The following is a 72,089-nucleotide window of genomic DNA, read 5'->3' on the forward strand; positions in this document are numbered from 1 at the left end:
ATATATATATATATATATATATATATATAAATATATATATATTTATATATATATATATATATATATATATATATATATATATATATATATATTTATATATATTTATATATATTTTTTGAGTTTATTGAGTTTTTTTCTTTAAATATTATCATGTATTACTTGTACGTCTTTATGGGAAAATGTTTTTCGATTGGGTTTGTTTATGACTTTACACAAGGACGCCAATTAATGTAATGATTTGTTATAGCTTTTGACATATTTTGCCAAATGCTTTCATAAATTGTCCGCTTACATGAAATAAGCTCTTAAATAACTCAAATTTTGACAAGGGACGCTTTGAACACTTCTTTTAAAAATTTACAAACTTTTTTTTAAGTCAATAAAATTAGAAATAATTTCAAAGGCTGATCGTATTTTCGTAACTTTTACACATGATTTAAAAGGGCTTAATGTTCGTGAAAATAATTGTATGAGGTCAGTGAAATGAAATAACATAAATTAATACTATATATATATATATATATATATATATATATATATATATATATATATATATATATATATATATATATATATATATATATATATATATATATATATTTATATATATATATATATATATATATATATATATATATTATATATATATATATATATATATATATATATATATATATATATATATATATATATATTTATATATATATATATATATATATATTATTATATATATATGTATATGTATATATATATATATATATATATATATATATATATATATATATATATATATATATATATATATATGTATATATATATATATATATATATATATATATATATATATATATATATATATATATATATATATATATATATATATATATATATATATATATATATATATATATATATATATTTATATGTGTGTGTGTGTGTATGTGTGTATATATTTTTTTAACGAAATTTCGCTGTAGTAATTTAAAGGATTAAGGAAGTTCCGTGTAAGGTGTTTTGAATATCTTGAGCAAATGGATGACAAGAGAATGACTAAGAGAGCAAATTTGGTGAATGCGAATGGACGAAGAGAACGAAGAAGGCTAAAAAATATTAGGCACGACCAAATTAATTAGAATCTATATTTAGTCGTATCAAAAATCCATAAAATCAGAGGGCTTCTATGTATGGATGGAGCGTCTTCTTAGCTAGGAGTGTATGTCAAGGCATATGAGTGTGGCGTTCCATCCTCTCTGCAACCCCTGCAGGGAAACGGCATAACAGTAGAAGTGGCAGTAGTATTTGAATCATAAAATTGCGCTCAAAATATTATCCCTCATTTTGTTAAATGCCCTCATTCAACGAATAAGATTTACTGAAAATGTATTTATGTATAGAAAAAACCCAGTTTCAATCAGGTTCTAAAGCGATAATGAAGGGTGATAATTGAATCGAGCCTGTAATTCTACTTAGCTTAATTCTAATGCCAAAGTAAACCGAAGTTGAAATAATAATCCTACAGCCTTTTAGATCGAATCTAGGGCTAACTGCTGTACAAAGGTGGTATTACTTGTTATAATATTTACCGGCGTGCCAATACGGGATTACTGTTCACATGTTTGCCCGAGAAATTCGTAACTTAAGTGATTAAGCTGATGAACTTCGGATAAGTTCATTGAATGTAATATGTGTAGTTTAAACATTTCGTTCTCCAGTACCTGTAAGGAATTTTGTATGCTTATAATTGGGTTAAAATAAGTTTTTTGAATACACCAACCCCCCTTTATTGTTGAGATAGGTACCGGGTTATTGTAAAGAACATAATAAGGGATTATTGTTTTAAATTTTATTTTTACATTTTAACCAACAGAAAAACTTTAAATGATTCATTTAAAATACAATTTAAATACATTAACCCTCTCCGATTCTGCGGTACTTATTTCAATGTTATAGAGGGGTTTACTGTTTTATTTATTTGGAATTATACAGCTTATACATACAAAAATGTGAAAATAGTTAGATTGACAATAATAAAAGTCAATTAATTAATTCCAAATATAGCTCATTTGGTGCAACAATGGCGTAATAACACTTTTAGACATATTACAGGAAATGCCATTCAGGCGTTGTAGCAACAAAAATGGCGCAATTTTATTCAATTCTACAATGACACTCGCGAATTCTCGCAGCATTTCACCACAAAATCAATTCTGCTAATGTTTCTGCCGATGTAAATAGTTTTTTCCGCACATTTTGACATTTTTTTAAAAGTGTAATTACGTCATTGTTACACCAAACAAGCGATAAATGTTATGAATACTTTGTTGTAGTATATTGAGAGAGAAAAGTATTTTTAAATGCGGGAGGATGTGTTTGTATGTGTGTGAAAGAGATAGAGAGTGGAACTAAAAGGGTGAGGGTATGGTATAAAATGGAATTTGCAGGAAGGAAAATATAATAGATAGATTATAAAATACAATAAGCAGGATATGCATTTCGTGATTTTTTTCAGTATTCTTTCGGTACGATGGCTCGGCTAGTACCTACACGTAACAAACTGCAAGGGTAGATATTAATCTAAACGCACACCCAAGTTTATTTTTAACGTCAGTTTAACTTTCAGCAATCGGAAAATCAACAGAATTTTAACGACGTTATCTCTCAGTCGAGTCTGACCGAGTTTGAAAACTTTCAGAGCGTAAAAAAGATTCCACGTGAGTTTAAACCATAAACCAAAACAAAATAAAGGCAATTTATATGGAGTTAACTGTCGGTGAAATTTTACTAGATTTTAGATTTTAACGATAAGCCCTAGGTATGTGTGTGAATGCATAAAAGAGAAGGCGTGTCAGCATGCTCCACACCTTCGCTACGCCCCTAATAAATCTCAATTAAATTGTTTATTTATTTTTATTTCATCATACACATAATTATAATAATGTGCCTTCACTGAGTTTTCCCGTGCAAAGAGCACATTTTACAATATTTGAAAGAAAACTAGCATTTGATTTTACCATACCACAAAATTAACAATGCTTTTAATATATATATATATATATATATATATATATATATATATATATATATATATATATATATATATATATATATATATATATATATATATATATATATATATATATATATATATATATATATATATATATATATATATATATATATATATATAAATTGTTTATGACATGGAATTAAATACGATTATCCATTTATGAATAGCTCTTTTATATTAAGTTATATTTTCAATGACTTAATGGATTTACAACATTTTGAGTGTTTCCAAATACTTGTTCACAAAATCTGGATTATCTCCAATTACAGGAGTTATTTTCATATTATCTTTTGACATCTCATCAAAGATAAAGAAGAAAAGAAATAATTGTTAAGAAGTTTAATTAAGTTTCTTCTTTTTATTAAGAAGTTTCTGCTTAATAAAAAGCTTCTTTACATCTCACCAATAGATGTCTCTAGTGAAGTTCTAGTGATTCAAGAACAAGGTTTCTAAGTTGGTTCATATATATAGAACTTCCAAGAATTTGAGTAGTGTGGTTGTCAATAATGGGTAGAATTGGTGAATGTTACACGTGTGTAAAGTGATCACTTAAACCAGCCTATGACGGTCGTCAGCCCCGTAAATGCCCAGACTTCCATATTCTTCTTTTTTTTGATGACTTAATGGATAACGAAAGCAGGTTATTCAACTTAATTGCATAATAATCAATGTTCTTTTGACCAAAAAGGTATGTGTTAGGTTTTGTTTGACGTGCTTCTGTGTTTTGGATCTTATAGTTCTGGTACGTTAACCATAAAGTGTGTTTATTGTGATTTGTGTGCTGTGCTAGGAGATACTTTCTTGTGTTATGTGAATGAAATTATTATTTGCATATGTAAGTATAGTTTTGCGTATAGTCGTTTGACTATCATAAGATGTAATTTGCACAATATTTCCTCTTTGAGAATCCGTGACAAAACTTTAAGTATAGTAAAATCGGTCAAAATAAGTATTGAAAATATTGTCAAATCTATATTTTCAATATAGATTTTTGGGTAGTAAAAACACTTTTTAATGGTGCATTACTAGTACTGCCTCAACTAATAATTCCAAATTATTTATACATAATAAACTACAGCATTATATGTTTATTTAGATTGTCATAACTAAGCAAATAATGCTCCAGAGAAAGCAGCAAATTATTTTCCTCCCCAGGGGGGTTAAACTAAACAGGTAAAACTAGCGAGCAAAAAAATAATAAGGATTTTCATCTGTAGATGAAAACATCTGTAAGTTTTCGAAACTAGTCGTGTATAATAAAATAAAACTCATTAAGTGGTTTATTACAAGTGTTTATTTTTTTAAATCAACATGTCATTCCATAAAGTTAAATAAAAAATATATTTTCCTTTTAATTTCGTGATATAATATTATTATTTCTACAAATGTGCACAATTTATTTTACTTCATTTATACTCTGCATATAACTTTCACTTTTGTATTACATATAAGTAAATTAAGAAACTTTTCCCATAAAACTATTGAACGTTAAGGATAAAAACGTAATCTTATTTCCATATTTACGGTGTGACAAAAAAAACAAGCCGATTTCTTTTTTTACATCTCAACAAAGATGAAGTAGAATATGGAAATCTATATAGGCTGGTTAAGTGATCACTTTACACACGTGCAATATTCACCAATTCTACCCATTATTGATAACCACACCACTCAAATCCTTGGAAGTTCTATATATATGAAGCAATTTTGAAACGTTGTTCTTGAATCACTAGAACTTCACTAGAGACATCTATTAGTGAGATGAAAATAATATGAAAAATAACTCCTATAATTGGAGATAATCCAGATTTGTGAACAAGTATGTATTTGGACACACTTAAAATATTCCCCAGTAATATTTTTATTTAAATGTATAACATGATACTATCAACAACAACAAAAAAGAAGAAAAAAGTCCCTCTCCAAGCAAAAGACCCTTTTTTTGGGAGGCTCAGCGCAACTAAAATTATTAGTTTGTATTTAGTTGAAATGTATTGAAATTGAATTAAATTGTATAAAATGTAACTATATTAAATAAATAAAATAATAAAAATATATTTCTTTGTTATAAAATTATTGGCTAGTCCATTTTGTCGTATATTTTTGGGACAAAAAAGAATTGTAATTTCAAGAAATCATTATTAAAATTCTAAATGCTTATGAAAATAAAATTTAAAATAGCAAAATATGAATAATCTAAGGCGACATGTGCTTTTTTGTTGCACCTTATCTGAACGGCTGCTTTTTATATCCTATTATTTTTATTTTCGTGCTCACAACCCCCAAAACGCTGACACACTTTCCACCCCACATTGGAAAGGGTGTAATAAAGTACTATACGCTTTATGTGCCTGGATTTTATTTATTATTGCTTCATTGATTTACATTGACGTTCATGGTTTGATACATAAGCTTCCGAAATGATTGGCCTTTCTTGAAAACGGACATGCAAAGTACTGACCCAAATAATAATTGTGTTTTCACATTAAGTATTGCGATTATTTTGAGAATTTTACGAGCGTCGCCAATTTATTGTACATGACCAGTTGACCAGTGACCTTTATCAATAATATTAACAATCTATTAGTCTGGAACGAAAATTTTCCCATAAAAACCATTCGTGACCAATGTGAATTTATCAGTAAAACGTTTAACCAACATCCAGTCTGCACTTGCCCGTTGTTGACTGCAGTCTCTAAGAAGGTTTGGTAATACAGCCTCATTCCTAATACTTTTCATTCTTATTTACATATCTCGATAGAGCTTTTACGAATAAGCTTTTTTAAAAAGGTAATATGAAAGTCACACCATTTATAAGGCTTGCAAACTGCGATTGGTTTAATGCTGGTTTTAGTGATCGCTTTATACATTGTGTAACTTTTACCATACTGCCCTTTACTAAACTTCTTAACTGTTGATCATTATTTATTCTTAATAAGGCCCAGCATTCGTTGAATTGAAACTTAATTTTCTCTAAATCCAGGCAACATTTTACGTTATTTTTTTTCTTATAACACCGTTTTTGCATTGAAAAAATAAGTTTTTCTTTGAAATAATTATTTGGTTTTGAAAAGAAGAGTCATTGAAAGGTAAGGAGTTAATAAAATCTATATACTTATTTTCAAAAAACAAAAAAATATCCAATATACATTCTTTAAAGTTATCGGGCGTAAAGAGACATGTGACCTCTCCGATGGAATGATTGCGACTTTTTTTTTTAATTACCTAACGTCCAACTGACTCTGAAAGCTATCTACGGCTTATGCAACACTGCTTATCATGACCCTATTCTGGCTTCAACTTTTTAAGTTTCATAGCCTATGCCTACTCGTGAGTAGATTTACTCTTTATGTTTAAAGTTACTATAATTTTATGTAATTCATGAGTGCAAATTCTAGGCAAAAACACTCGTTATGATTGCGACTTAACAAATGCTGGGCCTTTATATGCGAAAGGGATTATAGACGATTGCATATATACAAGTTCCAAAAATTAATCCAATATGGATGTTCAACAATGGGCAGAATATTGGATGTTACACAAGTGTAACGTATACATGAATTTATCAGTGTTATTTATTACACCGTTAATCGCATTCGTGCCATAAATAAACAAATGAAAAATTAGCGGTTATACAACCTTAGCTGATACTGAGTAGGTTCTCAAGGCTGACGTGCTAATTAGAAAACTTTCTGACCATGGGGTAAAGTTTTTTGAACTTTAATTAAAATTTGATGCGAACTAGGAAAATTTGCGAAACATCATAACTCTACAATTTATGTTGACGAGTTGATGAAAATTCAAATTTATGTAAGTTGTTTTTTTTAAACGGGCCTACTACACTATTTTAATTCATCACATCTCAGTAATAATAATTATTAAATAACAAATGTATATACATATACACAAATACATAATTTTGCAAAGGTAGATGATTTCGTATATTTGGGAAGTATATTTTCTAGGGATGGAAAGATTGATGAAGTTAAAGAAAGGAGAATGAAAGGTGCACTTAAACATAATCTTCTCTCTCGTCAGCATGTATGGTTGATTTCGTTGATTTTTTGACATCGGCTCGTAACGCATGTCTGTGGTGAAAACTTTAGTGCATGTTGGTCTTCGGGTCGAGAAAAAATCGCGTATGTAAAACATTTTGTGTAGTTTTAATTGTGTAAATGGTGCTATGGTGGTGAAGGGTGGTATTGTTTGCATGCTGTAATAGTGATTATTCTGACTAAGAGACGGGTACGTCTCGAAACCGGTAGACATAAAAATCTCGGTGAGTGGTTAAATATAAATATTATTAACATTTTTGTAAAAAAATAAATAAGTAAAAATGACTAACCACAAAGTAAATGCTTTAAACATTAATAATATTGAGAATATTGTATTTTTTATTTAAACAAACGTTTGCTCCTTTGTAAAAACGTTTTTGGTACATAACGAATAATCAGCTACAGGAGTATCTATTTTCGAAGTCTAGATAAAGTTTGTTATGGGAGGCTCGCGGTTCGAGGTTCGTGTCAGTGGGTTAATGGCTCTGCCATGGGGCCGAGTGAGGGGTGGGGGTGGTGCCAGCCACCGAGGGGACGGGAGATGGGACCACGGTTCTGCACACGCCAACAGCCTCATACAAAGGGAAACTATAAGCGGGAAGTACTTTACGGCCATCCGAAATAAGTGGCTTTTTGGTGTCACGTCAGATACTATTGGGTGAAAGATAGATTTTTTACTTTCTTCTTCTTTTTCTTCTTTATGAGCCCTCTACCTCCACTGCTGGGTATAGGCCTCTTCCCCTTCTTTACATTTCCTCCGGTCTGTTTGCAGACAGTTTTTACACCCCACAGCGACTATGTCGTCGGACCATCTCTTTTGGGGTCTTCCGACACCTCTTTTGTTTTCCTAAAGGTCTCTATCGTAGAATCCTTGGGGTCCATCTTGTGGGGTCCTGTCTTGAAATATGTCCTCCCCACTGCCATTTGAGTTTCGCCACGCGATCCATGACATCCTCCACCTTGGTTCTTTTCCTGGTATCTTCATTTTGGACACAAGTATTTGGACACACTCAAAATGTTGTAAATAAATTTTCTTGTCAAATTATAAGCTTTAATGATAAAAATGAAAATGATATTTTCTGGCGTTTCTCGTGTGTGTGATTATAATCCAGGGTTCGGACCTCACATACTAATAAAAGAGTTTCTGCTCAGTAAAAAGGTTCTTTTCATCTCACCAATAGACGTCTCTGGTGAAGTTCTAGTAATTCAAGAACAATGTTTCAAAATTGGTTCAAATGTAGAACTTCCAAGAATTTGAAAAAAGTTTTTTTTCGAAATAATTTTTGAAAAGAAAGAGTTCTTGAAAGGTTAGGAGGTAAAAAAATCTATATACTTACTTACGTATATTCTAATATTATTAATACAGTATTATTTATTATACTTGTGTTGGACCTACTTAACTCGTTTGTAATTTTTTGTTTGCGAACATTTTTATTAATGGGAGTTTAGTGTAATTACGGTAATATTCCCGAATTTATCTAACGTTAGATTCCTCCATAAGCGACGGCATTATTATTTTCTGACGGGAATTTTGCGCTAAACTTGTGTTATGGTTCTTCTTGTTGCACGCGATGAAATTTTCAGGAAAAAGAATGTTTCTGAATTTGAATAATGGCGGACGGAAGCCTGAACATATGGGGAAAACAGTATTTACTTACGAGAGAACAAAATGAAAGGTAGGTACTTGCAATTAGGGTTGTGTTTTCGCTAAATAAATACAATTACCGATTTACAAGTCATCTAATATATAATTTTCGGTTATTTAGTAAATTATTTTTAGTTTTTAATCCATAAATTATACGTGTAAAATAAATGAATCGGTGTCTAGAGTACGAGTTTCTCAGTTCGAACCCACTCTACCACAATTTGGTACCTATTTCTACTAATGAGCCGCTTAGGCTCACGGAAATATGCTGAAATTGTATTGCTGAAAGTATTTTTGTAAATAATAATAATAATAAACACAAAGATTTCTCTTTGTCTAAAAAAAATCGATCGTAAGTAATTTACAAGATAATTGACAGTTTTAATAGAATGGGATTTTTTTATTTTTTTATGTAAACTTTTCGTCACATGGAAAAATGATTTAGAACATGATTTTTGAACACGGATATACAGGAAAGAATAGAAGAAAAATAACACAATTTTATAGTTTTTTTTATTATTAATTTAGCAGGCGCGCGGGACCCAAGATTTGGTCTGGTGCGGGGGCAGTTCCAGGAGCGGGGGCACGTCTACCCCCAGGACTGACAGTGGACGAACTCCGCTGGTACAGCCGAAGGAAACCTCACGGTGAGAGAACTCAATTCCTTATACTCGCAATACCTTAATACCTTCCAAATAAGACTATAGCTAGGCTGAGCCAGAATGAAGTAATCTAAATGGTAAACCTGTCTCCACCTCGCATATCCAAATCTAACCTGACCTAACATAAACCAATCCTGCCTAACTCAACTTAACCTTACGTAAACCTATAATATTTTTTTATCTGGCATTAACTTTGTGGAATAATATGATGATTTAAAGCTAAAAATAAATCACTTTTATAATACCACTTTTTAACACGACTAGTTTAAAGAACATCTAGAGTTTTCGCAACTAGTCATGTTTACATTATGGTAATAAACTCAAAAAGTGATCTCAAAAAAATGTTTTACTTTTATACTCAAATACTACTTTTTTTATAGTTCTGGAAACTATTCGTGTTGAGATTAATAAACTCAAAAAATGGTCTTAAACAAATGAAACGTTTTATTTTGATGTATTAACTAATCCCAACCCAACTTAACGTAAGCACTAATATTTCAAGAGTTTTGATTAGAACAAATCATATCTGAAAATCAGGTGTATGAACTATTTGTCTAGATTACTTATTTCCTATGTAATTTTATTCATTAAGATATCTTTTAAATGTGTTTTTCTCGCAGATCTTAACCGAGACAACCTGTGTCTAGAGACTGGATCCTTAAAGGACGTCACAACAGAGTACAGATATAGTTTCGGTCCACCAGCGCTTGTTGCCAGATCTCTCGTTAACTTGACTTCTCACGCGGAAGATGAAAACAAAGTAGGTGTTTGTATTATATTTTTCTCCATCAAGATTTATCATTATTTTCTTTGACCCCTTTCTCGTATGATATATGAAAGCAATGTTATCAGTTCTGAGTACCAGTTTTTTTTTGTTTTTTTTTTTTTTTATCATGGAGTTACATTTATTTGATAGCATGCTGATGACGTAAGCGAAGCAGGTCAGGGTGAGGGACATTACTGATATATGGGATGAAAAGGGTGGAAAGAGTTGGTTGGAAAATAAGAGAGGCGGCAAGGTCGAGAACATTAGGTTTAGCATTTCCAATTTCATAGCTTGTACATTTTAAACGCTGCTTATAAGTCCTTTATTTTCACGTTTTCTGTACCACCATACTTTGAAAGTTTTATGCTGAATATATCCAATTGTGATGTAATGACGTTTTTCTCGGCGATTTCCATTAGCCTAGTAGAACCATACACGTTGAATTTTCCATCTAATCTAAACGCAATACGGGAACAATTTGATTTGATTCCAGGAAAATATAAATATGCGAAGATGCTTAAGTCACTCTGAAGATCTCGTCGACAATAGTGTGAGTCGAGCTTCCCACAGGTACCGCTTACAGCCGCAAGGAGATCTGCGACCCGAAGGTACCAATAGCGCTGTTTCCCTAGAACATGTATATAGGCATGAATTTGTAAAGATAAAATAACATTTATTTCAGGTGAGATGCTATTTCAAACCGAAAAGCGAGATCAATTTATCGAATACGTTCTTTCAAAACGGCCCGACCTGCTTAGAGGAGAATCTCATTTAAAGCTGGAAGGCGATCTTAACACTCTTACAGAAAACCGAGATAAGTTTATAGAATACGTTTTCTCAAAAAGGCCCGACCTGCTTAGAAGGGAAACTCAGTTGAAGCTAGAGGGCGATCTAAACACGCTCACAGAAAACCGAGATAAGTTTATTATATTCGAAAACTGTACACGTCCTCCTCTAGCCAAGCGGAACTCTAACCTCTTTCTCGAAGGTGAATTTCTCCATCTTCCGGAATACAAAGATGTCTTCGTCGACTTCCCTCGACACCGGCCCGTCACCAAGAAACCTGACTCCGAACTGCACGTCGACACGGAAGGAAAGATGAATCTGTATTCGGAAACCCTTAGTCAATTTATAGAACACGCTTTAACGGGTACAAAGCCAGAAATACAAAGAATGCCGACGAACTTGAAATGTGAAGGAGTTTTAGATTTTACGCCAGAATACACGAAATCCTTCCAGCAGTTTCCTATCGATAGGCGACCATCTCTTCGCCAAACTCCCAATCTCAAACTCGAAGGGGAACTATATACTACCCCTGAATACAAAGACAAGTTTATCGCCTTACCACTAGTTAAACAAATACCAAAACAACATCCGGATAGTTTAATGCTAAATGACGATATTTTAAAATCGGAACCCAAAAACAACGCTTACGTACCTTCCCACGCAGACTCGCACAATTTGATCGTAAACCCTGAGGGCAGTCTTCCTGTGTCCACAGATACCGCGGCCAAAATTGAGGCCGCGACCAAACCTCCCACTCCGAGGAGAGCAGCGTCTCCTCAGGTGTTCACCGGGGATTTGAGACCATATTTAGACAAACATAGAACGATGGAGGGAACGTCCAAGCCTCCCAAATCTCCGAAACCTCCGGAAGATCGCCTCACCGGACGTCCTCCGAAAGGCAGAGCATCTCGACCTACCTCCGGAATGCGGAGAGATTTTCACCAGGTATATATCTATTTGATTATATCATGATTATCATTTCATAACAATTAACCCTAAATAAATTACTTTATAAGAAACGTGTATGTAAATACAAAGCTGTATTTAAAAAAATCTCAGCATGTGTACATATGAATGACATTAATATTACTTTTTACATATTTCCTTAGAATTTAACACAATTTTTTTTTGTTAATTTTTACAACTATTCAGATTATGATAACTCAGGGATCTCTAAGCATGTGATATAAATTAACTTGATGGTGTACATTAAAATTTAAATATGTTTGTAAAGAATTAAAAAATTTGGAGTATGATTACTGATTGTCATTTTATTTCATTTAGTAGAATTTAATACATTGCTTCCTTCCTAAAATTAATACTCAATTGTAAAAAAAGCACTTCAATATCAATTTCAGCACTTTTTTAAACATTTTTTTCCGCAAACTATGACTTAGTTTGAGGGTGTAAATAATATTTTTCAAATTTGTATTTTATTCCCCAGGAATTAAACTCAAAGAAAGACAGTAAACCGTATCACGATTACCGTCCAGAAAACTTTGAACCCAAAAGCTCCGTAATGCCAAGTACTGATAATTTTATCGGTGTGGACACTACCCAGCCAGAATATAGAAAGGCGTACACAGACTATCTCATTAGAGAAAGGTTACCAAGACACAGATCTCCTGATAACGCGGGCCTAAAGCCACCGGTTAATTTAAAATGGATAAAGGTTTCTCATTATTATTCAGTAGAATAATACTTTTCCTTGTAGGAAATGTACTTGTAGTAGGATCGTAGGAAAAATACTAGCCCTGTAGCATTATATAAAATTAATACTAACACACTAACATTTTTTCAGCGTGTAGATCATAATGAGCCCCCTTTTGAAGTACTCGGTAAAATAAATCCAGTGGAGGAAAAGCGAACTGACCCAACGAATGCGGAAAGTTCATTTCTATACAAACCATCAGCTCGGAGGTAAGAATATGATTATATCAACGAGTTTCCATATTATTTTACTCTCTTGATTTTTCCTCAGGTGCGTGCATAAAGTAAATAAAAAACAATCAGAAAAGGAAATTTGAAAGAACTAAAAGTCAAAACCAATGACATTATGATGATATTAGGAATGAAGGGAAGACTGAGAGAAGCATTAGCGATAAAATTAAGAAAGGCGTGTTAAGATAGTTTGGGCATGTGAATCGAATGTGTGGAGAAAGAATAGTGAAACAAATTTATGAGGCAAATGTGAATGATAATAGAAGCAGAGGAAGACCGAGGAAAACTTGGCATGATCAAGTATTTCAAATACTTGTTCGCGGTCAGGTCAGGAGTTGGAATAGTCGGCGGGTATGTATACGGTGATGCATGAATGTGGAAATGGCTAAGATTATTTGCAAAGACAGATTGGTGTGGCGTTTTATTATCTCTGTCTACCATTGCGGAGAAGCCACGTGATAATTAGTTACTTCTTTTTCAAAATTACTGACCTAAAACGGGTACGTAACTAAATAATCAGAACGTAATTTGTAGACCATAAATTTAATATTTTTATGTGTTTTTGCATATTGTCAAATATAATATTATGTGTATATTGAAAGGCAATAAAAAAAATCTCATCGATAAGATGGCGATTGTTTTGAAAAAACTCAGTACATAAACAATCTTTTTAAGATTTTCCATTAAATAATTATCACAAATATGTTAGTAAACAAGGGCCAAGAACTGACCTTTGTGGTGGGTACGCAAAGAATTCAGAATTTATTATTGACTTCAATAGAATGTCGCCTATTTGTGTAGTCTAGAATATACTTATCTATTGAAATATTCCGTGAACTATTTTAAATTATAATTTTATGCTTACGTATTGTTATAGGACATCCGTCAGCAGCGTACAATCACCCCGGAGAAGATCAGATTCCCCTTCATACCGCCTCCACGTGACCAATGTTGATGAACCTAAAAAGGGATTTGGTGAAAGAAACAGCAGAAGAACGAGTAAAGGGTGTAAGTTTTCTTATGGCAATATTATCCTGACGAAATCAAAATAAAATGGTGATTTTATTATTAAGAATATGTTACTTTGACTTATTGTGGAGCCATGGATATTGAACTTTGAGCCTAAAGCCGCTTGTACACTACACGGAATTTTACCGTCAGGCAGTCCGGTTTTGAAAAATGAAAGCGACTACGACAGTTTAGCATGATCGAATTTACGCGCAAAATTCACGCACCGATCAAGAGCACCGATCTGAAGCCAGATGGACAAAAGCACAAGCCAATCCAAGCCAATCATCGTTTTAAAATGCTAATGACGTACCGGACGGTAAAATTCCACGTAATTCCGTGTAGTGCACAAATGTCCTAAGGCTATAAGTTCGAATCCAACATTCTACTTGATTCTGCTCAAATCTTGGAACGTATTGTAGTTCCGTGGTTAGTGTACGAACTTTGAATCCAAGACCATAATATTATAATTTGACATCTCAATAAAGATGAATAAGAATATGGAAGTCTGGGCATTTACGAGGCTGACGACCGTCATAGGCTGGTTTAAGTGATCGCTTTACACACTTGTAACATTCACCAATTCCACCCATTATTGACAATCACAATACTCAAATTCAAGGAAGTTCTAAATATAAGAACCAATTTTAAAAAATTATTCTTGAATCACTAAAACTTCACTAGAGACATTTATTGGTGAGATGTAAAGAAGCTTTTTACTAAGCAGAAACTCTTTTATTAGTATGTGAGGTCTGAATCCTGGATTATAATCACACACATGAGAAACGCCAGAAAATATTTCTCTAAAAGGTATCTCTAGACATGATCTCATTTTCGTATCCTATAACTTATTGCCTGTAAAAAAACAAAAAAAGGTGATTTTCAGGAGGAATTTTCGTAACATGGACATCAACAGACTTGTTACTGATGCCAATTGTATCAATTGGGATGATCTATTCACCATGGCTGATATAGACTCTAAAGTTGACTTTCTCAATCAAGAAATAATTTCTCTCTACGATTGGCATGCGCCGATAAAGAAAATTAATACCAAGCACTCACCTACTCCGTGGTTTACGGCGGATATAGCTCATCTAATGCGCAAGAGAGATAAAGCTTTCAATAAAGCGAAGAACCACCCTGGAACCGCTACCTGGGAAAATTACAGGTCTCTAAGAAACAAATGCAATCAGAAGTGTCGTAACGCTAAACGTAGGTTCTTTTACGAGTCTTTGGTCCAGGCTAGCCCTAAGGACTCTTGGAAGTTTCTCAGGACTCAAGGGTTTGCAAAACCTAAAGATGCTGTAGATATTTCAATTGACTTAAATGCCCTAAATAGTCATTTTTCCAAACCTCCCATTCTACTTGATAGCGCAATCAAATCAAATACAATATCACACATCAAATCTCTCCCTCAGCCCAACTGCCAACCTCTTTCATTTAATATTGTCACTGAAGCGGAAATAAAAAAAAATTCTCCTTTCTTTATCCAGTGGATACGATGGAATTAATTTATCCATGATTAATCTCATTTTTTACTCCATTGGTCCAATCATCTCTCATATTATCAACTACTCACTTACTTCACATTCTTTTCCTGCAAAATGGAAAATTGCTAACAAAATATCATTTTCATCTTTATTATTTAAGCTTATAATTTAATCAGATAATTTATTTACAACATTTTGAGTGTGTCCGAATACTTGTTCACAAAATCTGGATTATCTCCAATTACAGGAGTTATTTCGAAGGCTATAAGCTCAAATCCACCATTTTACTTGATTCTGCTCAAATCTTGGGACATATTGTGGTCCCGTGGTTAGTGTACGAAATTTGAGTTGAAGAATATAAGTTCGAACCCACCCTTCTACTTGATCTGCCGAAAACAGTATGTGTTGAATCTCAATATCTGCGAAGGAAAAAGATTTTTAAAATATTACTTGGCATACAATGATTACTCAACATTGCATATCCACCAATGAGTGTGGATAAGTGTCAGAACACAATGAAGCTGGTTATGTTGCATACTAGATATGTATAGAGTAAATCAATAAAATATTTGTTACTAAAGCTGTTTTTTTTTTTTGTAGACGCAGAATATAAACCACCCAAATCTCCCACGAGACCACCTCTGCATAGGGAAATAGTAAAGGAAATACATTCCACTCAAGTGCCAAGACAGACAGCGCGAAGGCAATGGGCGAAGAATAATTTTGCAGATGTTGAAAGTGCTGGAATCAGAAATGATTATTATTCTGGTGACAAATCATTTGTTGTTCTGGACAGAAACAATTCACGAAGCCAAGCTCCCAACATTACTTCCCGATGGTTTAGACATTCCGAAGATTAAATGATTATTTTGTACATTTGTATTCATTATTTAAATATAGAATTTTATTAAAAAAAAATCTTTTTCTTTTTTACCTTATTCCCCTGCTTACAAATGTAACATAAGGCACTTCATCGCATCGATGCAATGTTATACTGATTCTTGATTAAGCTTCACATACTAGTCCAAGGTGATTTTAAATAAATATTAAAGTGAAAATTGACTCTTGTTCTTAACCCCTGCCCCCCTGGGAATCATACCCGAGACCTGCTATACGGTTACCAAATGCGTTAACCACTACACTACAAAGACGGACATCATTTATTATATCATCAATTAAATTAATTTAAATGTAATTTTTCTTAATATTTTTTCTGATTTATAGCTTTTTGTTCATTTTTACACATTTCTTTTTTTAATCACAACAAACTGTGATGCAATTAAGTCTTACACCAAAATAATCAAGGAATATAAAAATTAGAAATTGAAGATAGTTGCAGATGATGTAAATTTTTTTTACCACGCAAGTGAGATTTTTTTAAATAATTCAACCGACAGATACAGTCGAAACCTTTCACCCCTGTCTACTAGAAACAAAAATATCAATAACTACCGTTCTGGGTCTAATGGACCCATATGTAAACTATGGAACTTTCGTTACTTATATCTCTTGTGAACGCAATATATTGTTATCTCATCTCCAATCTCTACTTTTTATATTTTATTTTAAAAAAATATTTACAGTTTCAATAAATTAAACATTCGCTTCGGAACGGGTCCATTGGACCCGCTTGGTAGACGGAGGGTTAAGAAACACATGTAATGCCAGATTAAAAAAAAATAACTGAGTGTTTTTCAATTTTAAAGATTTAATGAATAAATCCATTTCAATATAGTAAAACAATAAAAAGAAATTATAAATTATGTTTAAAAAAATAAAACCAGACTATTTAGTCACTAGCAAAATTTAAATTTAAAGTAGTTTACATCTTAGGTGGCGGGGGATTTTGTCCAAATCTCAAAGACGACAGAATAGATTAAACCGAGTCCCAAACATATTCGAAATACTGAGTTTCAAAAAAAATATGCATTATATTTCATTATTAGAGGCCCCCCTTTCCCTTTTTATGTGAGTAGATACCTAATTTTTGTGTTGCTATAGTAGGTAAATAAATTTCTAAACACTTTTTTCCCCTCAGATTGTTACACATGGCGTATCTGAGTTTTTTTATAAGTATCGATGCCTAGGTGTTTAGAAATAATTAAAATGCGATTTCAATTTTAATTGCATTCTTTTTAATAAACAGTAGTGACAATAATGATTTATAAAAACTTTTTTCTCTAATGCATTGATCCCAATAACTAAATTTTATCAAATGAACTGAGCGGCGCGTTTTTGTAGTTGGTACGCTTGTCTCGACGCAAGCGTCGTTTCTGAGTCGCTTAGTATTTCTTGCGCCCGCGTATATTATCCGGTGTTAGTATTTGAGCAATATAGCGTACAACATATAAACAAACAAACCGCAATGAGGAAATCAAAATCAAAAACAGAGAACGACAATGATGTCGAAAATGACGCTGACGACTCGTCCGTGCAAGACCACTCGTTGGGCGATGAAGATAGCGCCAAACCGGAGGCAGAGACGGAAAATCAGGAGGAGGAGGTAAAGAAGGACTCAACGCCCAAGGATCCGCCCAAAAAGCGGGAATCAAGGGCTAAGAAAGCTGCCGCAGCTGCTGCAGCCGAAGAGGAGAGCGACGAGGAATACGAAGTAAGTAAAATGTTATTAATGTTCGATTTCGCCTTTTGCCGCGTATATTTTTTCTGTTTATTTCATCGATACCGTTCGCCATATCAATCCTTTTTCCAATTATCTCCCACTGTTTTACAATTTTACTTATAAATCAACAAACAGTTAATAGGTAAACATGCCATAATTCTTATTTTCTTTCCTGTCAATATGTTTGGTTATAAAGAATTCATTGGGTAGTTGTTTATGATCAATGACCTCAATTGAACAACTCAACCGAAATGGTCTCAAATCATTTTTCTTTTATTCTAAACACTATGGTCAACGTTACAAAAATTAATATTATTTTTGATAAATTGCAAAAACATACTGAACAATGTATAAAGCAGGTGAAATAATGTCATTTTAGCTATTATTATAGAACAATGTGCTCTGTGATAATGGAAAATCTTACTTCTTCGAAATATGAAAATACTTAAAAATTTCATTATAGCCTTAGGGCATTTGTCCACTACACAGAATTTTACCGTCCGGCACGTCGGTTAGCGTTTTACAACGATGATTGGCTTGTGCTTTTGTCCATCTTTCTTCGGATAGGTGCGTGAAAAGTTGTACGTAAATTCGATCACGCTAAACTGTCGTCGCTTTTATTTCTCAAAACCGGCTGCTGGACCATAATTACGGGTAGTGCACAAACGCCCTTAGAGCGTTTGTGCACTACACGGAATTTTACCGTCCGGCAGTCCGGTTTTTTTAAATATAAACAACTACGACAGTTTAGCGTGATCAAATTTACGCACCGTGATCACACACCGATCCAAAAGCACAATCCAATCATCCGTTTTATCATGCTAACCAGACTGCCGTACAGTAAAATTCCTGTAGTGCACAAGCGCCCTTATGCTGGCATAGTCTATATTACTGATCCATTTCAATACTGAAAAGATTCTTACTAATTTTGAACACTGAGGCCACTTGGTGTCTTGTATTCGCAATGTTTTGCTATCTACATTTTACATCAATTATGGTTTGTAGATACAGTATAAAGAACAACAGCATGTGGCAAATCCTTACAAGATAAGTTTGATGTTTCAAATGTATTTTTAAATTCATGTTTTATAACATAAACAAGCTATTTCCTTACTGTGTGCAAAATCTTTGGCAAAATGTTTTTCTTTGACCTCTATCCGAACCCAAATGGTCGAAGGGACTTCACATTTGATCATCAATGTGTTAATAATCGTCAGATTGCCCGGTCGATTTGTTGCATCTGGCACACTATTTAACACATTGTTGTCGGGCGGTTTTCCCATCAACTCCGACCCTAATTATACTCAGTCTGCCGCCCGACCCTCGGTATACTAATCACAAATAACCGCAAACCCAATTCCGATCTGTACAATGTTTTTTGGCGTCTCTCGCGCTCTACCAAAAGTAAGCAAACAGAACGCTTTTAACCCGATGGTTGCCAGAGACGAGATATCTCGGCAAATGGCGGAGTGCCCGTATGGCCAGAGACGAGATATCTCGTCAGTACTTTTGATGACGTATTACTCCGCAGTTTTAACTCATATTGACAATCTGTCAAAAACGGAACATACATTGCCATCAGTTGAAGTTGTCACAAAATATTTTATAAAGTTTTTAAATACTTTTAAGTGATTTATCGGTATCACTTTCAGCTGACAGTTGACAGATGTCATTAGGGCTACCACTCAAACCACTTGAAATATTGATTATTTTAATAGATTGTTTTGAACGCCAGGGGTTTTTATTTTGCTCAATTTTTTTGTGTTTTTCTTATTTTAAAATATTCCATTGATAAATAATAGTTGTGTGTTAATATTAAATTTAATAAAAACTTGCGTGTGCGACTTAGTGTGACAACCCTGAAAATTTGAAACTGGTTTAACTTCAAGAATAAAACTCTAACAATCGATGCGGGATATAATATTTGGTAAGTAAATTATAATTCAATAAAAACAAAAAAAAAAAAATCTTTAGATAACTTTTTTTTTTCAAAAAAATACTTGGCCTGTTGAGCACTGCGGCGTAATTTATTTGCGGCTATGAAAAGGTTAAGTGTCTCCCGCTCTCTACTTACAGTATGTAAAAGATGCTTTTAAGCGTTTCCCGCAAACGATTTGTTCACAGGATTTTTTTTTACTTAAACAGGACACGAATGTTATTCAGAAATTTTTCTAAAGTTTTTTGAAGCCGGTGAAAACATGACTAGCAGCCAGAGAAGCATCAGTCAATCGTAATAGTTAAAGTTTGTTTGTTAACTGAATATTAATAAACCTTCGTAAAACTCAACTAAGTTATCTTCTTCTTCAAACCCTTTTCCGCCCCCCAATGGTGCATAGGGCACTGCATAATATAATTCAATTCAAACCCTTATCCGCACCCCAATGGTGCATAGGGCACTGCATTATATAAACACAGTGTTATCTTGATCGTTAACACACGAAGGAAAGGTCAAAATCACTTATATTTATTTGACCCCCCTGGGAATCGAACCCGGGACCTCCAGAATGGTAGCCGACCGTGCTGACCATTACACAACGGAGGCGGACGGAGGCATCATATAAACGCAGTGTTATCTTGGTTAATACATGAAGAGGAGGTGATCAGCCCTCCGCTTCAACTAAGTTATACAGCGGCATAATGTGAAATTTCCTATCCTAAATAATTGTTTTTTTTATAAATATAATTTCAATAACAATGTTTGTACTTGCAGGTGGAACAGATTCTGGATTCTAAGAAGATCAAAGGGAAGACTCATTTCTTGATCCGGTGGAAGGGTTACCAGTCGGAGAGTGACACGTGGGAGCCCGAGGACACCGTGACCTGCCCTGAACTTGTGGCCAAGTACAAACAGGATGTAAGTTCCACCTAACCTAACCAACCATCTACCCTCGGGTTTTACAGCTCCCGATTACAGCAGTCTCCCATGTCATTTCCAACTATCTGGTACTTAGTAGGGCCTTTAAATTAGGAACAATATGCTACTTCTGCTTGGTGTAGGCCTTTTGGCCTATTTTTAAGAGGGATTAGCCTCCTGTGAAGTTGATTCCCAGCTGTCAATCCATCTCTTTGGTGGTCTGCCTGGGAGGCATCTACCTGGGGGTTAACCGTGCAGTGCAATGTGGGAGAGTCAGGATGGTTCCATTCTCCTTACATATGCATACCATTGTCTTCTTCATTGTTTTCCCCACCTAACGAGGTCTTGGATCTCGCATTTTTCTCTTATCCTAGTGTTCCTCTTGCCAGATATGCTCCTCAGAGTCTTTATTTCTGACACTCTTAGCGCGTTTTTTGTTACTGCGGTGTTGGCTTTGCATTCGATCCCATATCGCTCACTCCTTTCAAGAACGTCATAAATTAAAAAATTGACAATTTTCAGTTGTGCATGTTTTCAGAATGCCCAGAAAATGTACTATATCCCAGCAAAAGAGGCATATTTTTAACTTAATATTTACCCGCTACAGGGCAGAAAGTGTTTTTTTTTGCATTTTGAAGAAAAGGTATTGTTTAATTATTTTTTTAAACTAATTATTCTTCAAATGGAGAAAAAACCTTCAGGTTTTACCTAAAAAGATATGTTGCACAGTAACAAGTTCAATAAGTGGCTTGTTATTTATTTTTATTACACTGTATTATATTATTAAACTTTAAAAACGTTCTCCTGTAAAATCAAGTTTTTTGATTTATGACGTTCTTGAAAGGAGTGAGCGATATGTGGTTTTTGTCAGAAATCCACCTTTGCGTGATGCCTGGTCTTTTTACAAAAACATTATAATTTTTGTGCTGGTTTCTGGGCTAAGTTAAAGATTCTCTTCCACGCGGCCATCATTCTCATTTGAAGCGATCGTTCATCGGTTTGTACAATACATGTATTCATGTATGCAATTTTATTTTTCAGAATAAGCAAGCCAATGGAAAGGCCGGCGGCAAAAAACGAAAGTCCGACACCAAAGCCGGGTCCAAGAAGAAAGCTAAATCCCCTAAAAAATCAAACAAGCGTAAAAATGATGATGATGATGACGATGATGATCAGGACGGGGAGAAGGAATATGAGGTAAAGTGAAGCCAATTTTTAACATAAACGCATTATGCACTATTTTTAAAGGTTTCAATAATTTTTCTAATCCTTGTCATTCATAAGGATAAATGTTATAATAGGGTAATTTCATTACCTATTATAATCTCTTTTTTTTATAGTCCGCCTCCTTAGTATAATAGTCAGCACGCTCAGCTACCGTTCTGGAGGTCCTGGGTTCGATTCCCAGGGGGGGTTAAATAAATATAAGTGATTTTTTCACTGTAATATTTATTCAATATTACCCTACGCAGTGCCCTATGCACCATTGGGGTACGGATAAGGGTTTTATTATTATGTTATTATAATCCTTTACCCGTACCACATACGGGCAATAAAATGGGCCTTTGTGTATTTGCCCGTAGTGGACTCAGTCGCTCAATGTCGTATTATTGAGGTATATTTGCTATTCAAAAATATGAACAGTTAATTTATTATGGCAAATAAAATACTTGATAATGAAATCAAGTACTAGGTGGAAAACTTCTGGGCATCTGTGGTCAGTTTTAAAAGTAAAAATTCTCTTTATTTAAACATTCAATGAAAACTAGAAGATATTGTTATTTGATGCCTTGCAATAAAGTATTATTGTATGTCCGCCTCCGTAATGGTCAGCACCCTCAGTTACCGTACTGGAGGTCCCAGTGATTTTTTCACTAATATTTATTCAATATTATCCTGGACTGGTACCTGAAACGGTGGTCTGACACCTCTCCTTCATGTGGTAACGATCAAGATAACACTGTGATTATATGATGTAGAGCCCTATGCACCATTGTGGTGCACATAAGGGTTTGAAGAAGGAGAATTTTTTTAAAAAGTGCCATTTTCCTAATAAAATCTTCATTTAAAACTCATCAGTCAAAGGGTTAAAGAAAGGTCATCAACCTTGCACTTTAGTTTGTACATTTGATAATTTTGTAAGTGTGAAAAAAATGTCTTCAGCATTGCATCAAGTTGACCCAATCACTGCGCTTCAGTCAGTTTTCAATTTACCCCAATATTCACACAGTTATTTAATTTTTTTATTTTCCGTGTTCATTTTCTTTAGAACGGATATGCAAGTAATTTCAAAATAATTTTTATAGTAAATTAATCATTCAAACTTTAATATTATAAACGCATACTGGATTTGGTGAACCCTGATAACGTGATGAGTTTGCGCAGGTGGAGAAGATTGTGGAAGTCCACTTCAAGAAGAATGGGAAAAGAGAGTTTCTCATCCACTGGAAGGGGTGGAGTTCCAAGAACGACACCTGGGAACCGGAGGAGCACCTCAGCTGCCCGGAGCTGATCACCAAGTTCTTGGCTAAAGTCAGTCACACACTTTAACTTTGCATTGTGGTATTTTAATAAAATAAAAATAAAATATTATGGTTCATACAAAACTCCTAAAGATTTATCAATTGGTTTATTTTTATTTTGAAAGGAATAACCCGCAAAGCCTTTATTAGAGTCTGCAGGTAGGATAGTAAGGATAGGAATGTTAAATTTGAAAAACACATTAAATATACCCAGACCAATTGAAGATAAATCTTTCTTGAATTTATTTTGCACTTGGCGAGAATCAAACCCGCGACGCCAGTTCCGCAGTCAAGCGTCTACCCAACTATTCCACGACACCTGTCACAAATAGTTGATTATTTAATAGTTAATATGGTTAAGGATATAGATCGTAATTTTATGAGATTATAGTTAACAAATATGACAAAATAACAAAAGCAGTGAATGGAATCGAAAATTTAAATCAATGTATAATAACGTTTTTTGTCATTTTATTTTTAATTCTATCTTTTTTTAATTATTGAAAATATTGTATGAAAAATCAGTAGATAACCAAAATATTTATATATAGTAGAGCATCAATTATTTAGAGTCTAGACTAATTGGGATGAAGGTAGTCCGAATAAAGAAAAATCCAAATAATAAAAAAAAAACATAATTGACAAAGGATTAAAGTACATTTGGTATTGATAATTTTTATTCATCTATATTTACAAATAGCATCTTTATTGAAATATTGTTTTATTTAAAAAATCAATTATTAATTTGTGCTTCAAGCCAGCAGTTCTTTTTGGAGCTGCCGAATCGCTTTTGCCGAAGCGTTTGTTCAGTCGGCAAAACATTTCACTAGCCGATAAATGATTTAATTTTGTTGCATCATCAATAGATAGCGTTGGTAGTCCAAATTCCGACATAATCTGGAAACATTTGAAAAATATTTTGTGTATTAAGAGCATGGTTAACTTTGTGGTATGGTAGAATAACACTCTCCTTATCATTCATCGTCCATTTTATATTGTCGTTTTAAGTGGTATTACACAAAGTGAACAAAGAATGTTAAGGAGAGTGTTATTTGAGAAATAATCACTACACCCCAAACGTGGAGCCACACACGATCTGACCTGGTATTTATGGTTAGGGCGGTACGTACGGAGAGGTTAATGAGCTTTTACTGTCTACCATGCTTTTGTTTCTACATGCTAAGTACAGCAATAGTGACTTGTCATCTTTTGCTTGAAACGAGTCAGTGTTTGGTTGGTGTTTATTTTGCTTACCGAGTTGTAGCTAATGAATTTGATTTGTGCGCAGGTAAAGACAAAGACGAGCGCGACACAGCGCGACCTCCGAGTGGATCGCAAGTCCACCCAGCGCTTCACACTCACCAGCAAGGACTCGGGGCGGCGACTCAGCAAGAGGAAAGGGAATTCACAAAGGTAACATGTTCATGTGTAACAATACATCTCCACAATTGAACAGAAGTTGTTTGATTGCCATTGTGGAGCTACAGCCACTGCTAAACTTACAATCCACATGTAAAACCAAAATGATTTATTCTCATTTCTTTTTCATTATTTATTCCTACGTTTTAAAGTTATTTATGCCTGTATTCACAAAACCTTTTAAAGTTTGACCTTGTAATAAAAAGTCCATACAAATAAGAGATTAAGCTGGTAGCCACACTCTACATTCTACCCTCATCCAGTTATAAATGTAATTTTTCTAGATAATTGTCTTCGCACAGTTTCCCATGTGCATAAAATCAATATAAACACAACACATTGTATGACAAAATACAAATACCTTTGTATAATCGCTGTATATTTTATAATACTGATTGGTTTACAAGCAAACAGATTCTTCCTCTAGTCTAATTAATACTAAACACTATCTAGTCATAAAATGGAAAATCACACAGTTCAAATATCAATATATAACCCATTGCGTTACGCTCAGCAAAATTTCTAACGACAATAAGTAGAAATTCTAATGAACTCAGTAAGTTGTCTATCATGAATAAAACTTATATTTTCTCATACCTGTATGTATTTCTTTTTCAGAGTTCGATATGACGACACTGAATAATCCCGCCGTGTTACAATGTGAAGACACCATTGGCATTCATAATCGAGGCTCATTGATACCGTAACTTCTGTCGAGTGTAATCAAATATCCGAGAGCTGCATTATGCACCATAATAGACATTACTTAATGATTAATAATTGTGACAAAGTGCAGCTTTAGATTTGGTACTACCCGCTCCCCACACATACCGATGCAGGAACGCGAAAAGGACTCAAACTACACCTGTGTACTGTTTTATTGAGATTATACATGTAATGGACTATTTTCACTCAGGAAGAATATGGAATTTAATATAATCTACATAAAAATTAATTTTTTAAGATTCTTTTTTGTATTTTTACAAACCAGAAATAAGAATCATTTTATTTACCATTTTCATCTGCATGAATTTACTATCCAAATAAAGCAATCTCAGCAATTTGGTATTGCATCATTACACATATGTGTGGTTCTGGAAAGTTGATAGCAATGCTGGTTTAAATCAATGTGTACGAGTTCCCACAGGTGTCAGTTCCTCGATTCCAATTAACTGGGTATGTAAAGTCCGTGGTAACCGTAACAGGGGTCACAAGTTTTGGATTTTGATTATTGGAAACAACTCATGATTTCACAAATCGTTTATTTTTCTTGCAATAGAAATAGAGACATTTTAAACCTTTGTATCTTCCCTATTTCATTGTGGATTTCAATACGAATCTCGCAATTTTTCTTTCATCTTACCTGAGGCTTAAATAACACTCTTTTTTTCATTCACTCAATAAAATTTATCTTTTGAAATACTTTCAACTATTTAACCACTTTATGCTCGATTATTATTTTCTACATAGAAATAGAACCGAGTTTAAATAATTTAAAAGTTGTCCAGTTCAAAAAATAAATTTTAAATTTAAATTGATTGCGGGATTGAATGTGGCACCTGTTGAGCTCAGTTAGGTTATTTTTCTTAGTAACGCAAACAAGTTGAAACACGCGAGCAGTGCTTGGATTGGCGCGATATGAAACATGCGCTGTCTGCAAGTGGTTAATCTAACATTTTATTTCCTTTTTGTTTTCTGTCATTAAAATGTTATTACCAACAGATTTCTGTTTCATATTCACATTTTTTTTTTTTAATTTCGTGAACAGAATTGAATAGTCAATGTAGCCTCGACGCATCTGGAAATGCCTCTCCTTTGTAACTTGAAGCACCCTTACATCTCCATAGTGAATGTAATTTAAGGTAATAGAGTAATTTATATGAATAATTGTATGTGGCGGGACACGGTAAATTATAATATATGTTTCCCAGAAGTGTTTGATTGATGAGTGTTCAGAATAGTTATATTTAATAGTTGTCTATGAAGAATCATAGACATAGTCAGCGGTTTACAGACTCCCCCATTACGACCAATTGCAGCATTTTACTGTTTGCTTGTTTTATTTGCACAACTCAAAAGCCGAGAAACGTGTCAACCAAATACATTATTTAATCGAATAGCGGTTCTCAACTTTTCATTAGTCATGGTGATTTCGACTGATTGATAAGACGGTCTTAGATTTAAATCCCAGATATCTAGATTCGAGTGTCATGCATAATTTATGGCATATTTTATTCCTTTATCAGATCTGGGATGTTATATTTTATTTTTATTGGCTAGCGGAATGAAAAGATACCTGCATGCATATGTAATGAGTTGAGAATATTTACAATATTAAAAAGATTGACTCCTTAACTTATTACGTATATTTCTGTATAGGACTTTTCTGTCTCCAACAGTCATTTTATATTTTAAGCGAAAAATATTTTTAGATTTAATTGAAATAAATGTTTTATAAATATTTTTGTTTTTTTTTTATAATTTTATTTTAAAAACTATTGCAGCTTATAATGTTTTAAATTTTGAAAACTGCTTATTACAGAAGTATTCCAAAATACAAATTTGGACATTACACATCATTTATTTTATATGAATTAATTGCGCAAAAAAAATTGTTGAACATTTGAATTCTATCCTCGGTTTGTATATAAATTTTAATACATATACAGGCTATGAATGCATCTTGTAATACATATATTGTGTTTTTTACTAGATTTTTGCACAAACTATTCTGAAGAGGTCTCCACATTGCAATTATTATTTCCATAAGGGGTATTTTGTATGTTCAGTTGTGTTTTGTGTAATAGATTTTTTAAATAAATAAAAATTGTTTTATTTCAACATAAGCAGTTTCCCAATCACTGGTTGCTCAATCAAAAAATAAAACATTTTATATAAAATGAGATGGAGTTGATAAGATAGAAACTTAAAATATTTAAATACATATGAATGATATGAATAAGGCTTGGTATTCTACTGTATTCAATAAATAACTTAATCCACGGATTTGAAAAATCATTGAAAATCCGGAGTTTGCGGGTTTGGGAAAACTTGGGTCAAAAACCCTTATTGACACATTGGCCATACATACATTTAAATATAGGGTAATGGGGGAATCACAAAAATAACACAATATAAAGACTAGAAAACTTGTATTTGTATATGAGGTAAGCATACATTCAGGTGCAATATATAGTTTTAAAAAATGACTTAGTACACACAGGAATTAGAAAACAGAGTTAGTCTATAAAAATCAAGAAAATTATACTTACTAAAACACATCACAACATTTTGTCCAACATCACATTTTCTAGTAATTAGATAAAGCAATATTTAGAAAGTCCTGAAATCCACAGGCACCATCATGATGGGTGTAATTGAGTGGATGTTTGACTACGAATTGGCATTGTTGAAATTAGCATGAATCTACAGGCTAATTTCAAGTTGAATTTAAGAAAGCTTTTTTGGCATTGCGTTATATTTTCACACCTTTCTTAGGTAGGTAGTCCCAAGACGACATACAGAATTTGGTGAAAGCCATGCCAAAACGTATTGAAGCAGTAATAAAAAAGGAGGAACAACAAAGTAGGTACTATTTTGTTGGTTTTTGATAATTGTTAGTGTTACGTACCTTTGCAATTTTATTTTAAATAAATATGTGGTTTTTGAAATCATAAGAGCATTTTTCAGTTTTGTGCAAAAAAATATAAAATATAGAATTTAACTAAAAAATTATGAAAAAAAAGAAAAAGGTAAATAAATTGGCACTTTTTTAGTATATCATCTTTAAACAGTGTTGCATAATAATTTGAAGTGAAAAGCTATCAAAAAATCACAACAGCAAAATAATGTTTTACAAAAAAACTGATAATTTCTGACTGGAAAGATTTGACTGCTCGCTACTAAATATGTAGGAAAATAATAAAGTGCATATTTGGAACAATAGAAAAATAGAAGACATATCCACAAGTTGGATATACATATCTCCTTTTTTACAGATCAAGCTTTCCTATTACCTTTTCATGCTAACTACTAGAAAAAATGACATGGACATATCAATGTCAATAATGTCCTCCGTTATTTTTGAATTACAGCATTAAAATATAGTAAAGGTTACAAAGACAAAAGAATCTTGATTTTAAAACTGACAGCTTGGATAATAGGTACATGTTTACAAAAAATAATATTTTTTATATAAACTAGAAACAATATTAACATGAAATTTCTTACAAATAACTAAACAATGAGTAGAGTTAATATTTAGTAAATCCATGGAACAATGGGCGCTATAGTTCCTTCATAGGTTGAGTTTTTCATGAAATATTGGTCCCACTACCTTTTAATTTCATCAAATATTTAAATTTTATGATATAATTTATACAAAATAATATACATACTGTATTTTTTTTCATACTATTAAAAAAACTACATGAAATAAAGTGTTATATAAACTTAATTTAGCTTTTTCCCAGTGTATACATTGAGAAAATAATGTGTTTTTTTTATGTAAATTTGTGGCAAAATTCATTTTTAAGGTAAAAAATTTAATTTTGGTACCTACTTTTAGTTATTGTTAGAAACTTTAGTTTAAAAAAATACAGATATTTTACATCAAACATGATTTTGCATGTGAAAATCAAATAATTCCCAGCGCTCTTGTCTAATTGTAAACTACATAGATGTTTTGAAACAGAATTAGGTGTAGTATTATATATATGGTGCATATGTGTAAATATCGTCCCATATAACAGTTGCCAATTGAAAATAACTGTGATGACCGATATCTGGACGTAGAAATCAGATCTGAGGATTTTTATTATAAATATGAATTACTATCTGAAAGTGGTAAAAAAAAACAGATTTATGATGTAGATACAGATTTAGTTTAGATTTAGTAGCATTTTTCAGACTTTTATCGAAACAGGAATGATATTTATATCCTGCATTGTATTTTTATAGCGTACCTAATACAAACATGACAGTTATAAATATTTAAAACCCTTGTGACTTAAACATTATTTTTGTTTTGAGAAAAAAACAAATAAAAAATATTTTGGTATAAAAAAATATACTTATGTTAATAATCTAAATTTTAGGGACCATTTTCGACTAGAATCGGAAAAATTCAGTGTTTGAAAAAAAAATCATTACTTAGTTTAATATTAATATTGTAAAAAAGTTCTGACAGTTACTCTTACAGTGAAATTCCATTAACGCAAAATAATAATATGATACACGGGATTATGATCCGATCAAAAAATATTTAAAACTAAATTTGCTTACACATTATTTTTATTTTGAACTTCATTGGCATTGTATGCAATTCTTGTGATTTTCTATTATAACTTATTAAAAATTTAATTGGTGTGTTTTTTTTAATAGTAAGATAATATATTAATAATTAAATCTAACCACATACATAACACATGTGGCTTAAAATGTGTCATTATTCAAATGTGCAAAAATAGAACAATCAGGTTGTCTGAAGAGCCATGATGCATTTTTTTCTGTTTTTCAGTCATTTATTTATTTGTTAAACTTCTTCTACAGAATACATATACATTAGCGGGAGTAATTTCATAAAAAATAACAAATAGCAATCAATCATATGTTGCCAGTTTGTTTGATAACCGTTTGCCATTCTCATTAACCTCACTAGGTTCATAATTCCTCCTTCATAGAACAACCATCTTTATCAGCGAAAAAAAGTGTTGTTTTAAGGTTCTTATCCGTAACCTACGTTATGCCATGCAAAGAGTTCTGAAGAGTGTGAAGCAAGTGGAAGTCTGATGTCGCAAGGTCAGGCAAGTATGGTGGGTGTGGCAACACTGTCGATCATGGCTTTTCAGACAAATTGATGCATAGTATTATAATTATAATTACGCCTTCTAAAATTAGACACAGAATATATATTTATAAAACTTCTCGTCTTTGTTTAAATTGCATAAAAAATATAATTTTTTTAAATATAGATATAGCACACAAACTGAATTTTCATGTGAAAAGCAATGGTTAAAAACGCTAAACAATATACGTACATTTGTTTTTGAAACGGAGTAAATTATTACAATATTATGAAATAATTACATCTCAGAGCAAAGTCACTTCCTACTTCCGGGACCTGAACCTGCGACCTTCAGATGTCACGTTTGCTCTTCTATTGATTGAGCTAAGCAGTCTGTTTCATTAGTGGACAAATTAATCATACCCTATAGAAATGATACCACTTTATGACTTCCATTATATTGTTGACTAATCTTAAAATGTGAAACATCGATTTGAAACAGCCGACTTTCGAATGACAACGGTAAAATATTTAAAAGTACAGGTGTTTTCCAATAATTTTTAAAACAATAAGAAAGAACTTTGTATAAATTTAGATTTTAAAAAATGTTTTTTTTTTCAGTATAATCTATAAGCGATATAAACTCAGTTGTTGTTCTAATTCATCCATGTCCGAGACTTGAAATTTCTCCTGTTGCTCTTTCAGCAAAGACAAAATGGCTGATAATTGCGCCTTCTCAGTCCTAGAAAACATATAAAACAAGGATTGATTCTCTTTTCACGGGTAATCTTGATGTCACATTTACTAATTGTTGGGTAATATATCCAAAATAAAACAAGGTTTGTTGGATTGAATTCTACATTTATTTATGTATATGTTAATACACTATGCGTTTCGTCTTCTTAGGACATTATGAAACACTATTTGTGTTTGTAGGACATTATCAAACACATTTTCAAACACTGTGTTCAATAATGTCCTAAGAAGACGAAACGCATCACGTATTAACATATACATAAATAAATGTAGAATTCAATCCAACAAACCTTGTTTTATTTAGGATATATTACCCAACAATTCAATATGGAATTCTACCAACTGTCTGCAGTTACAATAAACATTTACTTATGCTCATTCATGTGACCAATTGATCATTTACATGGGCAACAGAGTATTATGTATTAATTGATATTTCACATACTACTTGTACAAGTTACAAGTAGACCAGAAGCTTTCAAGATAACACTGCTTCGATATGATGCAGTGCCCTATGAACCAATAAATGCTGAAAAGGTAGAATCACCTTTAATATAGAGCGTGTTTTTGCTGTTGCGAGACTGATGGCGCAGAATGATCTTCCACCAGTAGTTAGAAACAGTGAAATGAAATAATATTCTTTTTTTAAAAATGTGTTTGCTTGCAAAATCATTTCTACAATCTCCTTTTGCCCAAATAAATTACAGTGAAGTTACTGTTGAGGTAGTATTTAATGAAAATGGCACTAAATAAATTATCGTAAATTATTATTAGTTATACTTTCCGTATCAGTTTATTCGCCGATAATTGACAAATATGTACACTTATGAAATAAGCAATAAAATTCTTACTCTTTTTCTTCTTCAAGTTGTTCTTGGGTCATTTTAGAACTAAGTTGATTAACTATGGCTTGGTGTCGGGCGACTTTAATCCTGGATTGCAACGCCTCCAGCGGACTGGATGACAGGAATGCATTATCCATCTTCTCCGTCAATATTGGTGGATCCTCATCACACTCTTCCTTTACACACATATCCTTTTCCGTCTGCCTGCTTTTTAACAGCTGGAATAAAATAATGTTGAACTTACTATTAAAAACTAATTTATGAGCCGAATTTCATTGTTGGTATTAGAAGCAGAGGAAGACCAAAGAAACCTTGGCATGGTTGAGTATGTCAAGTACTTGAAAGTGGTCAGGTCAGGAGTCGAAATAATCGGCGGGTATGTATGAAGAGATGAATGTGGAAGAGGCGAAGATTGTTTGCAAAGATATATTCATTTAAATTATAATAAAAAATATACATTCATTTAAAACATTCACAGATAGGAAAAAAAAAGTTTTAAATACAGTATGAATGAACATTTAGTGTTTTTTTCATGTACATATCGTAGTCATACAGGAGAAAGTGACCAAGTGAATTTTTTACAAAAATGTGATCATTGACTATTTGGTATCTTACGAGCTTAATATTGCCCTGAAAAAATCCCAAAGGATTTTAAACTTGGAAGTATAATATATTGACTTGTTAAAAATGACTTACTGCACTGATGTTTATTTTCTTGCCAAGCAAAAGTGATTCAAATGGCCCTCCTGAACATTTTACGTTTTGTTAGTTGGTCACATTCTCCTGTACGACTACAATATACTAATGTACAAGCACTATCTGCCCTTTAATTTCAAAAGGCTGCATAAGGATCAAACTTTGACCAGATCACTAGTTTGTTTTTGGTTGTTTAGAATACATTGCTTCTTAGTAACAAGTCCACCAATGTACATATATTCTGTACAATAAGTATAATAAAATTAAATGATAAAAAGTGATATTCAATACGCATAAGTAGATTAAAATATCAAACCCAAATTAAATAATCGATGCATGTTTTCAGATTTTATGAAAAAAAATGTTGATTCCAATGCTCAGTTCCTTTTGAATAAACCACGAAAGATATCAATATTTAATACTAAAATAAAACTTTTGAGAAGCAAATAAAGCAAGTCTGAAGAAATGAGAAGGGCTCTAAATTAGATCTTAATAATAATAAATAAATAACCTTTTTTAATGTTATCATATTTGTGCCAAATTTTTAATGATCTAATGCATTTGATAACTAAATATTTATAAGTAGTGATGTACACAATTCAAAAACTAGGAATGTAAGATTATCATACAAAAAAAAGTTGAATATACGAAGGGTAAAAGGTAATATTATTCATACCAGAAGGTATAAATAATAAAAGGATATAGATTTTTTTTGTTTTTTAAAATAGTATTATTTTAGTATGAGATAAAAATGTAAGTTAACTAACTTAAGTAAATAATAATATAAGTAATAACAAATCATTTACCTGTCTTTCGCACTGTCTGCTATACCACAAAGAAAATAACATCGCAAATATCGAAATTCCAACACTGAGTACATAAAACGGCGATAAATTATGCAGAAATATCAAAGCACTTTCTTTCCATTGCCCTTCCATCCTGTATTATTTTTTTATTATATTTATAATAAAAACTAATTCATTCTTTTATCTCACAAAGTAAAAAGTTTATCTAAACCAAAGTAAACAAATACACTACACTCGCCTGAATTATTGCGATCTTGTGATAAGCGCAAATGACAGTGACATGAAGTGATGCCAACATTAAAATAATATATGTATCACCTTATAAAGATGTCTGATTTTGAAAAGAGTATATAACCGACAATTTTTTATATAAGTATGTAAAAAATATTAATACATTGAAATGTCGAAAATCGTGAAGATTATTTTATTACCACAATAAAATAAGCGGTAAAAAATAATAATAAAAAAATCGATATAAATTACAACCTAACATTAAATACATATTATGCAACCTCCACAAAATAACATTGTATCCCATGTTATGGCCATAAATCCATTTATTTTAAATTAAAATAGACTCGTGGGGTCCAATTCTTGGATCTAGGGGTGGAGTATATTTGATGGGGTACAGATGATAAAAGTACAAGAGTTCAAGATTTGGGATGTTGTTACCATATCGCTCACTCCTTTCAAGAACGTCATAAATCAAAAATCGTCAATTTTCAGTGGTGCACGTTTTCGGAATGCCCAGAAAATTTACTATATCCCAGCAAAAGTGGCATATTTTTAACTTAATATTTACCCGCTACAGGGCAGAAAGTGTTGTTTTTGCATTTTGAAGAAAAGGTATTGCTTAATTATTTTTCTAAACATACTAAATATTTTTCAAATGGAGAAAAAACCTTCAGGTTTTACCTAAAAAGATCTGTTGCACAGTAAAAAGTTCAATAAGTGGCTTGATATTTATTTTTAATACATTGTATTATATTTTAAAACTTTAAAAACGCTCTCCTGAAAAATGAAGTTTTTTTATTTATGACGTTCTTGAAAGGAGTGAGCGATATAAGAAAATGGAATAATCTGTAGGAAAAGGAGAGTAGCAGCAAATGGCCAGGGCATTAGGGTCTGTACGCCCGTACTCATACTGTGTAACTTATACACTGCTTATGTGTACGAGACCCCTTCAGGTTTCAAATAAAAACAAAGTTGATATTAAAATATTATATTTTGTTTTTGTCTTTTGTGATATTTTATGTTTTTTTGACATTTATAAAAGAGACACCGTTACAGGTTTTATCTCCAGAAAACAGTACAATAAATAATGTGTTTATAGCAGATCGATCCCAAACATTCTTGATGCACTTATCAATGTTAAGATAAGTTTCTTCATCTTCAAAATCCGATTCTGAACAATTGAGATGGGATAATATTAAGCTATGCTTCTCCACCAAGTTACATGTGCTTTCCGCAACACTGGAGTTGTTAGGAAGTGACAATAATTTGACTTTTTTAGGTTTCACAGTCGGGTCTACAGATTTATCTTTGTGAATTTTTTTAACATAACTAGAATACTTATTGGTTTCATTCTGGTGACCTATCACAATAGAAGATTTTTGCTGTTGAGCGATCTTATTAAAAATATTGGTTGTATATTCGGTTTTGTTGCTCATAAGATGATTGTAATTCTGTTGAGAGCGTTGCCTTCCTTTGAGAACCGCATCACCGAAGGTCATATTATTAGAAAGCTTCAGTTGCACTAACTTCAGAGAGGAGAGGGAATCTTCAACAGAGCAGTGCCCTTTTGAACTATTTTGAATATCTTCGCCTAAAAATTCTTTAGCAAGTATCTTAAGCTTACTTTTTTTCACTCTTTCCCCGGTTATATTAAATATCACACTGGTATCAATTACGTAGGGATGCATCATTTTCAAAGCGTGAAGATCAAAATTTAGCGATTGACCGACCAGAATTGCATTCGGAGGTAAGATTTCTCGAAAATCTCGCTGTACATCTTCAACTCGGGTGTTGACACCGGCCAGTAATTGGGGGGTGATCCCAGAAAACTGCGTTAAGTAATCTAGTATTTCATTATATGGTAAAACTAATTTCTCATACACAACTTCGTGCCGTTCATTCACTAGAGATACCCGCGTCAACTCCGAACCGGCGCAAGTCCTACACATCTCACAATCCAGTCCGAACATGGGAGAAGCGGCGGTCACGGGCTCGTACGAATCCTTGGTCATCACGTAATCTGAATAGCTAGATTTTAATTTGCCTTTGAGAGGAAGCGGGTAGTTTTCTTCGACCAGCTGCCAAGCGGAGAGAACTAATTGCGTGCGAGGGAACTTATCTTCCAACTGTTGGTCCTTCGACACTTTAGGCCTGAGTCTTTCAGTGACTGGAAACACAGCCCTCATCATCACCATTAAATCTTTCCTCGCCTCCATCGCAGCATCCATACTCCCGAATTCCTGTATCATGGCTTCTCTTTCCACATCCGTCAAAGCGACCACGGCCAATTCCTCTACCACAGATCCTCCGTACAGCGATGGCGTGATAACTTCTAAGCGGTGATGAAAACGTCTATTGAGGTTAGAGAACGAAGATTCGTGGCAACTGTAGGAAGACAATGACAACCCATCTACTATGAGCACGACGGTGTGGTTGATGCGAGATCGCTTTTCTATATGACACCACCGGGATGGCGAATATAGACAAGGTTCACTCAGGATGGAAAGAACTAAATGCTGAATATCAGTCAGTAATATAGGAATTCTTTCCTCTACATGCGTATTGAGAGAAGCCTGTTCTCCTACTATCTTCAACCTAATATTTGCGTGAACTTTTCTTTCTCGAATTCTATTTGCTTCTTTTTTAAGTTCATCATATTGCCGAGTGTCTTGAATAGATTTGGATGGGTCGCTATTGTTACCAGGTTCATGGCTAGATGTATTATTATTCAATGTGTTTTCTTCATCTGCAAATTAAATAAAAATTTATCAGGTTACTCAGGTGTAAAATGCATGGATGAGTGAATGAAAGTCCGAAACCAAAGGAGGCTTAATATGATACACAATAAAGATTTTTTTAAGTAAAACAGCCTGCAAGAAGTTTGAATATATTACCCCTGATTTCAGCCATCTCAGTATCTATAATAACAGTTGAATTACAATTCGTTTTAAGTTTTTTTCTTGAAGGACCTGCATCGTCACAATTAGTGTTCAATTTGACTTTAGGAGGCTCCACATTTATTTGAGTATCATTTAGTTTGGAAACAGCGACTAAAGCGGTCATTTTCTTCAATTTTTTTTCTTTCCGTAAGGCTTTCTTTGATGCCTTATTCTTTACCTTTGTCTTCGACATGATTACTACCTGAAAAAATATATATTTAAACATATATGATGTCATATTCGATTTATGAGGCGAATGTAGTTGGTAATAGAAACAGAGAAAGACCAAGGAAAACTTGACATGTCAAATATTGAGAATGGTTAGGTTCGGAGAAGCGGCGTGATAGTTTTTTTTTTTAATTAGATAACTACTAATTATTTTTAACATGTAGTAACAAAAAATGTTTTTAGTACAATTCATATATTTTACACTGTAAACTGTAGTCATTTTATTATAAAATATTTTTTTAATAATTTTGGTAAATTTTATTTTACAACATTGACTTATTACCAATTTCGTGTCAAGTAAAATAAATAAAAATTCAAGCATGTGCTCGTCGAGACCAAATGTTTTTATACGCATTTTAGCATTACATATTTGTCCTCACCTTGGTAAATTGCAGACAAAATTATTTAACAATGAGTGGAATTTATCATAATCGACGACGCAAAATCAGGTGTCGTTTATTAATAATAATGTTACCGAAATTTTGAAAACGAGTACGAGAAGTTGACATACTGATTATATACAGATGATAATCACAGATAAAAAGAAACAAGAGAATCGAGATTATCGACTGAGCACACTACTATGATCATAGAGAAAATAGGTATTAACATTCTATGTTTTTGACTGTAGATTAAAAATCCTACGAGAAATGAGGGGAAAATACTATGTGAAATTTAAATATTTCACACATCATATTATAATACATGCTTAATAAGTTATTTATAAAACATGTTAACTTAAGCCTAGTCCTTAATATTTTATCTTAGCCTATGCTGAAATAAACATGAATAGTGAGGAGGCGAAGAGGCAATTTGCTGTTGCTTCTTGCCTATCGGTCTGAAGGTCTTGTACCGAACATAAGGTTTTGACGGTTTGTATATATACCTAAAGAAGTTATCCTTGTCATATTGTCCAAGTGTGTTTGTGTGTGATAAAAGTAACGCATTTCCTAGTTTGCATCAGGTAAATTTCCTTGGATGTTTGTACGTGTCCCAAAAACTCGTTTATTACAATGCTTCTTTTATATTGTACTCGCTATTCACAATCAAATGTTTTCGCGAATGCCCATGGCGGACCATTAAATTTGCTTAGTATTTTTTTTTTTGCAAGCGAAATTCTAAATGCCGTAATTAAAATTATTATTGAATTAAATCAACATTACTTTTTCTTGGCTGCGAAAATAAAACTTAACTTACTTTACTGACAGAGATTGTACTACTAGTTTATGGGTGTATACCAACCAAAAGAATTTTCATCCCGGTCTAGAGTTATGGAAATAAATATAACACCTCTTATGGAAAAAACAAAAAATATTTCTTCCGATTTTTCTTTACACAAGAAAAATAATTTCAATTGTTCCAATTTAGGCAGTAGTACCTACCCACATCCATATATTTATAAGGAATATATATCTTATTAGTTTGACAACATTTATGAATCGGCCTATATTATTGGTAATTTCACTTCTATTTTCATTAAGTATCTGTGGTCTAGTGGTAGGTGGCGTTTGTCAATTCGGCCTTCGTTATCGATTTTGTTAATTTTGAAAAAGTGTTATTACTACTATCACTTGAAAGAAAATCATTCTAATTTGTTAAAAATATTTTACAATGACGAGTCCAGTGATAATTGCATCTTCTGCTAAGCAAACAGCAACGGTATAGTTACTTAAAGCCTTACATTTTTTAATCATTAATTGGATAATAAAAATTAGTGTGTATTAATTTTGTTGTTTTTGTTTTCCAGTTTATTTTCCTTCATGGTCTTGGAGATACTGGGTATGTTGAAATTTAATTATCTCTTTGGTTTATTATTTCTGAAAATATATTCTTAGTGTCATAATTTACCGACAGTATTAATAGCAAAATACATGAATATAAACTAGTGTTCGTGATCATGGTTTTTCACGAGGACTCCAGTGCGTTAACAGAAGCATAATAGTTATTTAAATTGGGCCAGTTTGTGGCATACAAGTTTTTTTCTTGTATAAATAGCATTGCGGATTCGATTCCCATTGATTTTTCTTATTCTTTTCCTCCTTCTATTGATATGAGGATTATCATCATGTCTATTTCTATTATTGAATTTGAACGTTAATAATTTGCATTTACAGATGCGTAAAACACGTAAATTTATTCATGGGCTGACCCTCATATTTAATATTTTCTTTATTATTATTCTAACTGAAGATCAGATACCATCGAGCAGATAGGTGCTTACCACCATTTGACAAAAAGTGAGAAAAAAAACAGCTCTCATAAGTTTAAAACCAGAATTTGTTTAGTGTAATTGTAAATTTGTCAATATTTTCAATAACATTTTAGCCACAACTCTTGGTCTTACCTTTATCAGACAGAAGCTACTGCTTCAGCTTCACACATTTCTTAACTTTTACCGTCACATTCTTGTGTTACTTGCCTTATTATTTCATCATCATTTCCGTTTTTAAGAAGCGCGGGAGTGATGAGTGGGCTTTTTTGTCGTTGTTAGGACATTTGATAATATAACAAATGCATTGTTGGGTAATATATCCAAAATTAAACAAGTTTTATTGGATTGAATTCTACATTTATTTATGTATATGTTAATACGTGACGCGTTTCGTCTTATTAAGACATTATCAAACACTCAATTTGAGTGTTTGATAATGTCTTAATAAGATGAAACGCGTCACGTATTAACATATACATAAATAAATGTAGAATTCAATCCAATAAACCTTGTTTAATTTTGGATATATTACCCAACAATTCAATATGGAATTCTACCAACTATCTGCAGTTAAGTAAATATACCAAATGCAGCCCATCCTAAAGCTCTTCGCCTTTCCAGAGAGGTCGTGCTGCACAGTAGTCTCGATTATCCAACGTAAACCGGCCGCAGCAAGGTCGGATAACACGGAAAATGATAAAAACGACCTTGAAAATGTGTTAATATTATTTTCACATCGAAAACTTTTTAAAAATGTACATGTAACATAACTGAATGTAACGAACTAAAACATCAAAATGCACTTATGGCAAAGTAATAAAACATGTTTTACAGTATACATATGCACATACAATGCAGTGAACTACGAAACTAAACTTAAACTCGGGTAAAAAAGTCCGTGATTGTCTTTTGTTTACCCGCTGTTTGTCATTTTCTGGCCGTCAAATCACGTCGACAAAAGTCGGTTAAAGGAAAGGGGCATTGCCCCGGTAAGTCGGTAACTCGGAAGGTCGGATAACTGAGACTCTTCCGTACTATTATAGTATAATGCATTTTAGGCATGGGTGGGCGAGTGCTATCGGAGGCATCCGGCCAGCCCACGTGAAGGTGATCTGCCCGACGGCCAACACGATGCCGGTGACCCTGAACGCCGGGTTCCGCATGCCCTCCTGGTTCGACCTGCGGTCGCTGGACGCCTCTGGACCCGAGGACGAGCAGGGCATCCTCGCCGCAACGGAACTCATCCACGCCATGATCAATGCAGAGATCAAGGTATACAGAATTCTTATTTGTTTGAGTATCTTTTTCTTCTTGAATTTTTTTCGCAGATACTAAGTGGCACATTTTATAAACTTTATAAAATAAAACAATTTTGTTTTTAACCACTTTTTTAGTGGTACATTTTTTCTGGTTTCAACAAGAACCTTGTCATCATCAGGGTTAACCCTGAAGTACGTCTTTAATCAAGGCTCTTGTCGAAACCGGTACAAGAAAATATGTAGCAATAAAAAAGTGGTTAAAAACAAAGTTGTTTTATTTTATAATCTTTTTCTCCAGGCCTTGTGGCCTGTTTTTGAGAGGGACTAGCCTCCTGCGATGTCGATTCCCAGCTGTCAATCTATCTCTTTGGTGGTCTACCTTGGTATTGGCCATGCAGTGCAATGTGGGGGATTCTGGATACTTCCATTCTCCTTACATGCGCATACCATTGTCTCCTTCGTTGCCACCTAACGACATCTCCCATCTCGCATATTTCTCTTATCGCTGTTATTTGTTTCTGAAATGTAACCTTAGGAGATTCTTTGTGTATTGTTTTATTGTTTGAAATATAAGTACAAGAGAAAAATGACAATTGAATACATATACTATTTCCAATAATAATAATTGTCCGCCTCCGTAGTGTAATGCTCAGCACGCTCGACTACTGTACTGGAGGTCCCGGGTTTGATTCCCAGGGGGGGTGAAATATATATAAGTGATTTTTTCACTGTCATATTTATCCAATATTACCCTGGACTGGTACCTGAAGCGGAGGGCTGATCACCTTTCCTTCATGTGTAAACGATCAAGATAACACTGCGTTTATATGACGCAGTGCCCTATGCACCGTTGGGGTGCGGATAAGGGTTTTATTATATTTATTATTATTATATTTTCTACTAATCGTGTACCAAATTATTTTCATGATTTTTAATATGATTTCAATCATATAAAATTTTACGTGTCAAGCTTAGTGGGTCAATGAATATAATGATTAGAATAGTTTCTATTTTTATTTTAATCTGATACAAATAATAAAATAATACTATTGTTTCCATAAAATAGGTCAGAAGCTACATTTTTTAAATATCTATGATTCTGAAAGGTATATATTATCATACTCGTGTCGCTTGTTCGGGGAAATAATACTGATTAAAAATTCAACCAAAAGAAAGTCTAAAACGTTGACAAATTTACCCATTGAATAGGTTTGAATGATGCATAATAATGAATAATTTAATAGTAATTTCTGTGATTCATGGTGAGAGGATAGAACTATTGTATATAATAAACATATTAAACTACAGCTAAAAAATGGAATCTAAACACAGCATAAGAATCCTGACTTCAGAACTTGAGATAGTGGTTCCACCATAGTACAAAGCTGGCGTTAAGAGGTGCGGAAAATGTAATAAATTGGCATTATTGCCTACCTATAATTGTAGGCCGATGTTTGATATCCATTGAATAATCAAATATTAGATCTTCTTACTGAATTCTTAAATTTTGTTTAGCTATTAATTTTAACTTAACGAAAATCTAGAAACTCTTGCAAGCGCACCCACATAATGTGAAATGATGTAACTTTTCATATAAATAAATTTTTTCGCTCTGATAAATCGAAGACTAAGGTAAATAAAAATTATAATAAGTAGTATATTTTATATGTATGTTCATAACCTTACTTCATCGCAGATTTTGACAGGTTATTAAGTGTACCGAAACAAAATTCTAGAAGCAGGTACTAGGCAAGCAGAAGCATTAAATTGTTTTGTTGTTTGTCTTTGAAAATTTTGTTAAAACTGGACAAATAAGGGTGCGTTTGCTTTTGAAAAAAAAATTGCACATGGGTGCTACGTTAGTAATTTACTCAAAATATGATAATTTTAACTGGATGATTGTAGGATTGATACAGGGAGTGAGGACTGACCCAATCTCTTTTTCGTATGGACTTTTCATTACAAGGTCAAACTTAACACATTGTTGTCTAATAATACTCCTGACCTCAGTATACTTGTTCTTTCTGTGCCACTTCTAACAAAGATCGGCGATCATCATGGCTATCTTCAATTTGGATGCTGCAGCTCGGAACAGAGATTTGGTGCTTCTGCCAAACCATTGTCGCAGGTTTTTCAGCCTTGATGTCCTTCGGCGTCTTTGAGTTCTGTATCAATGTATTTCTTTGGCAGGAGGGTATTCCAGCTGGCCGCATAATCCTGGGGGGCTTCTCCCAAGGCGGAGCCCTGGCGCTGCACTCGGCGCTCACGTTCCCGCAGCAGCTGGCCGGGGTTGTGGCCCTGTCCTGCTGGATGCCTCTCCACAAGAAGTTCCCCGCCAACCTCAAGTGTACCAAAAATTTGCCAGTATGATCAAAACATTTATTACTTTATAATAATGGCTATTGCGCCGTGATAACTGACTATTCGCTGTCTGAAATTGAAGCCTGAGATCTCGACGACATATGGTTCCAACAGAAACAATAGCTCTATTGAGAAATCAATTTGGTGAGAACTTACTTTCATATTTTGGACCGGTGAATTGGCTGCCGAGATAGTGTGATATCATACCTCTAGACTTTTTTCTTTGAGGATACGAAAAGTCTAAAGTCTTTGTGGATAATCCAGCTTCATTTGAGGTGCTGAGAGCCAACATTACTCGCGTCATTCGCACCATACTGATTGAAATGCTTGAACGCATCATCGAAAATTGGGCTTTTAGAATAAAGATTCTAAAACACAGCCGCGGCCAACATTTGAAAGATATTGTCTTTAAAAAGTAAATGCCAAAAACTGATTTTTACGATGATAATTAATATACCATGGTTTATTTGAATTTTTGAAATTTTACAAAGTATTTGAAAAAAAACTTAATAATTCACCCAATAGAATTTGTTTGAATCAAATCACCCATGGAGCAAAGTGGACTTGAACGCATATTCATAGGCATGGCATGGGTCAGGTGACAATCTTTGGGATTTAAATATTACCTTACCTTAAGGGACTCTAATCTAACTCCCAAAAACTCACCTAGCTTATTCATTTATTAAAAAAAAGAGTAATATTTGTTTTTTTTATTTATAGTGTTTTTATTATTTACACAAATATTTCGATTTCATACTACATATTTCTGTGAGCCTAAGCAGCTCATTATGTATTATAAATAGGTATCAAATTGTGGTAGAGTGGGTTCGAACCGAGAAACTCTGACTTAAGAGTACGCGACACTGACCACGGGATCACAACCCGACCTGATCTTATCCGTCCCAGGGCTCTAAATACATGCCCAACATTGCTCCATGGTTGATTTGGTTTAAACCAATTCTACTATTATAATTCATAAATTTAAATTTATTAATTGAATCATTCCAAGTCATTACCCTCGGTTAGCACACAGTCTCTTAACACCTTTAACTAGTTAGAGTTTAGTCCGAGTCTGACTCGGGCAAGGAGCATTGTAATGATGAGCCCGAGTGTTGCTCGGGAAAATTGTACTCTGACTTCTCGGTTTTGATTTGCCTGAGCCAAATACATATGTGTATTTGTTTTTATTGACTAACCAGAGCGGTGTTCGGGCAGTCTCGTTTCGACTTGTTGGTGAATTTTTCTTCTTGCACTGACAATTTTTCAACTGTTATGTATTAATAATGCCCAACAGCACACTTTTGAAATTTACACCCCAATTTCTCTAATGAACTAAATTGAGCGAATAAACTTCATTTGAAATTAAATAGATTTTCTGATGATTTAAATATCACATTTTTGGTGAAAATACAAACTATCCTTTTTCATCTGTTGATGAGAACATCTGTGGTTCTCGAAACTAGTCCTGTTTACATTAATAAACTCAAAAGTGGTTTTGTACGGGTGTTTTATTTTTATATTTAAATCATCATGTTATTCCACAAAGTGAATGCCAAATTGATAAGTAAACATTTTTTCAGATCATGCAATTCCATGGCGATTGCGATCCCGTAGTTCCGTACAAGTGGGGCCAGATGACGGCCACCTTCCTGAAGTCCTTCATGACTAGCACGGAGTTCAAGTCCTACCGCGGGATGATGCACTCCTCGTGCGAAGATGAGATGAAGGATATGAAGTTGTTTGTACACAAAGTAATCGGTTCTTCCAATTGATGTGATAATACCTAATCGTTATTCTAATTAATGCAATGATTATATAACATACTATTATTTTCCACGACTCAATCGCAATCTTGGATTCTTATTATAATACAATGCGGAATGAAAATTAGACAAATCCAATTCATATTCTTTATTGTATTTTAATTTCCTCCTTAATGAACTTAACTTTGACACGTTAAGACTTGCAAGTTTATTTTCTATTTCATTTTTTAAAACCCATTTTTCAGAGACTAATGAATTTTACAAATTTTATGACTAGATTTGCTATGGCTCATTTTTTAAATATTTATATTCCTTCCAATCTTGAGATGAATTTAGTTCAACTGTTTCCTTGCTATTGTTACTTTATTGATTTAACACATAACAGTACTTAAAAAAATATGAAAATATCTACACTGATCAATGTAGAAACAACACACTATAATCTAGATTTTTTTTGTGGTTATACTGATTTGCCTCTTTGACAATGTTTTGTAAGTACTTTTTTTTATCTTGTTTTGTTGTTGCTTTAATATAAATTCTGTTATAGTTTAGAAAAACATGTTTTATATAATATTAGCCAGTCCAGAAAATTTGAATAAATAAACCCCTTATGAATCAAGTTATTAAAAAAAGCTAATTTGTATTTCTCATGTATATATTATTTCATGTAAATGATTCATACTTGTTTACATGAATATGTGCATATTACATATAGCAATTTCTCATATTTGTAATTTTTAAAAAGTTACGCTTTAGTGTTACGAATTTCCTTTTTATTTTTGAGTATTCATCAAAAGCAATTTGATTTTGAATAAGTAGTACATGACGCGATTGAAATATCTTTGAAGATTTTATTGATATCCCAACATAGATGAAGAAGTTTATTGAGATGGGAATATGAAGGTATTGCTTATGACTTGTCATTAATTCGTTTAAGTGATTACTTTATGTACTGTAACATTTACCATTCTGCCCTTGCCCTTTACCGAATTCTCGGAACTTGTATATGTACGGAGTAATTTAACAACCGCTCTTATATTTCAGTTAAAACAGTCATTTACTGAGAACTGTGCGAAGTAAAAAGCTTTCATCTCTCTTTCAATCCCTATGATTTATGTTCACCTATAGTCACCTGAAATATTGTTTAAAATATATATTTCTGATTTGACCAGTTGATTACTAACGAGATGGGGCCATATGTATCCTTGGGGATTAAATCCAGTGTTTGAGTTCAAATAAATACAATCAAACACAAAATATTTCATCCTACGGATGATATATCAATTATATAATATATATCTATAATAATGGTAGGTAGTATCTCGTATTTATAATAAAACTAGAATGAGATATCGCTAGTCCCGATTGTCTGATTGGTTGATTCCCGATTGGTTGATTAAATAAATGGGTACGTTATGCGAGTGTATAAATCAGCTAAATGACATATTGTAAGCCCCGAGACTTCATTCCCATAAAAATGATAGATGCTTTGTCTCAAGTTGAGACACCTCTAACTTACACTAAATATTTTTCTTTATCTATGTTAAGATGTACAATAAAATCTAGATATAAATAGATCCCAAATGTAGCAAAATCAACATTTAAGATCAAAGATTTGGACAAAATATTACAAAAATATCTTTCATTAAGAATTTTGGATGAAACGCAAATTGCAAACAGTGAGTTTACTTATCAAAATCCATTAATCAGTCTCGAATAATTCAATTATTTCTATTTGTAACACTATTTTATCATTATATTATAACTTTTTTTTTAAATCCATGAATAATGCCATGGAATATATTTTCCTTAAAATATTTTGAAATTGAAATTTAATAGAATAAAAAAATGAAGCAATGATTAATTATGTATGTAAAAGTAAAATGAGAAATCTTTAATATGACAATTACAATGCTTGACATAGGAACGGTCATTCGGGTCATTCAATGTTAGCATTCAAATTTATTCATCAAGTCAATGTTTTGTCAAGTTTGATTTACCAATTGAATCACTCTTAATTACAGCTAATGAAATACTCAATTATTTTACACTGTGTTGTAACATACTTTTTATTATTATGAAAAAATAAAAGCAATTAATAAATTTTAAAATTTAATCATTCCTATTAGAAGTTTTGCTCATTTTATATTAAATATTTGTGTTAGTTTATTTATTCTATTAAAACTCCATCCATTAGGTTTCCAGTAATGGTTGTGAAGGTATCAATTTTAATACATAATATTAACAAATTAAATGAAGTAATTTGGATAAATTATAAAAATAAATTCACATATTTTGCCTGTCAAAAAAAAACTATTTCAATTTATTTTCTTATACTTTTAAATAATAGTAAAACTGTAATAACATTAACTGATTGTTTTATTAGTTCTTGTAAAAAACATGTCAGTAATTTTTTTTTATTGAAATCATAGTTTCCCAAAGTAGTCTATATATACCACTTTGGGGAAGCTAATAAAATTTCCAATGAATATCATTACCATAGTATGTACAACCAATTACATTAACAGGTTGGTAATATATATTATTATATATTAACCGTTTTAGTGCCGAAGAGCATGATCACGCTTCTAGATAGTTCTATGTAAAATAAATGGCACTAAAATGGTTAAACTAAACTGACTAAACTTCACAACCAAAATGCTTTTAACTGATTTTGTATCACTATTGAACATTCATTTAGAAATAATAATAGGCATGTTGAAATAACATAATCCAGTGTACTACAAGACTCAGTTTAGCTGACTTAAACCAAATATATACATAATAAATGGAAAAATATATATTAATTTTCCAATAGTATTTCGCCTAGGTTAGTTTTTTTGAAATAGTACTACAAAATAGTAGTTGTGTATATTAAAAATGAAATGATATTGAAAAATAACTATTTTTTTCTAAATAAGAAATTTACTGAGCATTTCAACTTATTTTTATAACTAGAAACCTGTCTTCATTTTTGAGGTGAAATATCTAAGTAGCTAAGTTTTTTTGTCAATTTAGATCGTAATGATATTTAACACATACTCAGAGTCTGTGACAGTTCCGCAAGTATATTTACTTCACAAATTGATTTATAATTTGCTATCAAAATTATTTCCGTAATAAGGAATCAAAATTATTATACCTAATAAGCACCATCTAGTTTAATTTATATTATGCAATATTTTTCTCTAAATTTTTATGTAAATATTTTTCAAATCTTATGTTAATAAACATTTCAAACATACTTGTATTTTTTTAATACCTACTTTTCCCATAAATTTAATGAATAAGTTATTACCTGTTTGTATATAAAACTGTAGATCGGATGTTTACATATCGCTCACTCCTTTCAAGAACGTCATAAATCAAAAAACTTGATTTTTCAGGAGAACGTTTTTAAAGTTTAAAAATATAATACAATATATTAAAAATAAATATCAAGCCACTTATTGAACTTTTTACTGTGCAACAGATCTTTTTAGGTCAAACCTAAAGGTTTTTTCTCCATTTGAAAAATATTTAATATATTTAAAAAAAATAAGTAAACAATACCTTTTCTTCAAAATGCAAAAACAACACTTTCTGCCCTGTAGCGGGTAAATATTAAGTTAAAAATATGCCGCTTTTGCTAGGATATAGTACATTTTCTGGGCATTTCGAAAACATGCACAACTGAAAATTGACAATTTTTGATTTATGACGTTCTTGAAAGGAGTGAGCGATATGTATGTAGGGTAAAGACCCCAGTTACTGTCACTTTATGCGGATCTGTTTAAAGTATTTTTAATTAGAAAATATATGTACATACATAGTTAATGTCAAATTGTAATAATTATGGTATAGTATTAAGTTTCATAGCTTTAAACTGTGACATCCATTTTTAACCAATCATTTAAAGCCTTTGCATCAGTTAATTTGAGCATAGTTAGATTTTTATAGATATAAATATGTATTAGTTTTTTTAAAGAATAACTCGGAAATCCTCTATCTTATTGCCTTGTCTGCAGGTAGGATCATAAGGATAGGAAAGGTAGATGTAAAAGATACATCAAAAGCACCCAGACCAATAGAAGAGAAATATTTCTTGAATTTATTTTGCAATTGGCGAGAATCAAACCTGCAACAACAGTTTCGCAATCAAGGATCTACCAACCATGCCACGCTCCTATCCCAAGAGAGACAAAGCATCTTTTTATGTGATGGAAAGTCTAAGCATTCACATGTTTTATATGACCTGGTGTCGTAAAACACTACTCTCTCAAGTTTTTGAGGAAGGACATACGTCTGCTTCTTATGCTGCGTGCTTATTCTTACCTCCAATTTTGCCTCATAATAATATGTATGTATACTACATGCGACTCCTTATTTCTCTCCTCTTATAAAATGGTGTAAATAGATAAACAAAATTAGTAAAAATAATGAAAATGGTAATATTTATTTCACCTAATATTGAATATTGATCATTACACATCACAGATCACATGTATTTCTGCAAATCGATATTGCCGCGTGGTAGTATTTCTGGTTAGGACCAAACATTTGCTGGTACAGTTCTGAACTAAATAAAGAAGACTCTGCAAAGTAACATATCCAATCCCAACACTTCGTGCCTCTGTGAAGCTGTAATCTCCGTGTGTCACATACCCCATCACTTCTCGACTGCACTGTCTTCGGACATTTTCCACATTTGGTGGCAGCCACAAGTCTCTCATCTTTGCAGAGTATTCGTTATTAATTTTTGTGTTGTCTTGCTTAGCGATATTGACGTACACCTTTGAATTTGCCTAAAAATAAAGTACATTTTTAAAGCTTTCTGAAAATAATTATAACCATATTGGCCAGTTTATTCGAAACCAAGAAAAAAGAAATACAGATACAATAAAAAATATCAGTTTCCATATTTTTTTTATTTTCTTTATTTCGTTTGTGCATATGGCACCATATGTCCTTTGTCTTTTGCTCCAGATTCTTGGATCTACGAGTTGAATATATTTGATAGGCTACAAATGAGGACAGCGAAGGAGCTCAGGATGAAAGACATTACTGCTGTAGGGAAAGGCAAAGGGAGGAGGAACAGAAGGTAGTATTAATTACTGGAAGAAAGTAAGAATCGGAATAATAGGTACAAAAGTAGTAATAGCACTGGGAGTTGTATACATGTACTTGTATAATAAAGTAATGTGTATGAATACCTTGATTTGACATATTTTTAATTCTTATAAAACATTTTGATGGTTTTGTGGTAATTTTGCTAAATAAAAATATGAGGCTCACCAAAATCTTTCTTTTTGATCTGACTGCTTTTCTTCTCAATTTTTTCAATACAGATTTATGCTCTAATCGTAATGTGTGTCTTATTTTTTGATTTTTATCAATTCTCAGTGATTCAACCAGCTTTGAACTTTTACTTGTAATAGAATCTTCCTTATTGGGAATACATATTAGTGCGAAATTTTTGAGGTGTCCTTTTCCTTTAGTTAACAGTTTCACAGGAACAAGACAGTTTGAATTCCAGCTTATATCAGGATTGAGTTTTTTAGTAGATATCATCTCCTGAAAAAATATTTGTAGAATATTAATTAAGATATTGTAAATATGGTACATATGAACCTATAACAAATGATAATTATGAGAGTTGATAAATAATGATGAAATGTATTTTTAAATCTCACACTAACTATATCTTTTAAATTGGTACAGGTGTTTGTGATGTATTTTTCATATCTACCTTCCCTATCCTACTTGCAGTGAAGCCTCTAAAATATATAGGTTATGTAGGTTATTTCTTTAAAAATATACAACTTAAACTACTTTACTTTGGTTGATTGGAACCGTATGCTAATATTGCTTCTTAGAAATAAACCCGCCAGTGAACAATTATTCTGTACAAGGAGTTTAATAAATAAATAAATATAAAATGGGCCAATAATTAAATTATTCTCACTTGACTTAGCCCATTCTGTATTATAATACATAATAATATATAAAAACCTTTAAGAAATTGTAACAAGAATATCTTACAACAAAAGCTTTAAACAATTTCATTACCTGCAAGTTTAGTAAAATATTTTTGTCCCTTAGTACTGAAAATTGGTCAATATCTCTGGGAATAATTTTCCAATCATTCAAAAGTACATTCCATCTGCATAAAAATGGGCTATTGATTGATAATTTTGAAAAATTAGCTCTCTTATTGGGCGGCAGTCGAAAATATTTATCTTTACATAATTCTGAAAGTTGTTCAACTTCATTCTGATAAGCGATTGTGTCCGGTTGTAGTTCTGTATTTCCCGACTCAAATGACAGTTTCACTGTCTCTCTCAAACCGCCGGCGCGGGCTCCACGCAAGATAAAAGACATCCAGAATGCCATCCCGTAACCTTTTGGTATTATGATATCCCAGCCGCTGTTATAACCTGTAAAAATATATAAATTAAATATATTTTTGCGCGACTAAATGTATGAATCAACGAATGATTAAATTACTCCCATATAAACACAGAGGAAGTAAATGTTGAATTAGAGTCCGCAGAATTTTTGCACAATTAGGCAAGAAATACCCATGTTTGCTCTTTATTTAAATAAATAAATAATTCTTGAAATAAAAAGCTTTTTGAAGGTCATAACTTCTGAACATGACAAGAAACTCTAAAGAAATACTGAAAAATATGAGTAAATAAGTGTAAATAACATATTTATTACCAAATCTTTACTGAAATTAACCATGATAGATATAAAATAAAAATATAAGCATCCCCAAGGTAAATAAATGATGCTGTATAAATGATCCATATTATAATTTTTTTATAATATAAATAATGAGTTGTAAAAATTGCAATCTCCTGGTTTGCTACGTTAGATTTTGAATGACTCATTTCCCTTGGTTGCCTTGAATGCAGATACCTCCTCAGTGCTAAATATGGCGGAATAGTCAATATTTTTACCTATTCTTTTATAATTGGAATTCTGACTCCCTGGCCTTTGAATGAGAATGATTGGAACACCCGGTATGTCCTCTAAAAACCTATTACTAGTACCAGGAACTAATGAATATTTTTCCCGCAACTTGTTGATCTCTAAATTTGAGATAACTTTATCGCTTACGGTACATCGTATCCTTTCATCCCACAAAAGACTTTCATTCAAGTCCGTTGGCATTACGACATAATCTGCAGTGTTTAATTCATCATTTGCTTCAGGTACAGCTTTAGTTCTCTTGGAAGGATAGCTGATCCGTGGATCTTTTACATTTAAACCCACAATCAAATTGCAGGGTAACACAGCAGGAGAGCCAAGACCCTTAAATTTAGACCAAAACTTAGTTTGCGTTTCGTGAATACTCAAGTAATTTGTTCTACTTTTGCAAAATTTATCAAACCAATTATTTTCACATATTGATAAGTCTTCCGAGTTATTTCCGATGGGATTCAGAGCTTTACTCAAGATGGCGTGCGAGAGCGGTCCTGTTAATCTGAATCTATTAACAACATCTTTTAGTTCAATTAATCGAATAGAATCACCATTTTTATATTCATCATTGATTTTATCAATATATTTAATTTCATGTACAGAGTTCTGTAATTTTCTGCGTTTCGGGGGCTTCACACCATTTTCACATTCAGACAATGATTCTTTTTTTTCTTTGACCAAACCGAAGCATTCGATTAAAATATTTAAGAAGTCTTTGTAAAATGATGGGTGGATAAACATCCAAACACATTTTGTATTTTCGGAGGTGGGTTTCCATATGAAATGTACTTTGCCAATACAATTTAAAGGATACTTATCGATGCCAAATATGTAAGCGCTTCCTTCTCTTTTGCCGCTGAAGTAAGCTTGGGAAGTAATACTCAGACCGCATTTTGGATTAGTTATTCTTGCAAACCCACTCTGTAATTCTTTCAAAATACCGTGCAACTGAACGCTACAGTAATAAGATATGTCTTGGAGGAGACAGTGTTTAGACCCAGCTCTGTAACAAGCCCGGAAGGCTTTATCGCAAGGAGCTTCCGGAAGTTTGTAGCCCCATTTCTTGGTCATGCGAAATCGTTTTGCGTGCCAAATATGTGTTTCCAACCAAACGTACTCCCTTTTCCTCCTGTTATACTCCTCCATCAAGTTCTTAGGTCTTCTCCTATACTTTCGGGAAGGCCTTTTCTGTTTTGTCGGCAGACCACTCTTTTGTAATTGCGCTTCGTGAGCCTGTCGGAGTTTTCTAGGTAAGCGTTTCGAATTATGGCTCATAATTCTTCGCCGCATGTGAACTGGCAAAGATTGGAATACTAATTTAGAGTGACAAGGATTCAAAATGCATTCAGTCATAGCTGCGATCTCCTTACTTCTTGCAGCGGCGAATTTTAAAACGTGTACCTCTGTAGGCAGGCTCTCTTTTCCACCGAGCGAAGAATCGAATTGTAACATTTCTTTAAAATCTTCCATTTTAAAAATATTGTACACTAAATGACATCCATATAACTCAAATAACCTAACTTTTGCGCCGAATGTCAAACTCTCGTGTAAGTTTTTGTTGTCATATAGAATGTTGCTATTGTAAAATTTTACAATATCTCAGAAAAAAGTACCTACGTGTATGTTACTTTAAGGCAAATTAATATTATGGCTCTACGGTGCCAGTGATGTAGTTTGAAATAAATACTTTTTTATGAAAAGATTTATTTATTTACAACTTCAAAATAATATTTTTTCCACATCGGGAGCTCTATGGCATATTTATTCCTTAGATTTTTTTTTATGTTAGTGTTATGTTCATTCTACAATAAAAAAAATACATACATTATTATATTAATCATTTACCCTAAGTAATTCCATAATTTTATACATATTCCTTTAACTAACAAATATTATTTGATACCTTACAGAATTACCCTCACTATTTAAATCCATGAAGTCAATATTATATTTCAATATTCATTTTTTTAATTAGAAATTAATTAACAACAAACACTACGTTCATTTTTTATGACTGGCGCCAGTAGCCAAAAATATTATGTTTCATATGAGGAATAAATGTTTATATTTATTTAACAAGTTTCGTTTTTTTTTAAATTTTTGACATAAAAATTACTTATTCGATTTTACACATATTTATGAATTTATATTTGACTATGGTTGAAATATATTCCAGAAATGACCTCTCCTGCATGAATAGGTGATAGTTATTTAAGAAATGTTATTATTTTTTAAGTTGTCATGATATCAATTCCACGTCACTGCCATTTGATTATGCAATTTTGTTATGAAAATTAACTACTCAACTTTATCAATGTGTTTGTTCGTTTGTACAGTAGAAAGTTTATCATGTGATATTATTTTATAAATGTATGCATAGTACTCTATCATTATCTTCGGCTGGTATAATAAATGCGGAGTATTAAATGTACGGGTACATATATATGTATATTTATTTACTACTACAATACATACAAAGATAAACAAAATTAACTCTGTTATCCATTATGTTAGTACCATAAGTCAGACAACGTGAACTCTTCAGATTTCTCACTATCTTAATAAATAATATATATTTTTCGTCGAAAACTGATAATTTTAATAGTGTTATTATTCAATTTGGTTTATAGTCTCAAATATTATTTAATATCGGTTAGTTGTTACTTGCGGCTGTTGTGTCAGAGTCTTCTGTCTTGTATAATTATTCAATATGTCTACGATCATTCGGAAAATTATAACATCACCCAATACCTACAAGCCTGCTGGACCGTATAGGTTAGTAATAATATTACCATCGTACATTATTATCTTGTCAATAAGAGTATTGTATTGACTTCTGTAGTATGTTAGTTACTCACGGCCAAGGTTCGGCTGTCTAGGATAAAGATTTTTTTTTTTATTGAATAAAACATGAATAAAAAAAAAACGTTTTAAAAATCCATAACGCATTTTTCTGTTCATGTAATGCCTAAGAATTGTTATTAAAAATGGAAAAAAAGACAATACACGTACCTATGTTATTTTCTCACATGTTTCTTTCTCATAAGTAAATAATTAACTTTGTGTCCGTAATGGAACATTTGAGTAAGATAGGTCACGGGTTCAAATCCCTACGGAAATACCAATAATAAACGTAATTGTAGACTGTACTGCTACCCTGGACTGTCAGAGCATGCGATGACCACGTTTCTTTCATATAATTTGCAATCAAATTAACGCGGCAACTAGTTTTTGTTACTTTGTATGAAAAACAGTTCTTTTAATGCTGTGTATCCATGGAAGGTTTAGGTACCAAATGTGATACACAATGCACACAAAGTTCAACAATAGTACAAATAATGGAATGAAATAACAAGTATGCAGTTTTTTCCAAATAAATTTTATTTCATCAGCCGTCGGATTTCGTTTTAACCGACATCACCAGTCTGATCATGTCGGTTACGACGAAACCCGGTCGCCTTTCAAATAAAATGTATGCAGAAAAACTATACAGTTCTTATTTTATTCTATGGAATGCAGCTCCACCAAAAAATGTCAATAAAAAACTTATTTATAAATAATGAACGCTAGAGAGTATACGGGAATTACCAGTGCCATGCATTATTTATTCTTTCCCCAAAAAATGTGAAATTTGTACTAAGGTAGACAATTGAGGAAAAACGTATATAATGCAATATTATTTCATTTGATTCCTTTATTAAATCAAGTGTAATTATTGTACATTGAAATGTATTTAATAAAATAATACGAATAACATTTTTTTATCAACATTTATATTTTTATCGATCATATAGACATTGTTTTAAAGAACTCGATACACAAAAAATCTTAAAAGAATTTTGCATTTAATAATTATTATGGCAAAACAAATGGTATGGAGCCTAGAGCTGATCCTTGTAGTACATCCAAAGAGCTCACAATTTATTTACAATTTAATAGAATATCACCCAAATTTGGGGTTTGAGATTTACTTATATCTATAATATTTATCTGTGTATCTATTGTATATATAGATTGAAAAAAATGCATATTCCAGCACGGCCGTATTAGCAGATCGTACCCTGTACGTATCTGGGGTATTGGGGATGGACAAGGACTCGGGCTCCCTGGCCCCCGGCGGTGCAGTCCCCGAGGCGAGGAAGGCCCTGAACAACCTCGGGCTCATCCTGGAGGCCGCAGGAAGCAAATATGAGAACGTGGTGAAGACGACCGTCATGCTGAATGATATCGCAGACTTCCCGGCGGTGAACTCTGTCTACCAAGAATGTAAGTCAGCGGAACTCTGATATTATTGTACAGTTAACAATAAGAACTAACAACAGAAGCAACAACATTTTGAGTGGGTCCAAATACTTGTTCACAAAATCTGCCCAGACTTCCATATTCTACTTCATCTTTGATGAAATGTCAAAAATAACAGAAGCAACGTTGTTTAAAATATTCTTGCCAATTCTCGAAGCAGCCTTAAGGGTGTACAACGGAGGGATGTGAAAAATATGCATCATTTATCAATTCCTTACTTCGGTAACTGGGTGATTTTAATCAAGGAAATATATGAAATTTTATACATATGTTCATTTATCAACGTTTTCTCATTTATGGAATTTTTTAATTGAAAATAAAGTAAAATAAAATATTTAAGGACTGATAAATTGCATCTTTCGTAATCAGACATTTGTTAGGGACAAAGAACAAGTACAGTAGAAGCCGGTTATAATGCGTCTTTTATAACGCGTATTCGGATAAACCGCGGCCGCGGGTCCTTTTTGCCATTTTTGTTTTATTTTGTTATGCTCGGAACTATATATTGAGTAGATCACTTCAATATATAATTCCGAGCATATTTAATTTGTTGCCGACGGAGGTAAGAGGTTCAAATTAAAATATGGACCAAAGGCCAAATTAAGGAATGGGTAAATGATCAAGAGTTAATACTATGAAAATTGTGAAAAAATCTTTATATTTTTTTTTTGTATGTATATTATGTTAAAATAGATAGTAAAAAAAATATTTAAAAATAACTCCACCGATAAGACACGTAAGGTGGCTTGGTTGGTCTCTGCAAAAAAATTTAACATCTTAATCATGTTAATGAATTAGTAAATTAATGTATGTATAAATGTAAAAAAAAAACACTATAAGGTAATTTAGAATATACCTTAAAAGAAATAAAGGTAAATTGTTTTGTCTTTGGTACCTACCCAAGCGAAATAGATCCGATATAAAGAATGTAAGTTTATTTTTTTGATTATTTTAGTTTTCAAGTCCAACTATCCTGCACGCTCCTGTTACCAAGTCGGGAAGCTACCACTGGGAGCAGCCGTTGAGATAGAGGCTATAGCCATCGTCGGAGACGTCAAGACCATCTCCTGACTCCTGGACTCCCACACCAGAGATGAAGAGAAGCGGATCGCAGACATTGAAAAAAAGTCCCATCTTTAAAAGCATTTATTTTTATTTTTATAACCACGTGTAAATAAATCAAACTTACCAAAAATGCATTATCACTTATATAACCATATAGTTGGACTATTATTTCAACCATTTTCGATTCAATCCATATATTAGAGTTAGAGACACAAAAATAAACATTATTTTCTGGTCTGCATATGTGTCTAACAAATATCGTAACGCATTGAAATTATCTCCTTTTTAAAAATATATTTTTATATTATGCTTTTTACCCTTATCCGCACCAAATGGTGCATAGGGCACTTACATTAGTTGTATCTTACATTAATATTGTTACATTTTTCGTAAATTACTCGAAGCCAAGATGAATGGTCCTGCCCTCAAAACTTCAGTCCTGCGCTTTTATATTATGAAAATACTTTTATTCTGAAATTGCTCACGATCTTTTATTTAAATTTCCTAACAAAGTTTATTTAAGCGTTATCTAGTTCAAGTTATTACACTGCTTCTATACGATTCAGTGCCCTATGCACCATCGGGTGCGGATAAGTGATTTAAAAGTCCTCAAAAATATTGTAAAAAGTAACAAAAATAAGTAATAGTAACTAAATCATAGTCAGAATAATAGCATAAAATAAACAAGAATGAACAGGATATCACGAAAACTTTTTTACGAAGGATTTATTTATGTACATAATATAAAAATAAAGAAAGGTAGTATGTATTTATTAATTTGGCGTTTAATAAATTAATACATAAAAGGTAGTATGTTTTAGAATGAATTACGGTAATAGTATAGTAACAAGAAAATAAAACAAAAATATTTACGCACATTAAAAAAAAGTAAATAATATTTATTAGTAATACCATTTATGTCAATTGATCGGGGGGTGTAGTGTGAGGGCAGTGTGGGGTGGTTGGGTAGAAAAGTATTTGAGCATGTTGCGTGGTACTTCTTGCGAAAATTTACATAAAACTGGATTATTTTTAGGCAGGTAACGGTGGAGCTTTAAGGTGAGTATAAAGTAATGTAATATTAACATACCTCAAGTTTTTCTAAATGTAAATTCAAGTCGTTTGGTACACCAAATTTTCTTTATGAAAAAATTTTACCTATGTGGTTTTATAATGCTAAGATTTTTTGGATTCTTTATCGAAACACGATAAGCGAGTTTCTTAAAAAAATATACATATTTTAAAGACATCGTATTTCTTTCAATGCATATCAGTTTTTACTTAAAATGAGTTACATTTTTAATTATTTTTGACAAATCGGAACTCAAGAAACGCACACGCCATGACACAACCTCCCAGCTAACCCGCCAAAATACACTGACGTCATCTTCGGTATATCGACGCAGCGCTTTTGGACACGTATACCAGAGTCGATATATCGATTTTCAGCAATATAACGGTCTAAATTGTGGAAAAGGAAGGCTTGCATTAAAATCTGCATCTCGTAAGCTTTTTGTATTTCAAACGAAATTGTTCCTACATCTAGTATTCAAGATGTTGAGATTTATGGAGTTTTTTTAGTGTCAATTACGATAAAAATCTAATACTCATTCACCCAAAAAATAAACGTGGTTGCCTGTGTTAAATTTTGATTCGGATCCAAAAATAGAAATATCAATTTTCAAATTGATTTGAATATCTTTCAGTTGGAAATCGCTCGTTAAGAGTGAAAATAGCTGCGAAAAAATACCGTGAACCATTCTTTCTACGAAGAACAAAGGCAAGGGGTGGAATTAATTATACATTCCTTTTCGGACTTTAAAGGGGGATGAAGAGAAAAATACTCCTACACTAGACTTACGAGTATATTGTTCGAGATGTGTGTATAGAATCAGGCTGTATAAAGCGGGTGGCGTGTTCCAGCAAGCCCCAAGACTGACACACGGCCTACGAAAGGGTCAAAAAGCTGACTCAGTGGGGGTTCGCCGCGGTAATATGGCACATTTTATGATTGCGATAGTTCTTTATCGGAGGTCAAGAACCTGCGAATGTATAAAATCTTATTCAAATTTATGTTTCAACCACAAATATAAGTTCACATTGAGGGAAAGTATTCGCAGTTACCAGATGAGGTGAGAGTATTTTATGAAGATGCGTAAATACCTCGCTCTTTGTACTCATCAGAAGATTGATTGGCAATAAAAGTTTTTTACTTATTGTAACTGCAGACAGTTGGTAGAATTCCATATTGAATTGTTGGGTAATATATCCAAAATAAAACACGGTTTGTTGGATTGAATTCTACATTTATTTATGTATATGTTAATACGTGACGCGTTTCGTCTTCTTAGGACATATTATCAAACACTGACTCAAAATATTTACAAAATGTCCTTATATACTAACAATAATTGCTTTTATTAGGTCTAGGAGTACATATAATGGTGGGTATTTCGGTGGGTAATGTGGATTTCTATGAATGTTAAGATAAGCTTACCTTAACATTAATAGAAATCCACATTACCCACCGAAATACCCACCACTATATGTACTCCTAGACCTAATAATAGCAATTATTGTTAGTATATAAGGACATTTTGTAAATATTTTTAGTCAGTGTTCAAACATTATTAAGACATTATCAATAATGTCTTAATAAGACGAAATGCGTCACCTATTAACATATACATAAATAAATGTAGAATTCAATACAACAAACCGTGTTTTATTTTGGATATATTACCCAACAATAAAAGTTTTACCTATGTACTTAAGAACACCGTTTATTAATTTGAATTATAAAATGTAAATAAAAGTTGAGGAATCTGAAACAATAAAAAAGTCAATGGGTTAACAAAGAATACAGTTTAAGACGTATAGAAAAAGAGAAAGAAGTTAGATCAAGACTATTTTGTTGACATCTCAACGAATATGATGAAGTAAAGAACTTGCTTCATAATATAAATAATAGACCTGGACCGGTCCTTGAAGCGGAGGATTATGATCACCTAGCCTTCAGGTAAGAAACGATCAAGATATATCACTGCGTCAATACGATGCAGTGCCCTATGCACTATTGGGTTCGGATAAGGGTTAGGAAAAGAAAATAAACATACTTATATAAATATTCATACTTAAATATATAATATAAATAAACATGTAAAACTTATTTCATGTCACCTTGTGGTAATTTCTACCCATTTTTAATTTAAGTTTATCTTGGTAAATATCACTAAGTATTTCTTAAAATCATTGTGACTCGTGTTTCGATGCATTCCGCATCATTTTTAATACATCATTTTCATATGATGTTTGAAAATGATGCGGAACACATCGAAACACGTATCAAAATAGATTTTTTATAATAAAGGTAAAACATACATTTGAGAGCAAATCATTGGTGATGATGATAAATTACTTTATGAATACTAAAACAAAGGCTCCATACAAAGTCGTTCATTCAATTTCAATAATAAACAATAAAATATTTATTTATTATTAGAAGAAAGGGTTTATTTTTTAACTTACAATATTAATTATTAAGAAAAGGCTAAGGCAGTCTTTGTTTAGCTTAAAAAATAAAAGAAATATTTTTATAGAAATCCTAATGTACGATAATGCTAAATGCAAAATATGCAACCAATCCTGCACACCACCAGCGCTAATACAAGGGTTGGAATTCAAAATCATCACAATCTCCAATAAATTACACCAGGCAGGTATATCCGAGTTCATGAAGGTCGTGCGAAGTGGTAATAAACCAAGGCGGCATAAAATTAATGGATTAATGTAAGTGTAAAAAAAATATGTTGCAAAATGCATTCCACAACACCTTACATGCTAAATAGTGAATAGTGACCTTGCGTCGGCGTCGTGGTGTTGCAAGGCTTCCATGCATTTTCCTGGCGTTTATTTTTACATTCTAATTTTCTACATAGGATACAGACAACATCTGCAAGCGAAGGAGTTTGGGGTAAAGGTAATTTAAAAAACAAATAATAATTATTATTGTTTTAACAGGTAGGTATTTCGGCTCAATACAGGCCATTCCCAAAGAGCCGTAATACATATAAAAGAAAGTAAAAAAATATATACAATATCTATGAAACAAATAAATAAATTTATCTATGAAATAAATAAAAAAAGGACATAACTGTTACGAGTGTAAAGGTGGAGACTGACTGGAGCATTTCGTCGTAACATAACGTCGTAACATCGCTCGCGGCGAGCATCAGCTAGCATCCGAAACTATGGATGGAGCGCTCGGCTCGCTGTACTGACTGTATGAATGCTCGCATCGTAACGTGTTACGTTACGACGAAATGCTCCGGTCAGTTTTCACCCTTAAGGAAAGAAAATGGAAGAGGACAAACATGTGGACAAATAGGATGATGAAAACGATAATAACAGCAATGACAATGAAAGGGCACTCAGGTTTGTATGCCAGTACCAGTAAAGCTACTGGTGAGTCTCTTGTACTAAAATTATAAAAATACATTATTTTTTAAATTGGTGTATCAAATTTTTTCGTTTATAAGTTTGGGTTCTTTTTGTGTCGGTAAGTCACTAATATTTTTTTCACTGGTTCAGTTTAGTGCCCTAAAGGCAAAATTTTATGGAAATGGAAAAAAATACGAAAATGTTTTTGTATTTCTAAATAATACAATAGTAAAATTCATAAATTTCATTTGTGCATCCAAATTTTAGTCAACAAATTCTACATTTTGCTCCATATAACTCCTAAGAGTTATATGTATAAAATTACCCCAACATAGAAGAAGAAGAATATGAAAGTCTGGCCATTTACATGTCTTATTAGCTATCTTACCGTGACATCACAAAACTGAATATTTAAATGGTATTCAAAATCGTATAATGATTTAATTTTATTGTTTGTGAATCGTCAAAGAAAAGAAAACACGATTTTTATACGAATGCCTATTTCTGGACTTTAATTAGTCGAAATACTTATGATTATCAAATTATTTGCTAGTCGTTATTCTACGCCTTAATAAATAGGTTCTTAATGCGAAATTTATTGTTTTTTTCGTTTTATAATGCGTGATTTTTACTATTTACCGCAAAAATGGCCGGTCCTAGTGGCCATTTTAAAACGAAACGGTTTCAGACCAACCTCATATCATTTTTATACTCCGGTATAATGTTCCATAAAAGCACGCAATGTAAGTAAAGCTCAACATTAAAAAATGCTTTATTTTTATAATGTATCAAAAACATGAGCATTGTGATATAATTAAGAAATTTAACTATTTCCATTAAATTGTGAGTTTTCTACTCTAAAGTTACTTGAATTCACTTTCATAGGGTCGTTATTTCTTTCAATCGTCGGAAAATCTGAGAACAAAGGGTCGCTAAAACTGAACAATATTAGATGAAAAAACAGTTTCATTCCCTGAAAATGCCTCATAATTATTTTTTTCAGGTAAGAAGATTGATTTTATTAAATTTCATTTATTTGTTAAAATATATTTACGAACTCATACATATACATTCAAACTTTAGAAATGCACATTTTTTTGGAGGAGATCCACCAAGCCACCTTATGTTACTTGTCGTGGAGTACTTTTTACATAGTTTTTTTAAGACCAAAAATTAAACTATGTATTTAGATGTTCTACTTCCATATTTATTGTTCACTTTTGGGACCATCAACCCTTCGTAACATATAAAATTTTAAAAACAATATAATAAGTACATCCACTTCTTCGACAAATGCTACTTTACCTTATATAGGAAATGCTTTGTCACTATGATATACTCGTATATACATATCGCTCACTCCTTTCAAGAACGTCATAAATAGAAAAACTTGATTTTTCAGGAGAACGTTTTTAAAGTTTTAAAATATAATACAACATATTAAAAATAAATATCAAGCCACTTATTGAACTTTTTACTGTGCAACAGATCTTTTTATGTAAAACCTGAAGGTTTTTTCTCCATTCGAAATTTTTTTAGCATATTGAAAAAAAAAACATAACTTTTCTTTAAAATGTTTTTTTTATATGACGTTCTTGAAAGGAGTGAGCGATATGTGCAGAATTTCGGAATTTTTATAAAATTTTATATTGATACCTTCTTTCACATGCGAGTTTTTGGCACAATTCAAGTGGTTTCGATTTTCATGTGGGGTAATTTTTTTTCCTCATTTTCTCTCCTAAAAAAATCAACTTAACCTTAGATGGTTCCTAGTACTCGCATATGAAAGGTTTTGATTGAAGTCGGTTGTCAATCGTGGGTAAAATATAATGAATATTACAGATGTACATATGTCATTAAAACTATTCATGACATGCCGTATGCCATGTATATACATACCCAGTATTCCATATTCCGATGTAATTAATTTGATTATTTTTTCTAACTAAGAGTTATCAAGCGTTGTACGCATATTTTGGTAAATAAAAGTATACGAACACAATTTAATGAAAGAAATATTATGCCATTTCCTACTAAATATCTAGTAAACACAAATTATAAATATTATGTTTGGGAAAGTCAAAATCAACCTTGCCCCGCGTTGAGAGTTATGTGTGGCCTTGTGTGTTAACTGCTAAAGCCGAGAAAGAAAATAGCTTAACTGAAAAATCAATTCTTTATCGCTGTTTGATTTTTTCCCTCCATTTTGAGTGGCAGCAAAGTGTAGAACCAGACATTTGTCACGTGATGAAGGTCGGCCGAATTTCAAACACTCATTATATTGATTACCATAATTGTGTGTTTCACAGATCGTAATAAATCTAATAAACTTAGGGGTGGAGATTATAAACCGATAAGAAGAAAGGTTTATTTTTTATATATATCTCAACTTATGCACATTAATTTAGCTATTTAAAAAATCCTGCTGCTATCAAAATCCTTTTTGAAAAAGAATTTGTTCATTGATAATAATGAAAGTAAGACTTTTGTGATTTTCAGGAAATTGTTACATATAACGTTAAGACTACAAAAAAAGTTTTAATAAAAAAATGACTTTGATTTAATACAAAAACCATGTCTACAAAATTACGATTGTGTCCAAATCTTTGCCCACAAATGCTGGATTTTACTGTCTGGGTAATTACAGATACCAACTACTTTTAAATATAAATATAAATATTTTGTGATTTAAAATAATAAATGTTTTGTTTGTTATTTATCATAATTATTTGGTTTTATTTTTTGCCTTTTTTAAACTTTTTTGTGTTTCAGTTTTGTATATAAACACAAATTAATGATAATAGTAGAGGTAGGATTCTTGCAAGATACTTGTGAATTCATACTTTTTTTCGTCTCAATATTTCTGTGTGAAACTGCCTCCTGATGAGCCCGTAATACGGGTATATACCTTTAACAAGTTATTTCTTTTAAATGACTTGCTTGCTTGTCTGCATATAGCGAATGCCGAGTAAAAATTTCTTTTTTAATGCCGTTAAAAGTGTTGCTAAAAATATAATGCGCTATTCTGCAAATTATAAACCAGTGTAAACTGCTATAAAAGCTTTGTGTTACGGCTGTGTTGAGTAATGTGAGGTAAGCGGTTGCCTGCGTCATCGCGCACAGCGGTCACTGAGACTGAAACATTGCGTGGACAGGCTTCAGGGGTTCAGGGGTTCAAGGCTTCCCGACGTGAGCAGGAACTTGGAATCCAGTCCTGGTAAAGGAATTCCATCTATGTACAAGCCGTATAACCTTTAATTGTATATGTACATCGAAAATGTGGTCGCCAACAATTTGCCAATTTTATGATTTAAAAAATATTTAATATATTATACGATAAATACTAATAATCACCAAGGCGCTTATCCGCAGGGGTAGCCAGAGACAATACAACACCACACCATTGTCTTTGTAAACTTTCATCGTATCTTTAACATCCATGTATCTCCTCATACACACCGACTCCTGACCCGACCACTTTCAAGTATTTGACATACTTAATCATGCCATGCAAGTTTTTTTCGGTCTTTCTTTGCTCCTATTGCCAACTTTATTCGCATCATAAATTCGTTCAAGGAATTACGAAGGAATAAAAATGGAACAAGCAAAACGTCAGTACACACCTGGTTTTACGCCTCAACCATTGGATTCAAATAAGAGTCCAAATCAAATTGCCTCTCCTTGTAAAAAATGCACCTTCTCTAATAACTTTTAAGAAACGTCTGAGACATTACTATTTATCATTAGAATCCTAACTGTCCATCAATCCTCTTCGCTTAGTTTTTCCCTCTACCTCATTCCTTAAACTCCCTTTTCCTTTGCCCTCCTTATTATCATCTTTTGTAATAGATGTTTTTATATGTAAATTTGTAATTTATGTTTTTTATATATAAATTTGTAATTTATGTTTTTTTAATGTGCAAGTACTATTTACCCTCTGATTGCAAACAGCTAAATATGGTATCAAACGTTTTGATCAATATCACTAGTCTGTTTTTAGTTGGTCGGAAGATATTGCTTTTTAGCAATAAACCCGCCATTGTACTTATTTATTTTCTGTACATGAAGTTTAAATAAATAAATTTATGTTGAGATGTCAAAAATGTTAGATGTATTAAACAAAAGTTAAAAGCCAATTAATTATTTCAGTCTAAGAATTTTTATAATAGCTTTGGGTTTTCAACTCCTTCCAAACGTTGTTATTTCCATAAATTTTAACAATTTCCAGCAGGTAACCGAATCGACAAGGCATAAAGTATTTTTTGGTACCGCCTAACAAATAAAAGTAAAATGAAACGAATTATTGCTTTAATTTCATACATCGTGGACAATATCATGTTGTGCAAGTCCGAAGGTTAACGACCACTCTTTCATGTCGTAGAAAATTGGCCGAAAACGAAATATTCAGCAGATTATTACTTGGCGTGCTTCCACACTACGCGAGGGGGGTTGAAAAATTCACAGCCAAAACTCGAGGAAAATAATCGATCGCAAAATAAAGAATAACACAAAGCTCAAAGCTTAAAGCTTACTGGACTGAACTGTCCCTGAACGTATCAGATATAATGGACTTTCATTATTGATTAACATATTTAGTCACAAGTCGACATTTTTAGTATTTTCAAATACTTAAGTAAATTACGCTTAGTCAAATTAATTTTGATACGTCAACCGTAGGGTGAGTAATAAAAAAATACTGATTATTTTTACAAAATTAAACACTGGAATACACCACTTAATGAGTTTTATTTATACATACGACTAGTTTCGAAAACTTACAGATGTTTTCATCTTCTTGTAAAAAGAAAAACTTTAAATTATTTTAATTAATGTTTAAATTTTTACCAGAAGATGAAAACATCTGTAAGTTTTCGAAACTAGTCGTATATACTTATACTTATATTTTGTATTTTACTTGAGCCCAGTACAAAAAATGTATTTCAATCTGTATTCGGTCTACAATAATGAACGTATCGTGACAATAAGTGTTACATGTCAGGGAAACAATGAATCATGTCCATACGTTCATTATTGTAGACCAAATACAGATCTAAATATTTTTTTGTACTGGGAAAGTAACACATCAAAGTTCAAGTAGCCCCGTTCTACGGTACCTAGAAATGTATAGCTACATAAGGACCGTCAATCCATTTAATCTTCACATTCGCTTGAAAATGACAAAAATAGTTAATTAGGGATAATAGATTAACACTGTCCACTCCTATCCTTGAGTTGACTTTTATCCAAACATTCTGTCAAAAGATTTTTCTATTTTGGTATCCATATACCCAATCTAATAACATTGAGTAATTTATATAGATTATTATCACAGACCTTGCGATTCTCTCAATGTAGGGAAAGATGCCAAAATAAGTAAATAAATTAATCCAGCACTTTATCTGATGACAAGCGACTTATTTATCGGGATTAAATTATGGCCCAGATTTTAGTTGAATATATAAAAAGAATAAAAAATGATGATAAGAATAGCTGAAAATAACTTGACACGACACTATCACTAAAATTTATATGAACCAATTTGAAACCCTGTTATGTGAACAGGGAACACCACCCAAAATGTTGTGAATAAAATAACTGGTTAAATTGTAAGTTTAATAAAGAAATGAAAATCATCTTTTCAGGCGTCTCCTAGTAAGTATGTGAAAAATTCGGGCGGAATCATTTAAAATAAGGGTCGTAAATAAATAAATATCATTCTACAATATTTTGAGTGTGTCCAAATACTTGTTCACAAAATCTGGATTATCTCCAATTACAGGAGTTATTTTCAAAATAATATGAAAATATCATTCTACCTATGATTGACAACTACACTAATCAAACTCATCTACTCTCAACTATCATCGACCTCAGGGTCTGAGTATGTCACAGGTGCCGTGGTGTAGTTGGGTAGATGCTCGACTGTGAAATTGGCGTCACGGGTTCAATTTCTATCAATTCATGAAAGATTTATTTTCAATTGGTCTGGGTGTTTTTCAAATAAGCCTACCCTATTCTTACTATCCCACATGTATGTATATATATATATATATATATATATATATATATATATATATATATATATATATATATATATATATATATATATATATATATATATATATATATATATATATATATATATATATAATATATATATATAAAAATATATTTATATATATATATATATATATATATATATATATATATATATATATATATATATATATATATATATATATATATATATATATATATATATATACATAAAAGAAGAAACAAGTGTTTTATTTAATTTAATATAACTTAACTATGTTGCATATATAACTTAACTATGTTGCATAATTTGGTCCGGCCTATGACTAGGAGACAGAATGATGATTTGGCCCCAGATATAGGAAAGGTTGCCCATGTCTGGTATTAGCGTATAGTTGTTATTAAATCTTAAAATCATCTACTTCTTCCTGACTCCTCATCCTGTATATACAACTTATCTAAAATAGAATATCTAAAATAGAAGAATTCTTTTAATAGTGCGAGAAATATGGATTTTTAAATTTACATCGGGGCAAAAACTTTAAATTATTTTAATTAATGTTTAAATTTTTACCAGAAGATGAAAACATCTGTAAGTTTTCGAAACTAGTCGTATATACTTATACTTATATTTTGTATTTTACTTGAGCCCAGTACAAAAAATGTATTTCAATCTGTATTCGGTCTACAATAATGAACGTATCGTGACAATAAGTGTTACATGTCAGGGAAACAATGAATCATGTCCATACGTTCATTATTGTAGACCAAATACAGATCTAAATATTTTTTTGTACTGGGAAAGTAACACATCAAAGTTCAAGTAGCCCCGTTCTACGGTACCTAGAAATGTATAGCTACATAAGGACCGTCAATCCATTTAATCTTCACATTCGCTTGAAAATGACAAAAATAGTTAATTAGGGATAATAGATTAACACTGTCCACTCCTATCCTTGAGTTGACTTTTATCCAAACATTCTGTCAAAAGATTTTTCTATTTTGGTATCCATATACCCAATCTAATAACATTGAGTAATTTATATAGATTATTATCACAGACCTTGCGATTCTCTCAATGTAGGGAAAGATGCCAAAATAAGTAAATAAATTAATCCAGCACTTTATCTGATGACAAGCGACTTATTTATCGGGATTAAATTATGGCCCAGATTTTAGTTGAATATATAAAAAGAATAAAAAATGATGATAAGAATAGCTGAAAATAACTTGACACGACACTATCACTAAAATTTATATGAACCAATTTGAAACCCTGTTATGTGAACAGGGAACACCACCCAAAATGTTGTGAATAAAATAACTGGTTAAATTGTAAGTTTAATAAAGAAATGAAAATCATCTTTTCAGGCGTCTCCTAGTAAGTATGTGAAAAATTCGGGCGGAATCATTTAAAATAAGGGTCGTAAATAAATAAATATCATTCTACAATATTTTGAGTGTGTCCAAATACTTGTTCACAAAATCTGGATTATCTCCAATTACAGGAGTTATTTTCAAAATAATATGAAAATATCATTCTACCTATGATTGACAACTACACTAATCAAACTCATCTACTCTCAACTATCATCGACCTCAGGGTCTGAGTATGTCACAGGTGCCGTGGTGTAGTTGGGTAGATGCTCGACTGTGAAATTGGCGTCACGGGTTCAATTTCTATCAATTCATGAAAGATTTATTTTCAATTGGTCTGGGTGTTTTTCAAATAAGCCTACCCTATTCTTACTATCCCACATGTATGTATATATATATATATATATATATATATATATATATATATATATATATATATATATATATATATATATATATATATATATATATATATATATATATATATATATATATATATATATTAATATATATATATAAAAATATATTTATATATATATATATATATATATATATATATATATATATATATATATATATATATATATATATATATATATATATATATATATATATATACATAAAAGAAGAAACAAGTGTTTTATTTAATTTAATATAACTTAACTATGTTGCATATATAACTTAACTATGTTGCATAATTTGGTCCGGCCTATGACTAGGAGACAGAATGATGATTTGGCCCCAGATATAGGAAAGGTTGCCCATGTCTGGTATTAGCGTATAGTTGTTATTAAATCTTAAAATCATCTACTTCTTCCTGACTCCTCATCCTGTATATACAACTTATCTAAAATAGAATATCTAAAATAGAAGAATTCTTTTAATAGTGCGAGAAATATGGATTTTTAAATTTACATCGGGGCAAAAACCTCTTAAATTTCATAGAACTGGAGTTGCGATTTAATCTTATCGAGTATAAAGGGTTGGTTGAGGGTCGAGCGGCCAATTGTATCATTTCGACTGTTCGTTCTCGGTATATTATTTTTGTTACAAAGGCGTATCCGCGGAATTTATGGCGTAATCTATGAATAACCCAAGTTATTTCGAAACACGTTAGTCTTACTCAACCGGCGATACAAACAAATAATTTAATCTGAAATTCGTGGAAGAATACCATAAATCGCTCACTCCTTTCAAAAACGTCAAAAATCAAAAACCGTCAATTTTCAGTTGTGCGTATTTTCGGAATGCCCAGAAAATGTACTTTATCCCAGCAAAAGCGGCATATTTTTCACTTAATATTTACCCGCTACAGGGCAGAATGTGTTGTTTTTGCATTTTGAAGAATAGGTATAGTTTAATTATTTTTTTAAATATACTAAATATTTTTCAAATGGAGAAAAAACCTTCAGGTTTTATCTTAAAAGATCTGTTGCACAGTAAAAAAGTATGTCAATAAGTGGCTTGATATTTATTTTCAATACATTTTATTATATTTTTAAACTTTAAAAACGACCTCCTGAAAAATCAAGTTTTTTCATATATGACGTTGTTGAAAGGAGTGAGCGAAAAGTGACATTTTATTTAAATTACAGATATTTATGGAAGATACATATTTAGTTTTAAAAAAATATTATTCTATTGAAAAAATATGAATAAAAATATGCGCACCGATGCTCCATATTTTTTCATATTATTTTTTTAACGTGCCTAATCACTTTACTCTTATAAGAAAAAACTTTCAATTCCTCACCATACCATAACTTTTTTCTGTAATTGTTTTCCCGTCAAAGCTGGAATGGACGATGGAATGAAACACCTATCTTTGTTAAAAAAATGCACCTTCTCAGATAACCTATTTTTTTTCTGAAATACGAGTATTTCTCATATTATCTTTTGACATCTCATCAAAGATAAAGAAGAATATGGAAGTCTGGGCATTTACGGGGATAACGACCGTCATAGGCTGGTTTAAGTGATCACTTAACACACGTGTAACATTCACCAATTCTACCCATTATTGACAACCTCACTACTAAAATTAAAAGTTATATATATTTAAACCCATTTTGAAATAGTGTTCTTGAATCACTAGAACTTTACTAGAGACATCTATTGGTGAGATAAAAAGAAGCTTTTTATTGAGCAGAAACTCTTTTATTAGTGTGTATTTGTATTTGGACATACTCAAAATGTTGTAAACGAGAATTTCTATCTATCTTTCCATAGAACCCACAACTTTACCTTAACTAACTCTTTTATTTCTTCCTTTTTTATCTCAAAACATCAGATCATCTCAAAACTTCTTATTTACGTTTCGTGTCGGGTCCTTCCGACGGTGACTATCACATGTAAGAATATGTCTCTGTTTTGGGCAGTTTGAAACATTTCCTCAACGCTCTGTACTCCTGTCCACTCGTGTAAATTATGGAGCCAGGAGAAAACTAACAAACTAATTAACTAATTATCACGGCGCTTCCGCGCAGGGGTAGGCAGAGAGAATAGAACTTCTGTTCTTGCATACATTCTTCATTTCGACTCCTGGCCGCTTTCAAGTATTTGACATACTTGATCATGCCAAGTTTTCATCGGTCTTCCTCAACTCTTATTTCAGACTTCATTCTTATCATAAATTTGTTTTATCGTTCTTTCTTCGCTCATTCGTTCCACATGTAAAAAGCGTATCAAATATTTCTTAATTTTATCCATAATGCTTTTCTCATAATTGTGCAGTATTTCATGAATTGTATCTGGGGTATTTGCTTTTCTATTGGTGAATTCAAGATGGACGTCATTTCACCCATGACTAGACCTTTATGTTGAATTTTAAATTTACATTTATTGTCAAAATGTAATGACGTGCTAATGGTAAAAAAATACGTTTTAATTTTAATAATTTCTTTGATCACAGTTTTATATTATATTAACTCCTATTTGTTTATAATTATTAAATTCCTAACCAAAATTAAAAAAATATATATATTATACTCTCAATGCTTCGAAAATTGGCAGTCATTAGACAAGATATGGAAAATATCATCTGTGATCATCAGATGACTATAAAATAGCAGGATGAGCATGCGTTTGAAAGAATTTCCTTTTCTCAAAAATCAGTCAAAAACACCATTTAAGATAAAACCTTTTGTTAATTTTAATTAACGTTTACTTTTAAATACCATAA

At 32.1% G+C, this 72,089-nt stretch overlaps 7 protein-coding genes across 7 annotated transcripts; 4 read left to right on the forward strand and 3 right to left on the reverse strand.

The window, feature by feature from the left end:
* Nucleotides 1-7,562: 7,562 nt before the first annotated feature.
* On the forward strand, nt 7,563-16,280 carry LOC148299835 (uncharacterized). The gene is made up of 8 exons (XM_088275624.1): nt 7,563-7,780; nt 9,299-9,414; nt 10,050-10,189; nt 10,689-10,803; nt 10,878-11,926; nt 12,783-12,901; nt 13,800-13,930; nt 16,021-16,280. Exons 1-8 carry the CDS (start codon nt 7,563-7,565, stop codon nt 16,278-16,280), a joined length of 2,148 nt encoding a protein of 715 aa, XP_088131750.1.
* Nucleotides 16,281-17,672: 1,392 nt separating this feature from the next.
* Nucleotides 17,673-27,294, forward strand: LOC148299836 (uncharacterized). The gene is made up of 6 exons (XM_088275615.1): nt 17,673-18,031; nt 20,751-20,894; nt 21,936-22,091; nt 23,280-23,426; nt 24,705-24,829; nt 25,454-27,294. Exons 1-6 carry the CDS (start codon nt 17,786-17,788, stop codon nt 25,476-25,478), a joined length of 843 nt encoding a protein of 280 aa, XP_088131741.1. The 5' UTR covers nt 17,673-17,785; the 3' UTR covers nt 25,479-27,294.
* A 2,815-nt stretch (nt 27,295-30,109) lies between these two features.
* LOC148299837 (uncharacterized) lies at nt 30,110-34,046 on the reverse strand. The gene is made up of 3 exons (XM_088275616.1): nt 33,724-34,046; nt 32,228-32,439; nt 30,110-31,362 (listed from the first exon to the last, which is right to left on the reverse strand). Exons 1-3 carry the CDS (start codon nt 33,853-33,855, stop codon nt 31,248-31,250), a joined length of 459 nt encoding a protein of 152 aa, XP_088131742.1. The 5' UTR covers nt 33,856-34,046; the 3' UTR covers nt 30,110-31,247.
* Nucleotides 34,047-34,929: 883 nt separating this feature from the next.
* LOC148299838 (uncharacterized) lies at nt 34,930-37,694 on the reverse strand. Its single transcript, XM_088275609.1, has 3 exons — nt 37,505-37,694; nt 36,852-37,098; nt 34,930-36,703 (listed from the first exon to the last, which is right to left on the reverse strand). The coding sequence occupies exons 2-3, from the start codon at nt 37,087-37,089 to the stop codon at nt 34,974-34,976; spliced, it is 1,968 nt and encodes a 655-aa protein (XP_088131735.1). The 5' UTR covers nt 37,090-37,098; nt 37,505-37,694; the 3' UTR covers nt 34,930-34,973.
* Nucleotides 37,695-38,587: 893 nt separating this feature from the next.
* Nucleotides 38,588-45,309, forward strand: LOC148299839 (acyl-protein thioesterase 1-like). Its single transcript, XM_088275610.1, has 5 exons — nt 38,588-38,783; nt 38,872-38,903; nt 40,395-40,608; nt 42,786-42,959; nt 44,537-45,309. The coding sequence occupies exons 1-5, from the start codon at nt 38,736-38,738 to the stop codon at nt 44,726-44,728; spliced, it is 660 nt and encodes a 219-aa protein (XP_088131736.1). The 5' UTR covers nt 38,588-38,735; the 3' UTR covers nt 44,729-45,309.
* Nucleotides 45,310-48,058: 2,749 nt separating this feature from the next.
* Nucleotides 48,059-53,239, reverse strand: LOC148299840 (ribonucleases P/MRP protein subunit POP1-like). Its single transcript, XM_088275618.1, has 4 exons — nt 51,664-53,239; nt 50,768-51,135; nt 49,994-50,272; nt 48,059-49,503 (listed from the first exon to the last, which is right to left on the reverse strand). Exons 1-4 carry the CDS (start codon nt 53,156-53,158, stop codon nt 49,183-49,185), a joined length of 2,463 nt encoding a protein of 820 aa, XP_088131744.1. The 5' UTR covers nt 53,159-53,239; the 3' UTR covers nt 48,059-49,182.
* A 1,094-nt stretch (nt 53,240-54,333) lies between these two features.
* LOC148299841 (2-iminobutanoate/2-iminopropanoate deaminase-like) lies at nt 54,334-57,185 on the forward strand. Its single transcript, XM_088275619.1, has 3 exons — nt 54,334-54,463; nt 55,725-55,954; nt 56,946-57,185. Exons 1-3 carry the CDS (start codon nt 54,399-54,401, stop codon nt 57,059-57,061), a joined length of 411 nt encoding a protein of 136 aa, XP_088131745.1. The 5' UTR covers nt 54,334-54,398; the 3' UTR covers nt 57,062-57,185.
* The last annotated feature ends 14,904 nt before the right edge of the window (nt 57,186-72,089 follow it).

The sequence above is a fragment of the Brachycentrus maculatus genome, unplaced genomic scaffold (assembly GCF_059751285.1).
Source record: "Brachycentrus maculatus isolate JH-2025_06_01 unplaced genomic scaffold, ASM5975128v1 h1tg000918l, whole genome shotgun sequence".
Classification (NCBI taxonomy): domain Eukaryota; kingdom Metazoa; phylum Arthropoda; class Insecta; order Trichoptera; family Brachycentridae; genus Brachycentrus; species Brachycentrus maculatus.

Coding starts and splice junctions, on each gene's coding strand:
- LOC148299841 (XM_088275619.1), top strand. CDS start 54,399: ATGTCTACGATCATTCGGAAAATTATAACATCACCCAATACCTACAAG. Junction 54,464..55,724: donor AAGCCTGCTGGACCGTATAG/GTTAGTAATAAT, acceptor TGCATATTCCAG/CACGGCCGTATTAGCAGATC. Junction 55,955..56,945: donor GAACTCTGTCTACCAAGAAT/GTAAGTCAGCGG, acceptor TGATTATTTTAG/TTTTCAAGTCCAACTATCCT.
- LOC148299837 (XM_088275616.1), bottom strand. CDS start 33,855: ATGGAAGGGCAATGGAAAGAAAGTGCTTTGATATTTCTGCATAATTTA. Junction 32,440..33,723: donor GCAGACAGTGCGAAAGACAG/GTAAATGATTTG, acceptor ATTTTATTCCAG/CTGTTAAAAAGCAGGCAGAC. Junction 31,363..32,227: donor CAACTTGAAGAAGAAAAAGA/GTAAGAATTTTA, acceptor TATGTTTTCTAG/GACTGAGAAGGCGCAATTAT.
- LOC148299835 (XM_088275624.1), top strand. CDS start 7,563: ATGGGAGGCTCGCGGTTCGAGGTTCGTGTCAGTGGGTTAATGGCTCTG. Junction 7,781..9,298: donor GTCACGTCAGATACTATTGG/GTGAAAGATAGA, acceptor TTAATTTAGCAG/GCGCGCGGGACCCAAGATTT. Junction 11,927..12,782: donor TGCGGAGAGATTTTCACCAG/GTATATATCTAT, acceptor ACATTTTTTCAG/CGTGTAGATCATAATGAGCC.
- LOC148299840 (XM_088275618.1), bottom strand. CDS start 53,158: ATGGAAGATTTTAAAGAAATGTTACAATTCGATTCTTCGCTCGGTGGA. Junction 51,136..51,663: donor TTCCAATTATAAAAGAATAG/GTAAAAATATTG, acceptor ATATTTTTACAG/GTTATAACAGCGGCTGGGAT. Junction 50,273..50,767: donor ATATTTTACTAAACTTGCAG/GTAATGAAATTG, acceptor ATATTTTTTCAG/GAGATGATATCTACTAAAAA.
- LOC148299838 (XM_088275609.1), bottom strand. CDS start 37,089: ATGTCGAAGACAAAGGTAAAGAATAAGGCATCAAAGAAAGCCTTACGG. Junction 36,704..36,851: donor TGAGATGGCTGAAATCAGGG/GTAATATATTCA, acceptor TTTAATTTGCAG/ATGAAGAAAACACATTGAAT.
- LOC148299839 (XM_088275610.1), top strand. CDS start 38,736: ATGACGAGTCCAGTGATAATTGCATCTTCTGCTAAGCAAACAGCAACG. Junction 38,784..38,871: donor CTGCTAAGCAAACAGCAACG/GTATAGTTACTT, acceptor TTTGTTTTCCAG/TTTATTTTCCTTCATGGTCT. Junction 42,960..44,536: donor AGTGTACCAAAAATTTGCCA/GTATGATCAAAA, acceptor ACATTTTTTCAG/ATCATGCAATTCCATGGCGA.
- LOC148299836 (XM_088275615.1), top strand. CDS start 17,786: ATGAGGAAATCAAAATCAAAAACAGAGAACGACAATGATGTCGAAAAT. Junction 18,032..20,750: donor AGAGCGACGAGGAATACGAA/GTAAGTAAAATG, acceptor TTGTACTTGCAG/GTGGAACAGATTCTGGATTC. Junction 20,895..21,935: donor TGGCCAAGTACAAACAGGAT/GTAAGTTCCACC, acceptor TTTATTTTTCAG/AATAAGCAAGCCAATGGAAA.